The 66463-nt window shown below is 34.6% G+C and overlaps 3 protein-coding genes across 12 annotated transcripts; 1 reads left to right on the top strand and 2 right to left on the bottom strand.

Annotated features, from left to right (window-relative positions):
* Positions 1-10375: 10375 nt before the first annotated feature.
* LOC102810143 (uncharacterized) lies at positions 10376-22369 on the bottom strand. 7 transcript variants are annotated; one of them, XM_085501333.1, is made up of 10 exons: positions 19385-22369; positions 19040-19160; positions 18689-18712; positions 18167-18193; positions 16788-16886; positions 16527-16570; positions 15563-15623; positions 14127-14165; positions 13758-13894; positions 10376-11627 (listed from the first exon to the last, which is right to left on the bottom strand). In XM_085501333.1, exons 1-10 carry the CDS (start codon positions 19751-19753, stop codon positions 11391-11393), a joined length of 1158 nt encoding a protein of 385 aa, XP_085357459.1. In that variant the 5' UTR covers positions 19754-22369; the 3' UTR covers positions 10376-11390. The 7 variants fall into 7 exon arrangements, with proteins under 7 accessions (XP_085357459.1, XP_085357463.1, XP_085357449.1 ...); XM_085501337.1 differs by lacking the exon at positions 15563-15623 and adding an exon at positions 15701-15752 and having other exon boundaries at positions 10376-11209; positions 19385-22368; XM_085501323.1 differs by having other exon boundaries at positions 10376-11209; positions 19385-22367.
* A 6226-nt stretch (positions 22370-28595) lies between these two features.
* LOC100378286 (pleckstrin homology domain-containing family B member 2-like) lies at positions 28596-51154 on the bottom strand. 3 transcript variants are annotated; one of them, XM_085501316.1, is made up of 7 exons: positions 51048-51154; positions 48999-49087; positions 38482-38615; positions 35864-36022; positions 34007-34235; positions 31520-31558; positions 30683-30818 (listed from the first exon to the last, which is right to left on the bottom strand). In XM_085501316.1, exons 2-6 carry the CDS (start codon positions 49054-49056, stop codon positions 31524-31526), a joined length of 615 nt encoding a protein of 204 aa, XP_085357442.1. In that variant the 5' UTR covers positions 49057-49087; positions 51048-51154; the 3' UTR covers positions 30683-30818; positions 31520-31523. The 3 variants fall into 3 exon arrangements, with proteins under 3 accessions (XP_006821715.1, XP_002738943.1, XP_085357442.1); XM_006821652.3 differs by lacking the exon at positions 31520-31558 and having other exon boundaries at positions 28596-30818; XM_002738897.4 differs by lacking the exon at positions 31520-31558 and having other exon boundaries at positions 28596-30818; positions 34007-34232.
* A 13-nt stretch (positions 51155-51167) lies between these two features.
* Positions 51168-65293, top strand: LOC100376788 (uncharacterized). Of its 2 annotated transcripts, none has more exons than XM_078012801.2 (7): positions 51168-51221; positions 51317-51370; positions 61317-61371; positions 63332-63445; positions 64001-64134; positions 64345-64500; positions 65141-65293. In XM_078012801.2, the coding sequence occupies exons 3-7, from the start codon at positions 61326-61328 to the stop codon at positions 65276-65278; spliced, it is 588 nt and encodes a 195-aa protein (XP_077868927.1). In that variant the 5' UTR covers positions 51168-51221; positions 51317-51370; positions 61317-61325; the 3' UTR covers positions 65279-65293. The 2 variants fall into 2 exon arrangements, with proteins under 2 accessions (XP_077868927.1, XP_077868926.1); XM_078012800.2 differs by having other exon boundaries at positions 63332-63454.
* Positions 65294-66463: the final 1170 nt, after the last annotated feature.

The following is a 66463-nucleotide window of genomic DNA, read 5'->3' as shown; positions in this document are numbered from 1 at the left end:
TTATGCTTCGAAGAATGTTGATTTTTTTCCCTGTACATAATGTTTCCTTGCATTCACATCTGCCAATTATGGTAATCGGAATACATTCACTAATGGCGTTGTTGCAACTTTTGCAAACATGCCTCCACGTCGACATTTGACAATTGAACAGAGAGCCAAGTTCATAGGCTGGTTGAATGGAGGTGTTTCCTTGGGAGAAGATGCAAGAAGGCTGAATGTGAGCCCATCTGTTATTCAGAAACTATCCCGGCACTTCAGAGAAACCCATACTGTACATGGCAGACCAAGGTCAGGTCGTCCACTTGTCACAACTTCTGCGGAGGAGCGTACCTCCTTATCTCAGCCCTTTGTAACTAAACCGTAACTGCCAATTCCATATGTAGCACCCTCAGAGCAGCAGCTCATATCAACGTAACTGACCAGAACCATCCGAAGGCCAGAAATGTCAGGCCTAGGCTCGACAGCATATTCGTTGGACACGTCGACAGTGGTCTTCTGTCGTCTTCAAGATTCACTTTGCACAACAATAATGGTCGTATTCTTGTCTATAGACGCCCTGGTGAACGCTTCACTGATGCCACCATCAAACAGTACAACCAGTTTGGCGGTGGCAGCATCATGGTATGGGGTGGTTTCAGCTACCACCAAATGACCCCTCTTCATGTTATTGATGCCAACTTAACTGGATTATGTTACAGAGACGAGATCCTGCGATTGTGTCATCTTGTCTACAGTAGTTAGGAGCTGCGGCACTCGTACAGAATGATCATGCCAGACCACACCATGCACGTGTTGTCACATATTTGCTACGCCAACACAACATCAACAGAATGCATTGGCCTGCTTATTCACTCGACATGGCACTATTTGAACATTTGTGAAATCAACTTAATCTTCATGTTACAGGCAATCATCCCCCACCAGTGGATCTTTGTCAGCTAGCTCAATGGCTGATCCAGGAGGGGCAAGCGATATCATAACGCTCATTGCAGAAATTAGTGACATCCATGAGGCGGCGTTGTGTTGCACGTGTTACTGCAATAGGTGGTCACGCCCATTATTGAAATGTTCCATGAACTGAGATTTTCATTTTTAACCCTTCTCTTTTTCAGAACTCATGTAACGAATTGTGTAATGATTACATGCAGTCCTTATCATCTGTTTCATTGTGCAGATGTTTTACGTCAATTATGTGACCAAATGGGTTTATCTGAAATAAAGGATCTTGCTGTAACTGAGAATATTCAAGTGCTCCCTAAATTGTTTTAATTGTTTTGAGTAGTATATTTAGAAAAGACTGTGATTTGGAGACCCAAGTTACATGTTTCAAATATATGTGTGTTCGTGTACACGTACAATTATTAAAGATGTATCAAACTAGTTATCTTAATTATTTAAATCAATTATCATATAAGTATGTTACTGTTCTTACTCATTATCATTCATAATGTTACTTATTTCGTAAACTTCTTGGTACGAAAACGAATTTTGAATTACTTCATAGTAACAGATTGGATGCCACAACAGCGCCAGCATTCAAGTTACCAGATACTATTAAAAATGGTAAGAATTTCAATAACTCATAAAACATTAGTCTTATTTCCATCCAATTTTCTTTCATGTTACTCTCAGAAAATTTAACAACATTGTAATTACAATCAATGCAATAATTATTGTACTTATTGCCTTACCAGTTTCCATCACATACATTGATCGTATGGTGTATGTCTAATATCTATTCCAATATGCAGCGTTTTGCTGTTTGAAAATGTGGTAATGGTATTCACAAAATAATCGACTTTTAGTACTAATATGTTATTGTTCATATGCAGTTTACATAATAAAAACTGTAAGAAAACACAAGCAACACAGAGCTCGGTTGTATTATAATTATTGATAAATTATTAACTTTTGTACTTATAATGAACATAATAATATTAATTGTTAGGTTCGCTTTTTGAAATAATACTCTGTAAATAAATTGGTATTCTAATGTGTTTTACTCTTTTGCAAGTCAACAAGAGCATTCATTTTATCTTATAAATATTCATAAAGTTGGGTCAAGTCAGGCAATGATCACAGTACGCAACGGCGTCATTTGAAAACGTTCTAATATTATAATTCAATCGGCCAATAGCTCGTTTCAGTAAACATTTTGAAATAAAATATATTATGAAGGGAATGCAGTTGTTGCACTGGAAGTACTATTTATTCTTGACGTGTAATCGTCAAACAATTCAGGACTTCAAAAATGTTTCTGGTCAGCACGCACACATATCATAAAGCGTGAAAATGTTACCTACTATTTGGATGGAGCCAGTACACCACTGAATATCAAGGCTTGTATCAAATGGTTTGAACAATCATCACAAGAAGAAGAGACAATACTGGGGTATGTAGTGAGAACAAACAGTTAAAGTATTCTCAAGCACTGCTACTATACAATTAACATTCAACAAACATTGGGCAATTGGTCGACCACTAAACGCACTGTTTTCTTTTCCCATGCTCACATTGTATCTTATCGGCGCATTTGTAGTCTAGACGAACTGTTCATAGCTAAGCTGAAATTTAAAATTAAGAATTTGGCAGAAAAGTGTTTATTGTTGTGTTGGAAATCAAATAAACGAATGACCACCAGATGCACCTCAGAGGGCAATATAAACAATACAACAGCAAAATATTTGTGTATTAGAGAACCTGTGCACCATGTTTAATATTTGAAATTTGACTCTTTGTCCTAATCTCATGTTCGTTAATGCATTATACATTACAATAAACGAATGTCTACAATATGCCACAGATTGTTACAATCTTGACAATGGAAATTTTGACAATTCCGCCAGTCAGTCTTGAAGTTGAAATCTGAACAATGTTCATTTTTGATCGGTGGAAGTGAATACGTTTCAAAACAGACAATGCCAAAACTAAAGTTATCATCTATATAATGATATTTGTCTAATATTAAAGCAGTACATCATAAAAGTTGCAAGCTTTACAGCATTTACGGACAACATATCAGAGAAACCCTCGAAATCTACGATACGAATACCCGTAAAAAACTATATTCATATAATAACCTTGATAGTCAGCTTCTTCTTCTTATTATTATTACATGCACGACGTGCGTAGCTCCACAGTGTGATGTAATACAGGACGGTACATACCACGGTTTTGGAAATTATTGTATACACATCTTGACTGTGATTATTTTAATCAGCTATGAGGATCGCCTTTGATGAAGTAAGCATCAACTGTACTGTACTTTGTTGATTCATCCCTCTGTCTGTAGAATTATCTAAACAGAATCGTTAAAAACAATCAATTGCCAGTGCAAATCTTGATAACACAGTCAGCAACAGCTTAACCGAACTGTCTTCTTTGTAACATATGTATGTGAAATTGTCTCAGTGGAAACCATGTTAGATTTCATTTTAATATAATGAAGGCTACACTGTTTTTGCTGCGACATTGGCATGTGAAATGTATTAATCTAATTAGCGCTGTTCTTTTGCCCTAGGACAGGCTAGAAACAAATTGGCAACGTTTGGTCTAGCTAACCTTTCAACATATCCTGCCTGCCTGTCTTTGTGATGGTATTTTAGACATCTTCAAATATTATGATTGTTATCAACACAAAAGAGTTATGGTCCCCCCATAGACTTGAGTGACGTGTGCACACCAATCAAACATAGCACAACAAATTTTGAATAACTTGAACTGTATAACAATAATCAAGCCACCTTTAGCAACAATTGTATTAACTGTGAGGTTTGCATATCAACCAACCAACTATATTGACAGAGAGATTTCTGATGCAATCATAGAATGTTACTGTGACGATCATGCTGTTTAATTGTGTTTTAACAACTATTTCACTTCTAACAAAGCGTTTTTATAATCGTTCATTATAGAACCCATTGTGTGAGAGTGTTGATGTTTAATTGTAAAAACAAACTTTATGCTATTGATGGAGAATCTCATTGGATGCAATTTCTCAGCAGCTGCCTTCTGCCCAAATATCACTAACAGTGAACCTGGACAGTCATCAGTTGGTGAGTGATTACTCAACACAATACAGATTAATTTAACATGAGTTAAGTTCATTTTCGTTAATACAATGTCAGACAGTTTAAGAATCCCTGATTGATACAAGTGATCAGTTGACGTAATTGACTATTTACAGCATATAAGGTATGTGATCAAGGACTTTAGACTGACAGAGATACATATTTTACTATTTTAAAGATCATCTATGCTGCTAATCGACTATATCCTCTTGTTATTATTTACCCTTAATACAATATCCATATTTCTTATTCTAGAATCATCATTTAACAGAGTAAATATTGAAAAAGTTGTTTTGTGTAAAGGCAATGTAGAAACATGGCATGTATTAGAAGAGGAAGCTGAATATGCTACAGGCCGACCTTTTTCAACGTTTGTTGATTTATTGCCTGGTGATTCCAAAAGAGAGGACATTCCTTCCCTGCATTATGAAGCAGTAGATGGAAGTAATATTACTTCACATAAACCTGGAACAGTTGATATCACAATGCTATTCAGGATCAAATGTATGAATTTTGAATGCATAAACCATGCTCTACGGTGGTTATCGTGGCAATAACTCTCATATGTCGTATCCGTATCTATCACCACCAGATAGTATCATGGAGGCAAACCAGATACAGGTTCTGGTCACTGGAAGTCTAAGTTCAGTTGCTTGTGCTATCAGTATTCTTGATCCAGATGTAATGAGAAAAGAAATTAAGCATTAGGTGACATCCGTAGGTTTTAGTACCTGTCAGCATCCTTTATTCCATGTTTTTGTCATATTACTCCAATGCCTGTAAATAGAAGTGTGCATGGAATCATGGAAAGAAACAGTGTACATTGCCGTGTAATAACTGTCATAGAGGTGATTAACAGGTCATATTAATTTTCAACTCTGGAAGGACAGTTGGAATCTACCAGGTGTGCTTGTGATTTACATAACAAAGTACCCTGTGTGTTATTGAGACAAGGGATACAGACTTCAATCATCATTCTGTGAGACCTGTATGAGCTGCTTTGTGATCTCCTGCTTTCAGTGGTGCCCTCCAAAATACCAGCGTTTCTCTGCAAGCAAGACTCCTATATTTCTTTGTTGTTGATTGTCATTCATCTCTACATCCTGAAACTGTGAGTTATCACCAATGCACACTTCCCTAAGCAATCCCCTATTTTAGTGAATTTATTCATTGTATTTTTCTGTGCTTTGTTTCTCGTAATAATTTGAGAGGTATTAAAGCCAGGAATTTTAACTTGATATTTTGGTGTATGAGAAATGGGATCAGATGGAACTTTATGGAGAAATTAGACGACCTAGACTTCGCCGACGATATTGCTCTGCTATCCAACACAAAAAGCCAGATGCAAAAAATACTTGATCATTTAAATATGCATGCAAAATCAACTGGACTGAAAATTAACATAGACAAAACTAAAGTGATGAGACTGAATTCAAAGAGCAGGAATCCAATTACTATAGAGCAGAAGGGAATAGAGGAGGTTGAAAATTTCACTTACCTTGGAGCAACAGTCAGCAGAACTGGTGGTGCAGGAGTTGATTTGAGACAAAGCATTGGAAAAGCCTGGGGTGCCGTAAACAAGCTATCAAACATATGGAAGAGTGAACAATTAACACATAAAATCAAAAGCAAAAGTGTCAAGTCAAATGTGATGAGTGTTATTGTATGGATATGAAACATGGAAGATGACCAAAGGCGATGAAGAGAACACATTCTTACACAAGGTATTGAAAAGAATATTGAAAAACACTGACCAATGCGGATCACAAATGAGGAAATCAGACAACGTGCAAACATTCAAACAATAAGTGGAATTGTAAAAAACAGGCAGTGGAAGTGGATTGGACATGTGTTACGCATGGAAAGAATTGACATACCAAGAATTGTTTTAACATGGGCACCAAAGGGCAAAAGGAATGTGGGAAGACCAAAAGAGAATTGGAGAAGAACTGTGTAAAAGGAAAGAAATCGATTGGGATACAAGACTTGGGCAGAGGCAGAAGTAGCGGCTCAAGACATCGTGGAGGAGAGACGCTGACCCAAATGTTCCCCAGGAAACAAAGAAATGATGATTATGATTCAAACATATATAAAATCAAAAATACTGTGCAAGTGGTAAGAGCTTATTATTATTAATCGTTTGGGGGAATTTAAAGCTAAGTGACATCAATATCAACTCAGCTGATATCTCAGGTGGTGTGTTTGGTAGTATAGTAGGATTATGCACTGTTTAACTTTACTCTTCCCAACGGACTCTTTCATTTGAATTTTTTGAATTTTTGTAGAAGATTGCTAATTTAAGAATAAAATAAACGTATGTAACGATATAACCTATGTTATGTGTGATAACAATAAGCTATTTGCTTGATATATTTATAGTGAATTCAATATTACTAAATCCGTGGTTCAGGACATTCTTTACACAACTGAAGGTTGCGAGCACATATTTAATACATATTTGAGTTTATTAATAGTTATGGCTATTACAATGATACTTTGTGAATATATTTGAGGTTAATATTATTATTTTGTATTATATTATATTTATTGAACAATTTCAATACTTGTGTTGAATTTATATGATTTATGTAACAATTTGATACGATCTGTGATTAAAATGTAGTGTAGTTGATTGTTCGATTCATCTGTGTTTCCATTATGCTATGTAGTCCCCTAAGATTGACAAGACATATCTTATGCAAAGGCTATCTATGTAAAATGTCTATGACATCGGTTGAAATTACCAGTTGTGTAAATTTCATTGCTGTACATATTGATAACGACAATATGATAGACGTAGGGTTCTCAATCTAAGAAATTTCAATTTGACCTGGAGAGCAGCCCGGTTGGTCTCAATTTAATGGTAGCTAGTTCCAGGTCCACTTTAATATTTGTTGAATGTTGTATACATGAACTATGCAGTTCTAGCAACCATGAAATACGAGCTTTACTGTTATGTACATTGAAGCCAAGAAATGATTATTCAAACTGAATAGACCACGCCATAAATCGTCGATGGGAGCAACCATTTTGGGGTACACACTTCCACCCAACTATGTATAATCACTTGAAAACAACAAATATCCGAACTATACACCACATCTTACAAGCCAATGGTAATCATTTCAATTATTTCCAGGGACATGGACTCCATATTTTTGTAACAGGTTTCAAAAACAAACGAACACGGCAATTTAGCCAGGGTCATTGAGGGCATAGTTCATAGTTCTGAGCTTCTAAAACTAATTCCCCCTTCCATAATATTAGAAGGAAAACAGAAGAGTAGAGACAGGTTTTGTCAACAATACCGAGGACTCAATACACACCAGAACATAAATATGGGGCTGCATAACTTAAATATATAACTACATAAAATAAAGGCAGTTTCCAGTTACACTGTTTAAAATACATGTTTTCGTTTGAAATATGCTCCACACATTTTAAGCATCATTTTCGCTGGCATAATTTATTTGTCACAACTATGTGAACAAAATTCACTGTATTATAACATATTTTAATACATTCATTTGAAAATACGGCAACACTAAAGCATTTGGAAATTAAACAGCAATGCACAATCCCCCTATAGGCCAGTGTCGAGAATGCTGTTGTTTGTGGTGTGGCTATATTTCTTATGCTATGATTCGTTTGGATACTGCATGATGGTCGTTTATACAATAAAAAGCGCCCGCTTTATGTTTTGTTTTTAAAAGCAAAAACCTTAAATCGGTGTTTTGGATACCTTGAAGACGGTTTAATTTGGTAGGCTAGGTCAAGAACAATTCTGATAGTTTTTATTACAAAATCACTATTACCGCACTATTGCTACTTCACAGTCCAGATCCGACGTGTTAAATGTTGAGATTAGACTATAAATTGTTGGAGGTGCGAAATAACATGGTAATTAAAAACGCCATTGATTATGGTTCCTGTACACTCTAATAAACTCTATACACATTGTCTATGTGTTAACTATAAAACAATGTAAAGTACACTTTAACTATTACCAGCTTGGGAACTGAAATAATCAGCTTAGACCTGCCTTACAATTGGGTACAAATACAACATATGTAATAATATTCCCCACGCAATTGGTTTAAAAACGTAAACGCTGATATTAAGATTATCGTTAGACAGTTGACAGGGCTACATATCGGGTGGAAACACAAAATACAAAAAAAATGTGTGGTTACAGGGAAATTATAGAAAACATTCACGGACGCTATCAATGCAGTATGAATGGTTATTGGGATACTTACGGTTAAAGTAAAATAAATTAGTCACACAGAATGTTTATAGTTCCCGTACGTTGTCACAGTAAGTCTGATGGTGTGGCAATGAACTTGACCCACGATAGTGTTCAATATTTAAGGTTGATATGTCACGTAAGCTCACAGTATGTCTGAATGGTGTATAATGAACTTGACCCAAAATAGTGAACATTAACTAACAGCTTACTAGGAACGATATCTATGTTGATCGTGATCCAATATAATTACCAATGTGACTAAATAATAACCGTGTCATAGATTCCAGTTCTAACAGAATTAGAAAAAGTTTACAATGTAGAAAACGTATAATGACATTTTGCACACAGACAGATGTTTTAATTTTATTTTTAAACACACGTGATTTATTCGGTTTAATAGTAATTGAAAATATTTGGCACAGGAGAACATTTTTGAATCCCCTTTCAAACACAGTACGCCCCACGTGATTCAAATACTAATATATGGTAGTCAGATTCCATATAAAATGTCGAAGCCCAGGAAGAGTCCGAGTAAAAGCGTTGACTTGAAACCCATAGACATATATTTGTAAACTTCGCATATTTTTGAAAGAATAATAATTTGTAATCGGAAAGTGTGTTCATGTATTTCTATATATGATTGCGGTGTAATTGTGTTTTGGGGATTAGATAAACAGTAATTTAATTGCATTTCTATTTAGGATTGAATTTTATTTAAATTTATTCAAATTTTTAGTGTATTCCTATGGGGGAATTGCAATTAATTGAGTTTAATTATGTAAAACTATTTGTCAGACTACAGGACATTAAGTATACGTGTAATTTTTACAACGGTCATATCGTCACATTACTCTATAATTTTCTCGAGTCGAGTTAGAGTGCAATCTCCTTGTCAGTGTTTATTAACAAGACCCAGGACTCAGTCACAGTCTCCTCCGGTCATCAAATCACTCTAGAGACTGGGCTTAGTAAGGGAGTTGTGAGGGTTTGTTTTTTCCAGCTTATCAGTCATTGTTTGTCTGCTCAAAGAAGTTGCATACCACAGTTATGCAGCAATCTTCACGTCAGACAATATGTAACTTTGAACAACAGTGGATACTGAAATGGGTTAGTTTAAATTAAATACACGATTAAACATTAATTATTTACTTACTTCAAATCTGCCGTCAAAACACAATAGATTTTTTGGAAGCCATCCAACTACCAACGACTTAGCCGAAACCGCGACTTACTGAGGCTCGACTTAGCGAGGGTCACTGTTTTTAAACCAAAAATGTATTACAACGTTCTGTGCTGTATCACGTTAGTTAGGTTATTAAAAACCGAGAAAATAATATAAGTGATATTGTAATAGTCCTTTTTCAATTTTTAAATCAGTTTACTATGCACGTGTCATGTCAATGACAACAATTTTAGTTAAGTGGTTTGTCGGCCATTTTGAATTTACGACAAAATTGCATAAACAAATGTTAACTTGACTTTTTTTTACGATTCGCATCAAAATGTTTGGTGAATGGTCAAGTTGAGCTCTCTTGTAGAAATTGGTCATGAGATTTGGCAGCCATATTGAATTAATAGATATTAGCATATGATTTTTTTCTGGAATTGCTTGATCAATCAATCTGAAATTACGTGTATATATTCTATATACCTTATTACTCTGAACATATTACCCGATCTCGTGCTTTGACTGCCATATCGGGTGTATGTCTACACACTAGAAATCTTGTAGTATAAGAGCACCTCTTCATGTGTTGTAACTTATAATGCAATAGGCCTGATGGCCATGGCGAACAATATTGCTACTACCACCACTTCTATCCCACCACCCCGACACATACACGTGGAATGTCACTGTATTATTATGGCTTATATTCCGTTTTTAGAAGATGAAAAGTAAGCAATAATAGTTTACATATATTATATGTAGGATTCTGAGTAGATGGGCAATTATCTGCTAAAATTTAAATATACATACATGTGTAAAGAATTATGCCCGTGTCCTGTACTGTAACATCGATTATAAAGAATAATTAATAACACTAATACATACGAATACATTTTACACGATATAGCTTTATTTTTTCTATGTATATATTTACAACAGCGTAACATATAATAAACCTGAGAAAACGAACTGATCTGATTATCGATATTAACATTTAATCACAAATAATCGTAAAAAATACAAAACTACCTTGAAAGGTTTAATATACACGAAAAGAAGACAACTGGGGTATAATACACAAATGATTAACATCAATGTAATACGAGTACAAATTTTTTTTAGAAACTACAATGCAAATAGTACCTCATCAGAGTGAAAAGAGGTGTGTACGTCACCAAGACAGTGTGTCAGTGCGAGATTTCTCACACGTAGTTGAACATAAGTAAACATTAGTAGCCAAATACACTCTCAAGTCTAAGTAAGCGTGAGAATATACAGAAATGGTACATGCTGAAATTATGTCAAATGCTGAATAAAACATTACTTGAGTGTTGTAAACACAACCTTGATTGCAGTAAATGTAAAAGTGGTTATATGAAATACAGACGTTTGGAAGTGAACAATCCCGTATGGGTTCAATAAGTCTACCTTGGTTTGAATATGCAGTAGTAGTAGTGTTGGAGGTGGTGATTCTAACGGTTAGAACAATCGGATAAGTCCAAAGTAGCTAGAGTCCGTATCCATATCTATCTTCGTGACTTCTTGGGCCGTTTTGATAACAACTTTTTGATTAGCTTGGATATGTGTGACGCCAGCAATGAAACAGGTAGATATCGGTGTCATGTCCTTTGGGACATCCATCATGGTTTTACATGATAGGAACTTCGAACCATCTACAAGTACATGGTGTCCGAGGAAAGTGTTACCGTCCAGAATGACCACCTGCAATCAATCCACCAGAAAGAACTCTAAATAAATTGGTTTTATTTAAGAATCTTATATTCGTCCAAAACCTTGCCGCTTTGGTTGCTTTCGATAATTTGCCCATTCGAATTTATACAGAAAATGCGTGCAACCATGATATGGGAGGGTGTTAGACGGACACGGTGCCACTACTGCATGATCAGGCCAACCTCAAAAACCCTATATATGTAGTGTCTGTATGTGAAAATATGACAAGGTTAGGGTAGTTCATCCGAAGCCCGACCTTGGATAGTGCATTTAACCGAATTATACCAGCTGTGTAGCAAGTGTTGTACTTTGCATTGTCCTGGACCGTGGTCTGCGTGCAGGAGACGAACTTGTCACCATCCACCTGCACATAGTGGTTCATGAACTTGCTTTTGTCGTAGTATAGAACCTGTAACATGCACATAAAAGTAGCAATGTTGATGACTGTTTAACCTATCTTCAAACTTTTATTTTCAGAATTAAGAATTAGCATTTATCAGTTAAGGAAACATTTTATGTGACATTAATGACACACATACACAAATCTATTATCAAATATTTTACTAAATATTCAACAGAAAACCCTATGTACTGCATCGATTGAACTAAACGAATGCCTATAAACAGAAACTGAAACACAAAATTTGAAAGTATTGAGAATAACTCTAGCACTCTAGGTGCTCACTAGTTTATATTATTCCCTGTGGCCACTGCAGCCAATAGCGTGCTCGACAATGGTTGCTGATCTATAAAATACTGTCTGTTAAAGAGCAGAAAAAGGTGCTGGATAGTTCTGTAATGTCTAGAAAGAGTGTATCCAATCGTAAGGATCGTACGGATAGATATTACATTCATCTGCTTTATAGAATTATTCACATTATATTGAAAACACATTCACATATAATGTTGGTGAACTATGTCACATGAATAATAAATACTAATGACAAAACAAGGCTCCATAATATTATGCTGTGAAAAATGAACACACAAAGTTTACATATGATAAACATATATGACAAGATATATATTTCACTAAAAGTATATTATTTAGTTTTATAGTGTCACAAATGAAACAAGCTCAATAAAAATATATATTATGGTAGCAACAACTCCACAAAAGAGTGCAAAGGACTTTTGGTTAACTGGGTGAACATTCGCAATAACCATCAATAAAACAACCCTGCATATCTACTTGGTCTAGATAATTCACCAAGATAAAAGCTGAAAGGTATTTATTTAATCAGGGGTAATTGGTTGCGATAAAACTGGCTGTACAAGTATACACTGAAGTGGCGTACAAGCATCTTCTTCATTAACTTGTTAGAAGAACGAGTTCCTATGCGAGTTTTATGAAGCCTACATAAGTTGTTTTGGGGCTAAGTTGAATTAAACGCTCCTTGTAAGCCATCCTAACAGCTACTATAGAATCTGCTTCCAAGTAAGCAATACCGCCAATGAAACATGTATTAAACTTTCTATCGTCACTAACAGTTGATTCAGAACACTTCAGAAAAGCTTCTCCTTGAACAAATATGGAATGCCCCATGAAGGGGAAAGTATCGTAATACAGCACCTGTGGACAAAATGTTATAGAACAAGTCATTGTCAATGACACGTCCCCGTTCCGTTCATATTTGAGTGACATATACATTCAAAGCAGATCATGACCGAAATGCACCTGCATATGTACAACACATTGTGCTAAATCTGAACAAAATCCATCCATGCATGACTGAGATCCGGTTCTGGAATTGTGAAAATACGTGATTTTGATGCATTTTCGGCCTTAAAATGGCCATCATTCCGCTATCGTTAATCGGATCATGAAAAAAATGCATGTGCATATGTCCCATATAATGTGTGATGTATGAGTGAAGTTTGAACTTAATCGGTCCATGCATGTTCGAGATACAGGTGATCACGGACGCACGGACGCACGGACGCACACAGGGCAAAACATAAGTCCCCGTTTTCGGACTGCGTCCGAACGGGGACTAATAAACCAAACTAATATCAACCGAACAACTACGTTATAACCTGTACATGTCGGTTTATATAAATTCAAAGCACGTATTTGATTTCCGAGAATTCTTTTTCATGGTTCAAGGAAATTGCAACTTTCGATATCAGTACAAAACTTACAAACAACACATTATACATGTCACAATCATGACCCCCCCTCCAGATGCTTAGAGACAGAGTAATGAACTACGCAGGCACACTATCAATAACAGAATTACTACTATTAAATTGCAAATTTAAAGCAGATATTTTGTGACACAAGATTTATTCTGTGTGTGTCTATATATTAATTTTGTTCAGGTATATATTTATGAAATGCACTCATGAAAACAAATGATTATGATAATTTATTACAATATATATGATTTTTATGATACTCTTCTCATATTTAAAAGAATACATCGTACCGTTCTTGTTGTGCAGTGTGGCTGTTAAGTTTCATTAATACAGTTTGATATCTGACAATGTATCTGACAATGTTAGTTTAAGTGGAATAACGATCACTCAGCAGACTTACCTGGCTATATATGTAGTAAAGCCCTGCCTCCTTGACGGTTATGTCCCCATCGCTCCCGAGGATAAATTTATTTTTCATATGCCTATAGTGATCGTGGTCCATCCAGGATGCATATGTCCAATATTTAATTTCGCCGCCTATAACACAAAATTTAGTTTTCTTGGTATAGTACATATATCGTATCTGGTCTACACTAGACAATTATCAGACATATTATTACATTTTATATATATGGCTTGACAATACTCCCCCAAGGAAATTAGACAATTAGGTAATTCACAAAAAAACATCAATATCAAAACAACAAAGTTTAAACATGTTTGTATATTTTATGTTCATGCCGAATGTAAGAGAAGCGGAAAGGCTTACCTTTCCCTACGGTAACCTCGCCGTATTGTTGCCCATTGCCTGTCCGGTTATCAAGCAAACAAACAAACATATGAATAACAATTTAATTGTGCAATATAAGTGAAAATAAATGAATTCCTTGCATGTCTAACTAAACCATGGGGGTGCCAAGAACATGGTTACAAACTTATTTTTATGAAAAAAAAATTAAATCAAAAAATCATATTAAGCATTGACGTTAGTTTTTAAATTTACACAATTGATATATAAAATCATAATTATTGTATGAGGCAGGTTCTTGCAAACTTTAGCCATACAATTATGTTTTACTTGTTCTATATTTAGACAATACTAGTGTTGACTGAACACTGTTAAAGCGGGATAGTCGTCACCTGCGCCTGCGTCAGATGGCCATAGCGTGTATTTTTTTTTATTTTTACAAACAATCGTCTACCCACGAGCCTTTGCGTTTTATCGTGTGTTGTTATCGTCGCCCGGGACTCAATTCCCGCGCATGTGCAGGTGACGACTCTCCCGTTTTAACAATTCGGAGTTCTGCCACAATTGACAAAGCAGTGTGAAGCTAAGACTGTTCTACAATAAATAAATCATTACAGTATTAAAATAATGTTATTTGTACAGTAGCTTGACAGTCGACATTGAAGCCATTCCAGTAATGCCAGCCCACATGTCATAACAATTGAACCGCCAGTAAGGAGAGAACCAACAATAACACGTTAACACAGGGACAATCAAAATTGTATTAAATTTGATTGTTATTCACGGTAAGTTAGTGATCAGAAAATTACAAATTATACACACAGCAAATAGTTTCAAAGGATTAGTACAGCAGTCGATATTGTAAACTCCCTTATGGAGCTCAGCGCAGTTTAGTCCAAGCCCTACAGTTATGCATATTTGAATAACAATAACAGTGACCTGTTCACCATGCACTGCCTGTTCAAGACAAACATCCTTGTGCGACGTGACCTTTGATGGGAGTGCATAATCTCAACTCGGCTGTCATGGGGCAGGGACAAACTATCGGGTCTATATTTTCGTGAATTTCACAAATCATCACATTTTAACGATTTTCTGTATTTGCGAAATGTGGTTTTCGCTACTGAATACATTAATGTTGTATGTACGAGTTAATGGGGAGGGTTGTCACCTGTGCACGCGCGGGAATTGAGTCCCAATCGACGATAACAACACACGCTAAAACGCAAAGGCTCATGGGTAGACGCTTGCTTGTAAACAATGACACGCTATGGCCATCTGACGCATGCGCAGGTTGTGACTCCCCCTGCTTTAATCCTTTCACCAGCGCCATCGTAGACACATGGAATATTTATACAGCGTATAAGGCACTAAAATGTACAATAAGTACATCGAAATGAGTCTTAGCGACTGACAAACAATAGTTCGGTATATATCTGTGTGCAATTTATTCTTACCTGATCCAGAACGGTATGCTTTCTGAAAGTCTCCCACAATGTGCGCTGCAGTTACAGCAAACTACAGAAGACGGATACACACACACAATGTAATCAGTAACTTATCATCAAATATGGAAACAGTAAAATATCACTTACTTGCACCCGAATGAACAGCAACGTCTGCATCACCATGGAAATGTGCGAAACACTGGTAATGGGAAGGCAAAGGTAGCAAGATGGGAATTACAAAGAACAAGCATATAGTATAAGCATTAACCCATTGAGCGCCAAAATTGTAGTGGTTTTGCTTATTTTTATGTAATTTTCAAATCATGATTTTGAAATAAATGGCCATTATTTTTTATTGTCCACAATTTTTGATCACAATGTTGGGTTAACTAACATGCAATATGAGGTCGTTTCGCATATGAATGTCGACATTATCGAGAAACCTCATCATGTGTATTATGGATTAGGTTATTTATTATTTAATGTACGCAGTCACTAATACGGCTTACATAACAAAATAGCATGGTTTTAATACTTGACAGAGTTGTCAAACTTTAGTATTGTATTTAAACGAGATGACTTGATGCTACCTACAACACAAAACACCCCTGGTATTAATCACAAGGGACATACAGACATAACACTGACAGCGTGACACGTTATGAAGTTAGATATAGCGTAGAGTGCATTAAATTACTGGCACACATAAATTTACGCGGTGTTGAAACTATGTATGTGTAATAAAACGGTAATTACACCGGCACAACTCTTGATAATGAACAGATGAGTAGATGGTACTTTTATATTTAGGTCATGGTGTGATAGGATAAGCAAAACTGGCAAGACATTTAATTTCCTACTTTAATTGTAACTGTTTTGCCAGTTCGTATATTGAACTAATGAGAAGTATGGGATTACGACAAACTAGATAAGTCTACGACAAAACCACTTTTATATGAATAAACAAATATACCTTTGGACCTGGTAATCCTTGGCTACCCTTTGGACCTACTGGACCTGAAAATAACATCAAACAACAACGCTTATTTAATTTTCAGAAGATATGTAATAGATATGAAATTTTCAAATATATATAATAGTTTATAACAAAGTTAACACACGAACCATTATCGACAGTAGTGCCATGAGTCCTCATTACAGCTCATGACCGACTAACTCGGGTATATGGCGTGACTTATGGTTTTCGAGTGTAATATAACATTATCAAGTATACCTGGAATTCCGTAATCTCCTCTGTCCCCCTTCACCCCTGGAGTGCCATTCACGCCAGGTAAACCCGGAGACCCAGCTTGACCTGGCTGCCCTGCAGGACCTGAAACCAACACACACATTGATATGTTGATGTTTAACTAAATGTTTGTTTATACAAGCCATTATTTAAACAAGCTACTAGTAATCAGTACGTTAAGTTTCTATGACATAGGCATACACGCGATAGTCGCAATATATGAATATTAAGTAAGCATTATGCATGAACAATCTAAGAGATATTGTGTAGAATAATAACAATTAAAATTATTGCACAAGAAAAAAATGTTTTTATTCATTTTTTCCTGTTATTTTATTGATGAATGGTGTAATAGTCCATATTCCACACAATACTCATGAGTTAGACTCGCTAGGCAATAATGTTGCATGAAAATGGGCAAATTATAAACAATATGTAGTCATATAGAGGTTACATTCGAAATATTGGCATTTTAGCCACACATATTTGTATATTAATGACAGATTTGTCTACATTGGATCCCTTAGATATGAATTTATGGATGAGTGAACAAGTCAGGTGACCAGTAGATTTACACAATACATTCATGGTATATGTAATCACTGGTACTTTTCTTTTAAATATCGTTTCAGGATTAAATAACTACATACGAGATAACACCACTGTATTCCAACTTCAAGTCAGTTATGTTATAACCTCTATACGGCAATTGTAAGATTACTTATAATTTATATTACGGCATACTGTAAAACATGTTGAAAAAGCGACATGCAATTTTAGCGAATTGTGGTAAAATGACGTAATAGTGAAATGTTAATTTAGCGAATTACTCTTGTCATTGTTGATTTCCTGTTTTCACAATACTTGTCTGCCGCGTGCCAAAACAAATGCGCAGTTATCACCTCCATAAAAACAAAGAAAAACTATATTTCAGTATCACTTCATTTATGTTATTTATTCATTTATTTATTGTCATTGAAATAATGACCACAATGGATAAGTTTATTTTTTTGTGTTCAATAAAGTGTATCTATCATGTCAGTACGTTTACTTCGTGCTGTTTACAAAGTGTGTGTGGAGAAAAAAGACGTTTTTTGGTAGCCATTTTGAATTTATGAATAAAGTCATTTGCGACATCTTGAATTAGCGAATCAGTTCACTCGCTAAATTCGCTAAAAAGACATGCTCGCGAAAAAGACATGTTTTACAGTATATGATTATATAGTGACATACTCTAGAGCGGGCATTCGAACTAAATGATACACGATACACACAACACCATTGTCTATTATTACAGCCCACTGCATATCAAAGCATGTATATGTTTTTGCAGCAATGCAAAGACAAATCATGAAGGAACACACCTTGTGGGCATTGCTTCTTGCATTCGCCTGAAAACGTGTGAAAATTGAATATCAATATACAGAGATATAAGGAACAGGGGTTCTTTATTCGACAACGGACTGTAACATGTGATCATAGTTAAATGTATTTTTGTCAGGAATCAGGGCAAAAGTATTCATAATCCCCCACCCCCTCATATCCCATTGTAAAATTATTTTTCCCGAAAGCATTGTAATTATCCTATTATTTCAAAATAAAGCTCCAAGCGCTGATTTATTTTAATATCGTTATCGTAGAATTAAATATGTATTCGGCTATCATCCACGTTCAACGTGTGTAATAGACATGACTGTGCGTGCACCATAAAACGGTCATACATCAGGAATAAAAATAATGCTCTGACCTAATATGTTCATAAAGTCTCACGGGACACCCCCACGAATACTAGAGTGTACGCCCGCCTTTCAACCAAGGAAATCCATATCCCGCTAACTAAACAAAGTTAATTAAAATCAATGACACACTACAGTAGCACTACTCACCTTTATTGCGTCGTCTTTTGCCCCCTGAAATAAGATGATACAATGTTATATTCATATCAGAATATTCAAAACTAAACGTACAATCCGAATAATTGATTACTATAACGATTCATTTGGTAACCGGGTGGTACATTGTATCCAAACGACGACTCAAACAATCTAACGAATAGTGTATCTCCAAAGCGGTATACACGGAGTTGATGCCGATGAACAATTGTGTCAAAATCACACATTTTTCTTGGGTGGGGTATTAAAAATTAAGACTACTTGATTTCATCCTGTAATTTATTTATTGTTATATAACTTAAACGAATAATGTGGTTCGTATAATCAACTAAACAGTAGGGGTACCTTTTGATTTTCGACCCTTGTCTCTTTGCATTGGCTCAGCCGTGACTGCTGTGGACGAATCACTACGTTTCAGTCTGATTTCTTCCACTTTCACATCAGTATCTTGGTTAACTTCAAAAAACTAATACCGAAACACAATGTCAATTCCTGGAAATCGTCGTTCCCATGACAATATGTCTCATCTGTTCCTGAGAATAATAGAATTCATCCATATTCCTAGAAAACACTCGGGGTTTCATTGCCAGGTAAGAATAATTCCGTTACACCTAGGCATTTTATGCTCATTAAATACAATATAACTATTAACCTATGCCACAAACTTGACCCAGAAGTCGGTGTGCTTACCTGCTTCCAAATATCTCCGTACCCGATTTCTTCTCCGGTTTCTTCCTTCTTCACGTATTCAATAATCGTCGATAGAGTCATTTCCACGGCGTCCAAACGTGTCCGCAGATCGCTATTCTCGTTTTGCAGCCTCCTATAATCGATTTTACGTATTTCCACATTTGAAAAACTCCGAGCAACCAGGGCCGTGATGACACAGTTCCAAAGCACAAGGACGGCAATAGATACGTGAACAGCCACTGTCCACTGACCTGTGGACCGCGAGTTGTTGTGGTGTAGTTTACTGTGTGTTTGAGGGTGAGTCGCAAAGCCATTCGACGAAGCGCTAGCTTCCTTGACGTCCACCCAATGTCGTACGGTCTCACTCATGTTTGACAACAAACCAGCGTGCGTAGAGAGGCTACGCGTGGGCGTAACAGACCTACCTCACTTTCCTTCGCACCAGGTGGCCTAACCGTCTGTCGTTGCTTCAAAGTAATGGCGACGCTGAACAACCAAATCACAACATGCACGGTATTTCTAGGAACTCTGACGCAAATTAGGCATATAGTTAGTAGTTTAGCAGGGTCCGCCGATCGCCCTGTTTAATCGTGGTCACGTGATCATGCTAGCCTCTTTGATTGGCACATTCATTCGTAAGTAAAGGCGGGAAAATCGTGTATTTAATTGAGCGGTGGGCGGGATCAAACATTTCAATAACAAGCCTTGATTGAATGCCGAAACGCAACATGCGCACTGAGCATCAGTTTCATGAGCCCAGGGGCTGATCCTGATATCCATGTAGCCTGACACTTGTTACACTGTAGCATGATTATCATGATTGGTAACCATACATTTCAGGCAGTCGTATTGTGTATTTTGGAATTATATGAACGAATATACACAATGAAATATTTTCTTGTGAGAAAAAAAAAATAACTACCGTAGTAGCCGGATCGCTGGACCAACTTTAATAATAAATCCTACCGCTAATTAACTGTTATTACTATACTATCCTCGGCCTCGCTCTCTTCGGTCTGATCGGTCACGGTGTATTTATCATTCATTGTCCCGGTGTGTGTTGACTTAACCCCATGATTCGTCAAACTTCTGATACTAGTACTCAGATTGCAAGATTAGTGTAATATCGTATAATGTCAAAGTATGATGGCCGGAATAAAATGAAAAAATAAATATGTCGCCACCGGCCACCTTTTTCAAATCATTAAAATACAAGAGATGGTTCACTTGGCTCACGTGACTGAGAATCCCCGTGATGACGAACCAACAGTATCCATTGAACAAAATTTAATTTGTTTTCGAGTTTGTCACCTTCTCTCCTCTTCGTTTGTGGACAAATTAATCGCTGGAAAGATATGCAGACATCTTGTGAATGATGAAGAACGTCACACAAATTGTGGGCAAATTTATGCGTTGTTTAACGTTTCCAAAATGTCCAATATTGACTTTGCTTTGCCTCTCGATAAATAAAATAATGCAAGAAAATCGTTCACATTTTGTATTTTCTATCACAGTACCAATAATGAGAATAATTATTTCGAACTATCTGACTCTTATTGTTTGTTCGTCGATTGTAAATTTCGATAAAGTTTTTCCAGAGCTGTATTTTTCCATTTGGTTTAATTATATATGTTATAAAAAATTTTATAAATATACATTTATATAAATCAAAATGGATGCTAGAATTCAAATTGACCACTTCAAGAATTGTGACGATATCGTTATTGTCCAACAATAGCCTATCAGCAACAGCCTCGTTCTGAATATGCCACGGTTGCAATGTCACGTGAATGTATGCGCGAGCATTACGGGCGTAGATAATCTTGAGCCCCTGAACCAATCTCTATTAAATATTTGATCTGCTGATAAATATAAGCTGCTGATCTGTATTTACATTTTTTTTATAAGCTGGGGTACGGCTTTGTGATCTTCACTGTATACAATCATGATACAATTTATAGAAAAATTAAAACTAAGAAAAGAGTTTCTTCGCTTCAAAAATCCGCTCATCAAGGGGAGGGGACTGGCCTAACCATTTTTTGTTTGTTTCGCGGGTTGTTCCTATTTATTGTTTTCGAACAACGTCATAGATAGGAATAACACACATTTTGGTCGCTATACGATGCTCGGTATTGTTTTTATTTACTATTGTATTTGTAAGTCGACTAGTTATATATTTTTTTCAAACGCACTGGCGATCTTAATCCCATAAACGAAATCTTTTACACTACACCGGGGTTTTAAATGCTTAAATGAGGGGCTTTCCCAAAGGGTTTCCCCCAAAGTGTTCGGGGAAAAATTCTCTTGTCACGCGCACATTTTCCGTGCTACACATTTCTGGACCAGTTGTTTGAATGTACATGCAATCTGTAACCTGGCCTGTCACATTTGTTACAATTCGTATTTCCATGTGACTAATTCCCGGGCCGCGGGCGTGGAGCAATCGAAATCGTGTCAGTCCCAGTACCAATACTGTTAAAGCATTGAAAAATATAATAATAATAATTTTATTAATTGTATAATGGCCTCCGGCCCATTACAATCATGCAAATTAATTATTGACAAGAAATAAATTTACATTACAAAATATGTATGAAAATATAGATGAAGAGTGTGTCAATACATAATATAAGCCCTATATAATAATGTGATGGGGATATTAATATATATATACATACAAGCTTATTAGGTTATTCTCATTTGATCTTTGATTAAAAAACACTTATAAATAAATAGAGCCAAAGAGTTAATGATTTGGCTTTTAGAGGAACTTAATAGTTGTACTAGAGTATTCAAATTTGGGGGTTGTGTCTCATTTGGAAGATACTTTTTCCTGATTGTGTCCCATGCAGTGCATTTTAGTAAAAAATGATATTCATCATCAATTTCTTGCAGGCACAAATTACAAATACGGCTCTCCCTAGGGATATTATTATGTCTGCCTCTTTCTATTTCTAAGGGATGGCACGCACATCTTAATCTTGCTATTGCTCTGCGCAATTTTAATTGTGGCAATGACACATAGTTTTCAATCCCAAAATTTGTTTTGTATTGCCTATAATACTGCGTTTTTTCGACAGAACAAACGTCTATATACCAATCTGTAATTCCAGTATCTTTGACCCTTTCACAAACTTTATACAAGAACATATCAGAGTCCCCCACCCCTTGATTAAACCAGACATAACCAAATCCATATTTAAATAGCAGTTCTTTAATTTCTGTGGCCCATGACCTTTGTCCTTTTTCGTCCAGTGAAAGTAGCATCCTGTAAGCTTTCTGGGGTAATCTGTTTTCATCCATGCTAGTAATTTTTAACCAATATTTCACACATCGTTTAACATGGTAACAAAATAAGGGTAGCCTCCCACAATCCCCTAATACTGTACAAGTTGGAGCATTTTTACCTACACCGAGGTATTGCCTACAATAAGATGTATGTACACTTTCTAAATGTTGATATTGACCATATCCCCAAATTTCAGACCCATATGTAAGTACTGGTTGAATTAATGTGTCAAAAATCTTAAAATACAAGTCTGCTTTAAAACATTGCATATTTCCTAAGTATCTTTTGATTGCAATCAATTTCTTTTTGCCTTTTATAGCTAAATTTTCTGTGGTAATATTAAAAGAGCATTTACATGACATTACCAATCCCAAGTATTCATATGAACTAACAGTACTAAGTTGCTTGTTCCCGAAGTACCACTTTTCATATTTACTGAGATATCCCCCATTTCTGTATACTACAATTTTAGTTTTATTTAAGTTGATATTTAGATCCCACTTGTTTGTAAACTCATACAATATACTAATTAGTCTTTTCAAGCCCAAAACAGAATTTGAAAATAAAGCAATGTCGTCAGCATACAATAATGAAAACAACTCTAACATGTCGTTCGGGATCAATTGTATTCCTCTATACCCAGAGTCATCCAACATGCTTTGTAGCTCATTAATGTAAAATGAGAATAAAATAGGGCTGATCATGCACCCTTGTCGAACCCCATTCTTCAATTCAAAGAATCTCGAAGTGACTCCTCCTTCACGAACACATGATTTGACGTCTTTATAAATACTTTGTAAAATTACATACATTGAAAAATATCATACATGAGAAAGATTTTCATTTTTTCAAATGTCCCTCGGCAAATTACGCCTAATTAGTATACCCTAGTGAGACCTCTCACATTATTTTATCTAAATCAATTCACCAATGACATCAGATGATGATATAGATTTCTTATAATTATTAGATCATTTGCGAATAAAAAAAAATCATCGTATACCACGTGACTTAACGCATGATATTTTAAACTGAATATATGGGATATATACAGAGTGAAAAAGTCATTGTTGCCCAATAGGGTCTCTAATATGGATTGTGGCCCATGACCTCATGAACTTATTACACACTACCATGTTCTGCCATAGAGTATATGTTTACCTTTAATTGACCCCTTTCACTGGCATGAACACGACGATTGTGATTTGACGTCTTAGTATTACGACAGTCTTTAATTTTCCATTACCAAACGCTGCATTATCTCCAGCATCATCTTCACTTGTTGGTGATGTAATGATATCATCAGCCATAATATATCGAAGATGCACTGCATTCATTGTTTCACACATGATGAGTGTCGAAAAGCACCAGTGACCGATCATGTTCATATGACGATCCCAATACAGTGTGAGTAAACGTTATTGAGTAGAGGACAGTGCGATTCGAAACCATTTCATTATAATAAATCGGGATCACGAAATTCATTGTGTACACGAAAATTGTGTATATTATTATGTATTCCACTGAAGTTAGAATATGATATACGTTATCATTTACCTGTGAGTGAAGTCATCTGCAGAAAATTCATAAAATGTACACCTTCCATCCCAGATGCTTTTATATATATACATGGAGAATTACCTCCGTGTTTCGCTGACTGTCCTGATATGGCAGATTGCAATGCACCCTGGGAGGAAATTCCCAAACGTGGTCACGTGGCCGATTTGACCTCTGGTCAAATTTATGACACCATTACCTAGCGCAGATAAATCTGTAAATTGCCATTCGGGAAATAAATATATTACTTTTGAAAGTTTCATTTTAGTTTCTGATTACAGTAAGCTCTTACCGCCATATTTAGTCGGGTGTACAATATTGTCGGCAACTTGACTCCGGCCTGCCAATATTTGAAAATTACTCTCACTCGTACATTATCCTAAACATATAGACCAATACAAATGAAGATTGAGTGGCTTGAATTATGAGTTCTTTATTCAGGTGATGACATCGTATGACATTGCAAACAGTTCCTGGCCTCTAGTTCATCAGACATTCTTATAAAGCAATAGAGAGTCATATAAAATAATTTGAACCAGCTCTGTGGTTCTAAAAATTACGAAAAGGGGAAAATGAAACGTGTTATTCCAGCACTGCCTTGGATACAGGGCTATCGAGAAAGTGATCAAGGATTCATGTAATCAGAAGGCCTATATAGTCACGTGGCAGTTTGTTCAAAACTTTGTTCGGTGTTCGCCAAAATTACACTTAAGAAAACTGGGTTGTTTTACCAGATAATGAAATTTTTTTATGTGTGAACTTTCTGTCGATAATTGTGAATTCTTATTGGCTGTCATAATCACGGAAGTGTTACGAGAGCGAGGCTATGAATATAGATTTATATTCATATTTGCATAGAAACCAACAGGCTGGACGACAAAGTAAACCTATGCGAGCTGTAGTTCTTTTGAAAAGTTCTTATATAAAACGACAGTTTGCGATTCCGATGTTAATATCATCAGTAAAATTGTTGGATATGCATTCAATGGAAGGCATAGTGACTGCGGTGTGTAGTCGACCAGCATAAGATTGTCGTCTCCGTATTGCGATAAAGTCAAATAAATGTAATAAAAAAATTAAAAGGATTGTGGAATATTGTGACAAAAATATTTACGTCAATCTCAATAGTAAAGGGTGTTATGTACTGCAGGGACGGCACGTGTGATTCATCAACGTAGGATTGGTTATCTAGATTTGTGTCTTATCTGTGACAAGAAATATCACTGGAAGTCCATCTGTATTTATTTTCAATATGAAATGAAGTGCTACTTGTGACAGCAGATAAAATACTAGTAGTATTATTAAATCCCTGTCAAAATCCGGTCGCATTGTCGGATTCACGGCGTCCCGGCCGGGCACGAGTAGTAGGTCACTCATGTTGGTGCAATGACCAGTCACATAAGGTTATCACTGGGGACACATGGCCGTTTTCACTCAACACTGTCGGTCGCCATCTTTCAGTTCATTGCACTGTCATGAATTTGTTTTTGCGTATCTGTTGACCGACTTAATTAGTTGATTATTAGCTGAATTGCTGTGTTATGTCTGTCATCGTTTAGGCCTATTTGAAGTTTTGGACGGAACTTGGCTCAGTGATTTGGAACTAATTACGAGATATCCGTCGCGATTCTGACAGTTGGTATCCATAGTTATTAATGTAGTGAACGATTAATCAAAAGATATGACGTATTCAGTACTTAGTGTGATTGGCTTTATGATTGAAGGTTACGCCCTAGAGTCTTTTTACTGCTTTGTAATTGGTTAGAGTTGTGAAAATGAATAAAGAGAGTTTGAGTTGGTCTTGGGGAGCACAGCACGATAGACGCAGTAGAGAGAGTGCAGTCCTGGAGAGTCGGTCGAGTCCTGGAGAGCCTTGGGGCGAGTGTTGACGCAGTCTAAGAGAGTCTTGGGTCAGCCTTGTGATAGTCTTGGGGACTTTTCCCCAGGGCGCTGTGTCTTATAGAGTGCTCGATTGACCGACTAAGACGAGAGCTGAAACGTATTTCGTTGTGTGTGCCTTATTTGACTGTAAAGTATAAGTGACTTTCCCGATCCCGTACCTCAAGGGGACGCGATAGAGAGACGAGACGAGTTTCCCCCCTGACACGTGTAGAGAACCCGAGAGTAGAAAGAATTTCCCCCTGATAGCACTCTGTCACAGTAAAATCTAAAATGGCACCGAACAGAGTTATGTGTGGTCCGGAGAAATAAAGAACGCCAAATTAATCGTTTTTGTCACGGTTTTCGCACTGGCGAGTGTTTAATAAACATACTAGTACTGGTGATAGTTCCGATTGCGTGATGTGAAAAAATTGTGTACTTTTATCTACTTTTATTTGCGATGGCATTTGGCGTTGCAGTTTGTGTTGCGCAAGTCTTCGAGGGGGACAATATAACAACTTTAAGGCGAGGCCGTAGTAAGCAAAAATTAGTTGGTCGGGCCATCCATCGAAGGCCGTATGCCCGAGGCATATTTTGACGTAGGCCGAAGTGGTCCGGCCATAGCCGGTACGGCCGGTACGGTTCCTACGGCATTGTTAAGGGACATTAAATTTTATCAGGAATGACTAAAATGCTACTAGTACTACAAAGACAAAAGACCGAGCTATGGACCCACAGCTAAGCCTTTACTAGAAACTGTCGGCGATTTCATAACTCTACACGTATTTTATTTATACAAGTTGCGAAGGTATTGCGCATTCTTGGCAAGTTTCCAAACGGTTTCTCAGATAAAAAAAAAAACTATTTGTGTTCGAGGCCCGTAAACACTTGAGACTATTTGAAAGACATGAACTGTGATCACACGTAACTATATTACTCAGACTGTCAATAGACTAAAGTTCATTCAACGGTTAGTCGACCTATCGCGTTGCTCGTAACATATAAATATTGATAAAACACGTTATTATTTTTAATAAATAAAATAGGACTTTAAATAATATAATCTTTACTGAAAGTATGAAAAGAAAGTGAATATTGTTAATATAATCAATTATCTTGGCCTAATTATTAGTGCAAACGGCAGATTTAAAGAAATTATAAATAACTTAAAAAGGGAAAAAATTAAACGCAACAATAACATGGACATTACACTTCTTATGTCACTTTTTGATAAGCTTATAAGACCAGATATAACATATGCTGTGATGTTTGTGGTGATGAAAGTATTATAAAATCGGCAATTGCGGATGTTCACCTTTCATTCTGCAGATTTGTGCTTGGCATCTTTAAATACACATCAAAAAATATCAATCTATGGTAAACTGAGAAGATACTCGGCTGACATATCATTAAAAGACAATTAATTAAATCATTTAATAGATTCGGTAATTCATCGAATACATTATTGAAGCATGCCTACGTTGTTAATAAAAACAAGAGCAAATGGTTTCAAACAATTGAGAAACTGTCGAGCAGTAATGATTATGACCAAATTATCTTCAATTGAGATTCTTTCAACATAGTTCACAAGTTCACAAGAAAGTGGGAAAATGATATTCAAATTGACAGACATAAATAGAGATAGTTAATTCTAGAAGTGTGATAATGTACAAAAACAAAGCATAAGTTAATATTAAAAATTTTGGACCCAGCAGTGAGAGTGAGAGTGATAAATTATTTCCCTTATGGTCAACAAACATTGTCACTCTTAATTAGCTTAATTCATTAAAGCCAGTCATAATACCAGACAATAACTGTCTTGAATGAGTTTGCAGCTTAGTATTTTTTTCTTTGTTTTGTTGTGTATGACCATTTCCATCTTTTCCGGGAGATATTATGAGTTAATAACCCCATATTATTAATTTAAAAGTGCATTTTACAATCAAATACATCATGTTTAGAACACACGTCAGATAACCATTAAATGACATATCCGTCAAAGATAAAACAATGCTTTATATTCGTTTTATCTTATTATTTTTTTCTAGAAATAACTCAAAATAAACTAGTATTTGTCATGGCCATAGACATTGAACTGACCATTCAATTTGCACTGTGTTGATAAATGACGTGGTTAAGTACATAATTATAGGTATTCGTTGTTAATAGGGCTTGAGAAATAAATAATCTCATCAGGATGATAATCAAATAAGCTCCCATAGAGAATCTTTAATCTCGACGGGAAATGACAGTGCAGAAAATTGACAACACTTTCCCCCTCGATAGCAAATAACATATTTGACCACAAGAGGGCGCACTATCCACATACTGCTATACACGTACGGTATTTATCATTTCATCAAAATGAGGGAAATGGGTGAAAGTAATTAACATTTGCTTTTTTTAGCTTTTTTGGTGGATGAAAGATTCAGGGCTGCGATTGTATGTGATGAACATGATACAGATGGAGAAATACAATAAAAATGTGATTTCATAAATTTTATTTTAATAAATCTGAATATAACTTGTTATATTTTCAAAGATGCATTATAAATGTACAAAGTAAACAAGATTGAAATTTGATTGAAAACTGCATTTAATAGACAATGCAACACTTACAAAAGCCCTTATTCTCGATAAATCGTATATATTTAAAAAAAATGTATCTATTCAATTCCAATGATTAAAAGAAATATTGCAGAAAGTTGAATTGCGTTTTTTGGCAAAAATTTTGTAAATAGATAATCATTTGCATGATCTGAGATTAATTTAAGGCAGCTTTGTTTAAAATTGATACTTGCTTGTAAACTTTTCAATATATTCACATTATTAGAAATTACAGCGTTGTGTTCAATATGGGTTCCATGTGACATGTACAAAATATATTGTTTACACAAAACTAGAATGTAGACTGTGGTGTTATAAGCTTTGTTCACACATGCTTTGTAAATATACCTTATCAATGGACTAAACCTGCATTCTATTTATACTCTGCAGAACCTACCTTTGGGTCACCTTTAGAGGGCGCTGTTTTAAGCCAGGCGACCTTGTTCATGCATATCTCATCTTATCTCAAGGTTGAACACAGAACTCAGGGTAAAGACCAACCTTCTGACTCTGAGCTAAAATTAACTCAGAGTCAAACCCCTGCATTTTGCTAGATGTGTGAACACCAAATTAAAGAACACAATTGTCTAACCAAATAATAGGAAGTATCTTGCAGTTATGGCAGAAAATTCAAAATCAAAAATTCATTAAAGAACATATTTTGGCATTAATTGATGAGCAAGTGTTCAAATGTTGTGTAAACAAACAATGCATTTAACATTTTTGTAAAGTCACATTCAATCCATTTCAAAAACAACCTGATGCAATAATTTTGATGCTCCAAGTCAAGGTACCAGCTTATTTTTACAGATGCAGAACAATCAAAACTGTCTGATTGCAAGCAGAATTTCCTACTAACCATATATAAGTAACATAGCCCAAGTCCTCTCATACAATTCCCACAAAAGGCACAGGTAGATGTACAATGTAATTGTCCTAGTTTAAACGATTACTGTATAAGCTCTACACTCCAATTCAACACATACAATGCAAGTTGATTTTTCTCCCCATCCCCAAATATTGCTGGATCAGGATTATACTAGGACATGTGTAACACAATAATGTGGTGACAATGAATGACAATTACTGTAAAATCTGTATTAGAAACCTCTGCTTCTATTAAAATGGTACAATGCAACAAAGGGGATGCGGCTTCTCTTAGAGCATCTACACATATGAGAAATGATGATTTTTTGGTTCTCAATTATTCAAAAAGAATGGCGGCGACTTCTATTAGGGATGCGGCTTCTAATACAGATTTTACGATATAATGTACATAAATTGTTTACATGGTTCATTATTTGAAACCAGCAATAGGGACATTGCAGACATACATGTTACTGGGTTTGCTGAATAAATTTTTAATAAAAAAAATGCTATGAAATGGATTCTACCCAGATAACAAAAATGAACGCTCCACGAGTTAAATATATATAGCCGGTTATGAAATAAATTCATGAAAGAAATTAATTTTTTTTCTGAAAAAAATAATAATAAAATGTGTAAATTGGACTCATCTTTGATAATTCATAATTTTTCAGCAAGCGCTTGAAACAAAATTGTGTAATTCATTTAATCTCTGTGATTTGATGATTTAATGGTGTTCACAAACTACCTCGATGTGCGTCTTTGAGACACCAGTGAAATTTTCACTGCTACAAAATTTCAAGGTTTTCACCGACTCATGAATATTTGTCTATTTTGTGAAACAGATTACACTATTAATCAAAGCATTGTGTTATCTTGATTACAGCATATTATATTCTTGAGAGAAAGCAGCAATCTGGTATTGCAACTGTACGCCTTCGCATGCCCTCCAACACACGACAATTGTAAATCAATCTGCACGGATCTGTGACAAGAAACATGCCCTTCTTTTGCAATCATACTGAGATGAAAGCACAACAGCAATGGCAAAACATAAAAAAACATATCAATGTAAGTAAAAGCCATTAGAGTTCTTTCACCACAGCATTGGTCCCCACAACAAAGGTCCCATTAACATGGCCCCAGCGGCTGCTCCTACCACAGCACCAGTTGCAAAATCAGATGTACCATTATTACGAGTTCTATCTATAATAACATGACCAGGTTCACCATCTGAAAGAACAAATGTACATTGATCTTCATAGGCAGTGTGGGTTGAAAACAATTTTTACAGATATATGTTGTGTGATTATATAATTTATTATTATTTAACACATTTAAGGCAGTCACAGGTGTAAACTGTATGTCCTAGGTATATGTGTATAACGTTACATGTACATGTGCTATATATGACAAGATAGTTGTTTACATTATATTTTATTACTGTTATTCAATATAATATAGAACCAGATTTTTAAACATATAGCCAGTGAAATTAACATTACAGAAAGAATCATTCAAGCCAGAAGGCCTCTAGCAAGATTTAAAATTCACGTAGACCATTGGTGCCATTCATAAAAGATTATTAGTCCATGTACAAACTAAAAGTTCAGACAAACATATAATATGTACGGTATGTGCAGAAAAAAGTAGTTGTGTTGTTCCACCAATATGTGCATGTAGTGCATCATGCCCAATTGGCAAACAGACAGCATGCTGGCATTATAGCGCCCTCTATTGCTGCAAGTTGTAATATACTGTTTGCTGTGGATTACAAGTTCCAGAGAACAGTTTCATAACCTTCCTTCCTCATTACTCATTTGAAAATAAATTTTATAAAATCATTTGATTAAATCAAGATCTTTAAATTAAAATTTGCATCTGTTTGCTAAGACTCAAAAAGTCTTGAAAAAAGTTAGTGTAAATTGTTATACCTTGTTAGTAATAGTGATAGTAGGTACGAGAACAAGGATCTACAGCAAAGGAAAGAGAGAAAGGAAAACATTCAGAGTGCAAAACATTCAGCATAAACAACAAAATACACTGTACCTATTCATAGTACTAATATACTGAAAGTGACTTTTGTGATGCAAACAAAATCATTACACATACATGTACTACAGAATTAGAAGGCGACTTGGATGATTCAATAAAATAATTGTTTTACTGTGAACTCTTGGTTTATAAAAAGAATAATATTCATTAGATTGAATTGTCAATTGATTATGATTCAGTTAAAACTACAAATATGTGTTGGATGGAGTAGAAAATGGTGTTCTGAAACACTATGACAAAGTGAATGCTAAAAACTCAACACATTTGATGATACATGTACTGGGATACATACAAGTTTATGACATGAATGGACTACATTAGGTCAAACCTCTAACACAACTCGAGATGTACAATTTTATGTGTACTATTGTTGGATTGCACAGAATGCTATGCGGTATATGTGCCATGTGGTGAGATGCCATGTGGTGAGATGCAGAATGTGGTCGTGGGATGCCATGTGGTGAATTGCAGAATGTGGTGGGATATGCCATGTGGTGAGATGCATTATATGTGGTGAGATGCACTATATGTGGTGAGATGCACTATATGTGGTGAGATGCAATGTGGTGAGATACACTATATGTGGGATATGCCATGTGGTGAGATGCAATATGTGGTGGGATGCCATGAGACACACTGTGGTGGGATATGCCATGTGGTGAAATGCACTATATGTGGTGGGATGACATGAGACACACTGTGGTGGGATATGCCATGTGGTGAGATGCACTATATGTGGTGGGATGACATGAGACACACTGTGGTGGGATATGCCATGTGGTGAGATGCATTATATGTGGTGAGATGCACTATATGTGGTGAGATGCACTATATGTGGTGAGATGCAATGTGGTGAGATGCACTATATGTGGGATATGCCATGTGGTGAGATGCAATATGTGGTGGGATGCCATGAGACACACTGTGGTGGGATATGCCATGTGGTGAAATGCACTATATGTGGTGGGATGACATGAGACACTGTGGTGGGATGACATGTGGTGGGATGACATGTGGTGGGATGCCATGAGACACACTGTGATGAGATGCTATGTGGTGAGGTATACTATGTGGTGAGAAACTATGTGGTGAAATACCATGTGGTGAGACTGATTTAAAGTGCTCTCTATTTGTATAAAAGTAACCCAAAAACAAAAGCTATTACATTAAGGGGGAGAGTTGAAGTTTCACAGTTGCTATACAGCAAGTAAAGGATTTTGATGTAATTTCCCACAATGCATTGTATCGTTATCAAACATAATGTACCTGATGATTTTCTGACACTACTCTGCTTGCCATCATTTTGTTTTTAAAAGAGAACCGCAATGCAGTATGGGTAAAATATCTAAACATGTGCAGTGTAAAAATTGAGGAGCTTTAAAATTCATGTACCGGTAGGTGGTGAACTTTGATTTTTGTGGTTTAATGTTCAATATCAATCCAACAAAATATTTTTTTAGGAATTAAAGTTTGATGCCTGAAGTTTGAACATGATCAGGCAAAAAAAAATGTTATTAACTTGATGTACCGGTAATACAAAATGTGATACTGTAAAATAATTTATTTTAGCTGGAATTAATTTTTGCTGAAAATACTTTTTTGTGTTTGTGTACAGAATTTATTTTCACTTATTTTTGATGAGTTAAATGTAAAATACAGGAAAACAGATATATCATCTTTTCAGCAAAAATAGTGAAAATAAATTCCAAATGAAAATAAAGTATTCTACAGCAAATATAAAAGTAAATGACAGTTTTGTTTGTTTGATTAAATGCCAATTTCAATATGATCTCCACAGTAGTTCATTTATCAACACACTGATGATTTATAGCGGTCATATTTGGGTGGTCGTCAATGTGTTACTAATTACATTTGAACCAGTGATACCCACTTCAGATACAAATTCAGAATTATCCTAATCTTATGTTGGTAGATGTCTGGGGCGACATGAAATAAGCTTTTCGTTTTACTTGGCGAACATTGACAAATCATAACTTTGAGTATTTTTTTTGAGCATTTTAAAATAATTTTGCATCTTGAGTAAAACAATAGTATATGATTTAATGTTATGATTTTTAATTTTTTAAATCAATATTTCATATACTCTTCCTCCCAAGATGCAATATCAAACACTATAAAATTATGATAAAAAAATTCTCAAAGTTATTCAAATTGCCTCTGTAATGAGCATGCTAAATTAATTATACCAATCAAAAAATGACGAATTCCAAATGTTCCCGCACAGTTAGTCAATGTCTTTTATATTGTGTTGTTATGCAATACAAATACGAGTTCCAGATTCTGATATATGATAATCTGCCACAAACACAAGAAGGCATTATGAAAATACAGAAGAGAACACTCACATTGATTTGGATCAATATATACAGCTTGTCCAGGAGCTGTTTGAATTACTTGAGTGTGTTGAGTTGTAGGGTAAACCATAGTCTGGGTAGGGCCTGGTGTAACCACAGTATGGCCATCAGGAAATGTAGTGGTTGTGACCGTTGAAGCCCGGTAAGTTTGCGGAGGATTTTGACGTCGATGGATGACTGTCACATTTCCTGGTGCTGAGTACACTCGAGGTGGAGGCTGCTGGCGGATAGTAAGAAAATTAACATAAACTGTGACACTAACTTTACATGTATAAAGCAGAATTACATGTATACAACTGTACACGCAACAATTGATGGGTTATGGCAGTCATGGATATCAGAGATGAAAAATAATTGAATTAATAGGTCTTAAAATAATCGTATTAAATTTGTATGAAATTTTAAATCAAATTTCAGTTATTGGTAAGATACTGTAAACGTAATTTCATTATTTTTTATTGTTTCTCTGCCAAGTTCATGAAACCCAGTGAGATTGCTCAATGCATCAAAATAGCGAAATTAAATGACAGCGACAATAAATGGTCTTACAGTATACAGAGTCATATACCGATGTATACTGCCCTCTATAGACAATGTTGGTTTTTGTAAAAGTGCTGTTTGGAAACTTTAATCTTGGTGATACGCTAAGGCAATATTAAATACGAGTGGAATAAGTTGATGCATACCAAACAAATACCTAACTATGTAATTCAGAGACTAACCAATGTGCATTAGTAAGCTATTACATTTTTTCAGTGAGTCTGTGAAACTAGTTGTTAAATTGTTGAATTTAGGCTTAAAACGGGTGTCAGCTGACCATCTTTGATCAGACTATGAAATCAATAAAAGTTCATCTCCAGGCAGAGATCTACTAAGTTTGAATAAAATTATTTCGTGTGTATCTGAGAACCGATTATGGTCAGACAGATGAGACAAATTTATAAGCCCTAGTTTCAGACAAAGTCTCTTGTGAGTTAAAAATCTATCAATTTCATTGTTTTTCTAGCTTGGTACAAGTATATATTACTTCCTTGTTGCATAGTATGAAATTAATACAGTTATTAGAGAGACACTCTGAGAGCAATTCACAAAATTTTATCAGTATGTGAAAACTTTGATGGTCTGAATTTGAATGAATTTTGATCAATATACAATAAACTGTCAAATATCCAAATTGTTGGTGATGATTTAGACTGACCACTTTTTTTTGGGGGGGGGGGGGGGTTGAAGTTCTCTTAATAATTGCTCTTTATACCAGTGTTCACACATGAATCTACAATGACTCAATTTTGTTCTGATGTACTGCCGTTTTTTCCTGGTAATGCATACAAATTCAGACTATCAAATATGCCACATGTAGTCTGAGACCGGAATATAGCTTTAGGAATGCTCTCATTGCCAGCAACTACATTCACAAATGAACACAGACTGTAGTAATTCAAATCAATGTTGAAATATTTGTACTTCCAAGGTATTTTATTGCTATTTTTATACACACAGTTGCAATATCACACGACACAGGTTACTGTGAAAGACTTTATTTTAGCTGGAATTAATTTTCGCTGAGAATGCTTTTTGGGTGTTTTGCATGGAATTTATTTTCACTGATTTTTGATGAGTTGAATGTGAGACATAGGAGAAAAAGTATATTCGCTGGACTTTATTTTCACTGAAGCATCCCTTCAGTGAAAATAGCGAAAATAAATTTCAAGCGGAAATAAAGTATTCTACAGTAGTTCAAAGTATTCTACAGTAGTTCAAAACAAAACCATATTTGCTGTTAGAAGTGCGTGTCCAATATGACAGAAGTTCAGTTTAAATATAGAATAAGTGTAATGTTTAGTGTACCTGTATGGATCTCATCTGCTCCAATGCTATGGTCCAGGCTTTGCAGTCATCAGGGGACTCTGCACACAGATTAATAGATGTGAGATGTGTTCTGATTTCAATCAGGCTATCATGACCGCGGCGATCTGGTGGTGTTACTGACCTCACAGCTAGCCCACTCTGAATGAAAGAAAATAACTCAAGATTAAATAGCCAGACGTTGTGGAGTGCAGTGCATGCCAGTCACTTTGGAGTTGCCATATGGGACCCACATTGAGGTATATATTCTGGTGCAATAACTGCAGAGTTTGATACTGCTGGTAAGTCATGTGACTGTAAATTACAAGCTATAAAATACAGTAATGTAAAAAACAGCTGGCAGCCAATCAGATTTTTTGTTTTGTTTTTTCGATAAATTTTAAATTAAGTTTTAGTTGAATAAAATAATTTATTTTTTAATTTTTATTCTATGTTTTAGGTTTTTTAGGAATAAAATCTGAAAATAGCCACCGATAAACAGCAGCTACATTTTTGTACATGTACATAAATATGTTTTTGTAGTAAAAGTAAGTACCACTTAGCAGCCACTGAGCCAGGATAACAAAGTTTATGGACCATTTCCAAGCAAACACATTACGAGAAATTTGATAGATGATGATTTAGAATGCTCTAGTTGCTTAGTTACCGAGTATAATAGCATTAATTCTGCCATTCTGTATGAAGTATATCTTCACTTGCAAAGATTTACAATATATTTCATTCTATCAAGACAAATCATTTTGTATTGTTTTTTATGGCAGTGTTTCACACTCTTTCACAATGAGATGAAATATTTACCTATAATTTGGCAATATCAAATAGCTTCCATTTACAACCCAAAATATCAAAAAAATTAATTTGACACACGGTTCAATTGGGAGAGCCAGTCAAAGAAATTTAAACAGAAGCAGTAGGCACTGAGTGATCAATCTTAAGAATTTCATCTCAAAAAGAATCTTGAAATCAAGAGTATTTAAATACAAAATTAACGACTGTAATTATAATATACATGTAATTATAGACCCTCCAGTAGACTACGGGAGGGTTTTTGATGTAATAACCCATTTTTGGATTCCCTTGTTGCTTGGCTACCATCTCATAAGCAGGGGAGGTACAAAAATTCCAGCCATCAGATATCAGGTAGATAATTTTACTGATATACCAACTTCAGTTTTGTATTGTAACTTCATTTTATATTATAGACATGCAGAATGGCTTTGAAACTTTATGATATGTTAGTATGAGGAATGTATTGTTATTCATATACATACACACATGTCAGGACAAAATATAATCTTTGAATCAAGGGAGGGTTTCAGCTGGCGATGTATTAAAGCGGGGGAGTCGTCACCTGCACAAACCTCAGATTGCCATAGCTTGTCATTGTTTACAAACAAGCCATGAGCCTTTGTGTTTTTAACAAGTAGTATTATCGTCGCTTGAAAATTAATTATTATGCAAATTAGGTAATTAATATACGGGTACATGTACTAATCAGTCTCCGTAACAAACGTTTTTTTATTTATCAAATTTACAAAATGTATTATCTAAGTTGAGAAGTTGAATTTACCTATGTGCCCTGAAGCAAACTAACATTGAAGTTGTCATTAAAGAACCTGAATCAACTAATGTATATACATCTTCTTATGTGTTTGCAGTGTTTTAGAAGGACAATTTTTGGAGCAATATCTGAATTTTCTCCATATTATATCAATTCGCAGACATGTACAATTCCCAAAGAACCATTGGAAACAAATTTAAACATCAATATTAAGGCATTATTAAAAACTTAAAAACATTGGAATAAGAATATTAAAATTAGATGTATTTTTTGTCAGTCCATGAATTTCTATGTACATAGGTTTTTTATGGCTCAAAAACCCACAAGTAATGCTGTCTGTCCTGATTTATGCGAGGCTGTTGTTGACTCCCTAAGTAAGCCATGATTGAGAAGATGTATCCCATAATAGATTGCTTGAAAACACTTTACATCTCATCAGAAGACTTGTGATATATGGCAGACAAGAAATTATAAAGTGTGCAATACATCAGCCACATAACCTACAATATTGGCAAGATTGAGCTTTCTTGTAAACCAGTTATATGTGCTTTGCCAAGTGCAATCAATTATATGACTTTTCCAAGGTCTGCCTGTAACAATATTAGAAGAATTTCTTGTGCTATGATATAACACATCAGCCCAAATGAAGGCCTAGTCTAACACTCAAATGTACATATCTTTTGACCATCAATCTATAAGCAGACGCAAACTTCAAGGATGTACTTTAAAACCCCCTAAAAACCATAAAGATTAATGTCGCCCATAATGAGACATATGTGCCAACTCGAGATTTTTCCTAAAACAGTAAATGATGTCTGCAGGCTCATAGGCTTACAGTACAGTCTTACAATCCACACATAACCCAACACTTAGCTTTAAGCTAGCTTTGCCAGCTTGGGAGTTAAGTTACGCTTAGACTATACTGAAGGTTGGTTATATATTGTTTTGTGGTACAAGACAAGTTAGAATAGGATGACATCAAGTGGGCACAGACACATGTTCTATCAAGTATACAGATAAGGGAAAACAAGGATCATACATTGATGAAGATAGCATCAATTGGCATTCTGATAACCATCTCTCTCTCTCTTCTTGTCTCATCAGTGTAACATGCAAGCCCACCATCTCCGTATAGTACACACCATTGCTTCTTCCATCTCTTCAATATATCACCTTATAAGGAACAAAACAAATTCATACATTTACAAAGCTGGTTTTATTAGAGATTTATAAAGTAAGGGTATGAAACTTTCATGATCATGTATGGTGATCCATGTATGCGATGAAGAAATCATGCTTTGCAAGCATTTAAATAAGATCCCGTTATGTGTGCATTGAAAAACATATTTTTAACCACGGAATACAGTGAATGCTTCAACGGAAAGGTTTAAATGCATTAACAGAAATCAGTGAAACATACTACATGCTTTGTGAATGAGGCCAAATAAAAAAAAAATCAATGTGTTTCCGGTCCTAGTTTTTTTTTTCAGCCTGACTTTTAATTTTTTGATGGCCAAACTGGAAAATGGGCAGTTGTAGCTGTTCCTTTCAGCTCCACTTGAAATTATTCATTTTTTAAACCAAAATGCCAACCTGTACATGTAAGATGCGATGTATTGTTAAACAAGCAGCCTCTCGGCTGAGATAGCCCTGCTGTTAGCAATGCACATTTCAATTAAAGAACAGAAAGTATCATTAAAAAATGAACAATATGTATAGTATCAAAACAATCAGACTTGCGGTTTTCAACAAGATGTGGAAAATATCACTTTTTACCATAAATTACAAAAATATTTACCAAAATTAGAGAATTGAAGATATCATCATGAAATGAACAAATCTGAGAGAGGTCCACATGTAGTACCTATATATGTACCGTAATATCAAAGCAATTGGACATGCGGTTTTCAACAAGAAGTCGAAAATATCACTTTTTACCAATAATGACAAAAATATTCACCAAAATTAGAGAATTGAAGATATCATCATGAAATGAACAAATCTGAGAGAGGTCTACCCAAGGTACATATACACCAAGTATCAAAGCATTCAGGCTTGTAGTTTTCAAGAAGAAGTCGAAAAAGTAAAACATTGACATGGACGACGACGACGGACAATCACTCATATGATAAGCTCCGCTCGACAAAGTCGACAGCGGAGCTAAAAACACTGCGACCATCACTGCAGAATAATAAATTGAAATTAATTATTTAATTTTCATAAAATAAAAAGTTATTCCTCGCTACCTACCCTACTTTTGTTTTCAATATTACCAGAATAACACTTGTTAATTTTTTTAGGACTATTAAAGTAAGGACACTATTAAACAATGTTTCACAGACTCATGCACTAATTTGTATTAGTATTTCAAGAAATATAGGATTATATTATCTCACAATTCATGTGAAATCTTCATTGCATATCACACCACTTGTATACATGTATATCCTCTCATCATAAAAATCCTCAGTAGTAACAATTTCTAGACAAATTTACTGGCACTAGATAACAAGCTGAATCTTAAATCCATATACATGTATGCATTGTTATAGTAATACACAAATAAGGAATGCAAATGATGCTGCAGTGATTGGCAGAAAGCTTAATTTATAAACATATTTATATTCCAATTTGTATATACCAATCAATTCATTTAAATTCAAATATTTCAATAGTGATTGTCTCAAGAGCTCAACATTGTCTACACCCATGATGTGTGCACATGCCTTCCTGTGACGTAGCGACTGAGACCACCCACTTATTCATAATGAAACGTTTGCTGATTTGATAATGTTGAACTAACTCATTAATATTAATTAGGACTAACAATGTCACAATTTCTGGATCAGTCAGTTTTAATTCTAGCAACAATTTTGATTTATAAAAAAATATATGTTTATAACAATTTAAGCCCTCTCCTTTTTACTGTAGTTTCATTTGAATATAATATTAATAATTTAGAGAGAAATGTGTAATATACTGTTTTTATAACTATTGATGGTAAATTTACAAACTGCTTTTTGATTGGTGAATATGTAATTTTTAAGCTTTTTTCAAAATTTAAGTACACTAAAGCAAAGCCTTGCCTTGTTAATCTCTAAACATACAGGGGTATTAAAATTTGTAATTCTGATATTTTTAAGAATATAAGATTTTCAACTTTAATAATTGTGTAATTCATGTGTAAGATAAATCACTATTGTGAAGTTGCCATGACAATTTATCTTTTTGACAAGATATGCGACTGTACACCATCTCCCAAAACAATAATATAATCAAACAGCATTGCCATGATAGGAAACTGGGCAGAAAAAATCGACTTGAGTACACAATGTACTTTGAGCAAATTCATTATAATACTGAATATTTTTATATAGTGCAACTATGAATTTCTTTAACTTTTCAGAACGTATGTAATTATTTGCAAGCTGCTGCAGTCTGGTATACAATCTTCTATTTTTAGAACTTGTGGCATTTGTAACAAAATGACAATATTTAGTGATATAATCACACATAAAAAAACAGCAAATTGAAGCATAATCATTACCTCAATAAATACATAACTATAAATTATTTACAGATCAATTTCAGGAAAAAATATGTAATTTGCATAATGATATTGTAAAGCAGTTCAATTGTTATTAGCATATTTTACTTGTCTATTATTAATTCATTGAATATCATTGACTTTCCATCACCTTCCACAAAATAAACCTACATAAAGAAAGTTACAAGGAAATTACAGTAAAATACATAAAAAAATGTGCAAAACGGTCCGGTGCACCAAAATTGTGGCTGGAAAATTATGAGATTACATTGAAAAATGTACTTGACAGATACTGTCAGCTTAATAATATCTTGCAACATAGACTGATGGTAGTATTTTTGTTTAAACTGTAGACCTTGGGTCCATAGTTGAATTCTTTCAATTCAGCGACAAGTTGAATTGCCATGGATCAAAACAATAAAAGGATGATTTAAAAAAAAATGTTTAAAGTGAGAAGCTTTTGGCCCGCCATTTCCCCCAAAAATTGAAAGGTGGAGATTGTTTGCAAATGCTTATAATGGAACATCACTTATAAAAAATTCCAAACTTCATAACATCTTCTCAGTAAAAGTGAACACAATAAACGCAACAAAATTATATTTGCTGCAGAAACGTATTTGATAGGTCACTGACTCATGATGGTCTCATTTGCATACTTGTTTCTCTTCACAGAATGTGACAGAATCAACGGGTTGCGCTGACGTCAAACAAAAAATTACTCGTGAACAGCTTTATATATAGGCCTTGAGTGACTAAATCCATAAATCAGAAAACACATTCAATATGAATCTCTTATAAGATTAATGTTTTCAACAGCTTTATTAAGTATTCAATGAAAAAATGATTCTCGTATTCCTACATGTACGTGATCACATACTTTGCACAACAAAGAGATTACAATCTTACAAAATTATTCATATTTTCTCTACTGCATTTGTTCTAATTAGAAGCGCATGACCATCAATACAAGAGTGAATAAAACCAATAACTGCATTTATTGTAGGATGGGTTGTCATTAAAATATTTATTTTCTAAGTGTAAACATAAAAATATTAAAAGCGCATCTCTAATGGAGTGCATATAGACCAATATCAATGTTTTTTTCCCCACATGTGCAAATAATTCATTGGCCAATATTGGTCAAACTTGACAGGCAGGTCACATCAGCATTAGAAAGGTGGACAAATTTGAAAAAAAATATATAGTTCTGTCCTGTTGCCATGACAATGATCGAAAACTTGATTTTTGGTCATAGATTTGTGCAAAATGCATCCTCGTACAAATCTTTGGGACAAAATCTTGGACATATCTCATTCCAATTTGTTCAAGTGTATGCCTAAAGTTACCATTTTCTTTTGCCACCAGGGCTTTTGCTGGATTGACAAATGCAAGACGCGCATTCAGTGCTAGCCTAAATCGTTATTTACACTCAACTTCATTAGTTAAAACAGTGGTGTTAATAAACCTCTATTGAAGTTTCTAGCCTGTATATCTGTTCAAATTAGATAGGCTGGTTACACCTGCACTTAGTTAAGAAACCCTCACAGTAGTGAGTGATGAATTGATTTTGATCAAGGACTGTGCATGTACACTAAGAATGTTGGATGAAAACATTGATATACAGTGTACCGTATATATAAATTCTCTCTTCAACAGCCTGTACATGCACTGTTCCCTTTAATTTTTTTTGAATCTTGAAAATACTGTGAAAATTTGCCCATTCTCCCCTTGAAATGTTTTTTCTGCATACAAAATGCATGGAAAGTTTCTCAAAAGACAAAATTTCACTGAGAAACTACAATTGAATCTGAGAAAATTGAGCAAAAATAAGACTTAGAGGGAACACTATGTACATGTACATATCTATTGCCAGGTTTCGACTGGATTTTGGGACAGATGGATTATTACTACAGAACATCACACTTTGTGGCAGTGTCAATGATCAGTTACTTGAGCCTAACACTGAGAGCAAACAAAAATTACAGTGCGCAGCAGAAACCTGAATTTTAGTTTATGACTGCATTCATAAATATACCCAGTACATACTGTATCTGTCATCAGCTTTCATTCAAATTCAAATATGTAATAATTTCCACACTGGTGATTGGCCCAACAATGTTTACACCCACACTGCACATGCATCATTCATGACTTTAATCATTTTTGAATGTAATGTGGTGTCTACAACAGCCTATATTCAAATTTAAGCATTTGCTGATTGGCTAAATTAACTTTTTATATGATGTCACAACACTATTGCTGGATGGTCGTTGGGAATTCTAACAGTCATTTTAAAATGTTAGATACTAAAAATGAGTAGGTAACAACATTTGTAAAAATCCTTTCATGTTACCCATGTTCTGATTAACTGTTCTAAAATCACTGAAGACATCACAAAACAAGGCCAGTAATGTAATAACGTTTGTCACAATGCTGGAAGCAAAGTGAAAACGAAAATACATGTAGGCAAGGTCAACAGTTCACAGATTTGCTGGAGCAAATGATGGTTCAAATGACAAAATAATTGCTACCATTAATTGTTCTAAAAGTGACCAAACCCGAGCAATGTCATCACAAGTGATAATCAGCTATAAAAACTGCCATGATATGCTAGTGCGATAGACCTGACATTTCTTAAAGCTCAATAGTCGTCACATGTTTAGACAAATTTATGTACACACTCATATCAAAAGCAGGATATACAGTGGACGTTTCATGTAACATCGACCATTGAAAAGTGTTTTCCATTTATACATGTATGAATATATATGTTGTCAGAATTACACAAATGAAGTAAAAAATACATTGTCGTCTGCAGTGGCCTGCTTATGAACCTGAAAGTTGTGTTGACCCTGGAAACACAATTAGGCGTACAACACTAATCAGCATTTGTATTTCTTAGAATATATGTCAATTGAGAGGATTTTACATATATCAACGTTGTCACTAACAAGAAACTATTTGAATAAACCTTACAATGCCAAAATACAAGTGCGAATTTGTTCTTCTGCTCGATGTACAAATGTACACTCTATGCTAGTTCCAGAGCCCAACTTTACCTCAGCAGCTATAAAACCATTTATTTTCACTGAAATTCAATTTCACTACTAGTATTTTCCAAAATTTCTGAATCACTAGATTTTAAGTTCATGAACTTGGCAGAGAAGCAATTAGTTTTATTGTTATTCTACAAGTTACGTGGATTTATTTTAGCAAATTTCAGTTACCAAAGAAAATAGTGAAATTAAAAACAAGTGAATTTACATCAACACTGGGCGCTGTATCACACTTTTACATGATTTTTGATGATTTAAAGTTTCCTCAATGTCTATATATATATTTAATATATTTAAAATGAAGTTGGTATAATATAATTAGCAATAAATCACCACAGAAGACGGGTTTACCACTGAACTCCAAAGTTACGCTCACTGATACCTGTGTGTGTATGTCGTGGAATGTGCAAAATCTTGTGGTATACCCGTCGGTGGTTTATTGCAACATTAACTACATCTTTCAGGATTAACTGATAAAACTGATGTAGAGAAATAATTTAGTTAAATGCTTTAGATAAAAATGTTACCAGTCAAAGGTAGCTAAAAATAATTCTTGTCTACATCATGTCAACCCACAGAAAATCACCAGATAATGTCTTTCAGGATTAAAAAAACAAATTACACATTACACTGTGTGATGAGTTCGTTTTAATAACTTAGTTTCGCTTCCATGTAAAGACATGGCAGAGAACAGCGTTGGTGTTGAATGGTGCAACTCCATCTATAGTTCTATAGTTGAAGAGGATGTTTAAGGCCACAATTCCCACATAACTAAGTTAAGTCCCACTGAAAAAAATGTACATGGTCATCCTTCAACTAATTTCTCAGTTTGTATATCTGTTTTTTTCTAAAACTGATACACACTGCATCTGTATATTATGCATTATCTCTGTAATAACATTATACATCACATCTTTCTAATCTGACGAGTCTGGATATGAAGCCTGCCTGTGCTGATTAAAATTTGTTCTGAATTTGCTTATTTCTGTTAATAATAGGGCCACTCCCATCTTAGGAATATATATCATGTCACTGCTTCTTATTTGCAATTTGCATACCCTACAAGAGCAATACACCCACCAACCACCACCCACCACCCCGCCCCATATGTTGTAACATATAATGGTATATTTATAACTGGTAAACGATAACTACTGTGAAATTTTAGCTGGAATTAATTTTTGCGGATTAGTCTTTATAGGTGTTTTGTATGGAATTTAGTTTCACTGATTAGTGATGAGTTGGCTGTAAAATATAGTAAACAAGCCATGCATGGCACACGTCACAGTCCACGTTAGTTATAGAATTTAAGATGTATAGTTTTGTTTATAGTAATATAGCTGGAATATAAACATGTCAGGAATATGATGATTGTTTAACATTTAAATGATTGACATTTGTATCTGATTGACAATCGAGTATTGAAAGATATTGCTCTGGAACAGCATTAATTAAAACAAAATCAGCCATTTTGAATACATTTGAACATAATCAGTCAAAGCATGTCAGAGATATGGCTCTAGAAGCCCATTCATTAAAACAAAATGGCCACTAGTCAGCCATTCTGAATCTGATCTAAAAAATAAAATAACATGCAACAGGAACCCGTAATGTCTGATGTATGTACCAAGTTTGAACAAAATCCATCCATAAATGCTTGATATTTGATGATTTTTTAGCACAAAAATAACCACCATTCGGCCAATTTTAATAGGATCGTCAAACCAATATATCTGTATATCTATGACATGATGTATAATGAATATTTAAATTTGAACATAATCAGTCACAGCAAGTCAGAGATGTGGCACGAGAACCACATTCATTAAAACAAAATGGCCGCCAGTCGGCCATTTTTAATCTTATCTAAAAAACAAAATGATGTGCATCAAGGTACTATAATGTCCAACATATATACCAAGTTTGAACAAAATCCATCTGTAACAGCCGAGAAATGCTTGATTTTGATGATTTTTTAGCACAAAAATGGCCACCATTCGGCCATTTTTAATAGGATCGTCAAACCAACATATCTGTATATCTATGACAAGATGTATAATGAATATTTAAAATTTGAACATAATCAGTCACAGCAAGTCAGAGATATGGCACTAGAACCACATTCATTAAAACTAAATGGCCGCCAGTCGGCCATTTTGAATCAGATTGTGAAACAAATTGATGTGCATATGTATATTATCATGTATGATGTATGTGTGAAGTTTTATTGTGATTGGTCCAGGCATTTCTAAGATACAGGTCTGGACACACGCACACACGCACGGAGGTCAAAACAAAAACGTATATTCGCTGGATTTTATTTTCACTGAATCATTCCGTCAGCGAAAATAGTGACAATTAATTCCAAGCGAAAATAAAGTATTTTACAGTATTCAAAAACTATAAATCACCAGCTACATATATTGAAATGAAATTTCTGTTTTGTTTATTAAAAGGAAATAGTAAAATAGATGGATGAATAGCATATAACCTGACACAATGTTTTTTTTCTATTTGATGTGTATGGTAATTTGTGCACACTGGTGAAATCACACCAATGTCATGTCAGCAGAATTATATCATCAAAAAAATATAACAAATCTAGATTACATTAGGTAGGGGAGTCGTCACCTGCGCATGCGTCAGATGGCCATAGCGTGTCATTGTTTACAAACAAGCGTCTACCCATGAGCCTTTTTTCATTATAATTTCTAAGTAAGTAAATAAAATAAACAAGTAGCCTCTCGACTGAGATGGCTCCGCTGTTAGCAAAGCACATTTCAATTAAAGAATTGAAGATATCATCACGAAATGAATAAATCTGATACCTGTAGTACCTATATGTATAGGTATCAAAGCAATAGGACTAGCAATAGCAATAGTCGAAAATATCACTTTTTACCAAAAATGACTAAAATATTCATCAAAATTAGAGAATTGAAGATATCATATTGAAATGAACAAATCTAAGAGAGGTCTGCCCAAGGTAAATATACACAAAGTATCAAAGCAATAAGAATTGTAGTTTTCAAGAAGAACTTAAATAAGTAAAAGTTGACACGGACGATGATGGACAATCACTCATATGATAAGCTCCGCTCAACAAAGTCGACAGCGGAGCTAAAAAATGCAACATATAATTTCCCACATCTAATTTACATAAAAATTAATAATTAATGGTCATTTTAATAAAATCAATTTTTCATTTTTTTTCTTCAAAATAATGGGTAGTTACTGGAAACACAGATTTTATTTTGTATGGCCTTACTGCATCAATCCAGATTTTGCAGGATCGTGTATAAGCAATCAAGGACAATGTATAAAATAGTACAATCATTCATACATGTACAGCCATTTTTCAAAGCATTTACAATATCAATATTGTGGTTTTAAAAAAGTAGTCAAAAATATCACTCTTTACCAAAAAATGACAAAAATATTCATCAAAATTACAATATATAACAAGTATCAAAGCAATCGGACTAACAATAATACAATATATCACCAAAATTAGAAGATAACTTATAAAATGAGAATAGCTCTGAGAAAGCAAGTAGATGTGGAAAAGATTACCAATATCAGATAAAAAATAAATGTTCATTAAAAAATGACAATCAAAGATATGATCATGAAATATGAAAGAAGTACAGAAAGGAACACAAGAGAGCAATCTGGGTTATGGATAACAAGAATAACCATATATGTTAAAGTTGGATGCCTGAATGGTGACAGAAATCCTTATTATGGATATATTCAGCAATTTAACACACTAAATTTGAGAGCTGCACATGCACAAATAAAAAAAAAAAATTCTTTCGAGCTGATATGGTACATGTTAGTTCTTCAGTTTTTAATTTGATACTGGAAAGGTCTCATGTGAATTAAACAGAGATCTGCTGGTCGATGTCACCATACTGTACACATCTGATCCACATGTGCATATGTTGATAAGCAAAATAAACAGTAACATGGCTAATAATTATTTTGGAAAGAATAAATAATTTCTGTAGAAACTGACTTAAAATTAGGTCTCTAGATAATCTGATTATAATCCGATATAAATAGAAGCTCAGTTCAATTTTAATTTGGTGTGCCGATCACATCTATTAACATCTGGGGGAAAAATTAAAACCAACCATGCAATTTTGTTGATTGTGACTAATTATGATGTTAACTAAATTATTTTTGTAACAATTTTGGAAACTGCTAAATTGTCCTGAAACAAAATAACTCTGTCCACTCATTGATATATGCAGATATACCTGTGAGATTAAAGGAATGTTTGGGTGAAAGTGGATACAAAGTTATGACATTTTGTTCCAAACATGATGTGGTAGTTTGTTTTCACTGTTTTTTAACTTCCATAAACTGCCAAGATTTCTGTTCATGATTATTTGTTCTCAGTCATCCTGGAAACGCAAGCCAATTGATAAATGCACAAAATATAGTGAAGCACACCATGAGTTTTAAACGGCCCGAGTAATTCTAAATAAATAGTTCAGGTTGCACAGTATTAAAATATTTAATGATTCATCAAATACAGATTTTACTGTAGAATCTGTAGAATTGCACGTTCTATGTAAGATAATTGTTATTTCCATCTGATACAGTACAGGCTCCACATGGTGGTGTGATTGAAATGATGGCACTTTCAGAAATAACATGTTATCTTCATTTTTATTATCTCTATCTATCGTTCAAACACATGACAAAAGTTTATACTAGAATGCTTTTGACAAGACACATACTGTTTGAAGGAAATTGTGTTATGTAACCTTCATCTTAAATATTGTTGTTCAAAATAAATGTGAAATTGTCAATGCAAATAGCATTAGTCTCATTTCTACATGATCGTGTGACTAAAATTTTCTCTTTAAGTGATATCTTGACAGTCTCCATGCAGTATTATAATGATAATTTACAAAAAATTACTTTTGTGCGAATCATACTTACTTTGTCTGTGAACCCATCCTGCCTTTGTGATAAATTCATGCGGCATTCTTGTTGCCATGGTGTATTATTTGAGAGGTTATGGTTACTTTCTAAAAAGTTAAATAGAGAACATGTGTTACTCTAAAATGTATGTCTATGTAGCAATGTTAGAATTATTCTCAAATACAGTAGCAAAACCAAATTGGAAGCATCAGTATATTAATTTAATAACTTTAATGTATCCTCGAAAATATGTACCTTTCTATCAGTATGGAAAAATAATGTATTTAGCATAAGATTACATTAATTAGTGTTTCATTTCTTACTAAAATGGCATTGTGTATAAATTCTCTGACAGAATTGGTAGTATTTTCAACTGTGCTTTGCAATAAGTGAATGAACTTTTGGACATTGGATTGTATTGTAATAGGAAACATTAACTAAGTGATAGATACTTTGGGCAATCCATGAAAATGGTAGTTCATCTTTTATTTCTTATTTAGGCAATGTCCAGCATAACAAATACCATGAACAAACAAACTAACAAATCATTCACTACTTAACCATCAATCAGTGCACAACATGCTCGACAACAGGCTTTCCATTAAAGAACGCAATTTCATACATGTACGAGCAAGATGATATATTTATGGATATTTGGTAGACGAAAATACTAGTGTCACAAAAAACAGCGATTTACTCCAAAAACAGAACAAAATGTGAGATTCATTGAGCTGCAGCCTGTTCTCAGGTCATAGCTTTAAACAAACAAAGTTCTCATAGTAATACTATTAAATAGAGACAGAGAAGTAAAACTCTTCAAATACACTCAGACTATAACATTTTGCATCGAAATACTTAATCAGAATTGTGAATGAATGTATGTATTTTGTCTTATTTGTGTTATAAGATGTTTATGTTGAAGGGTCGATGGTAGGTGATTTTGAAGTGTCTTGAAGACTAATTTTATTTTCTAAAGGTGTTTTTTAAAGATTTATATGTCTTCGCTTTTCAATAGCTAGATTATAGTTGATTAAATTCTTATTTTTGGATACAGTACAGTTTAGTATTCCTCCAAACTGTAGCATATGTTTCACTATTTATTGATTGCATAAATTAATATATTTTGTTTAATAGTGTTGATTATTTTTTTAATGTCTTGTTGCATTATTTTATTTTGTGAATTTGTTGATATATCTGAGTTAATCCTATATTTGATTTTATGTGGTGCATTTAGGCTAAATTTTGAAACAATTTGATGCAAACTCTAAAAGTGAAATATGTTTTCATACCAAATATTAGTCTAGAAAGCATTGATTGTTCTTTCATATGGAGTGGGCAGTAAAACTGAATTAAGATGTGACATCCAGCTCAAACATTAGTAAATATGTTTATGTGATTGGTTAATGAACTGATTACGATTGATGAGCATTTTAGACAAGTGAAAGAATAATTGCTGACGCCATTGGGGATCAATCATGTTGATTTCTGTCTTTTAGTAAGAGGTAGTAGACGTACATTATTAATATTAAAGTGGATTTTTTGTACTTACATCCCAAAATTTCTTCTATTTACATGTTGTATTGTGAAAAGTTTGTTTGTTTGTTTTAGTAAATTGACAAGTAACATGTCAAGCCACAGTCGCTCGGAACAAACTTATTCAGTCGCCGACCACTCGTATTAATTATATGAGTGGTCGGCGAATGTGCCTGTGGTCATGTCAGGGGAACAAGACACTGCAAGGGGTTGGATTTTCACACGAAGTTGTGAGTGACTCCAATTCCATTAACACCGTTATTGATGATAATAATTATTAAGAGGGTGTGTGAAAGATATACTGTAAAGTACTTTATTTTTACTATTTTACAGTAATGTAGTTAAATATGTCGTCAATACCAAGCGTACACATAAACAAATATACATTTTCGTTTTTCACCATCGACGTCATTATTTCCGCATTTCGACTTTGGATGCAACCCTTTTTTTCGAAGAAATTTATGTCCATTCATCGACTATACCAACATAAAAAGTAATTTAGCTCATGGAATGTGAGATCAAGAGTTAACTTACCGTGATCGGGATTAAATTCGTAAAGCTAAAGCTTGGGATAAGTTCAGAAATTGTGTTTAAGTAATGAACACTCGTCACCTGACTGAGAGCAAAATACGTTCTACTGCGCATGTTTATAACGCATGACGTCATTGTACACATATGAGGTCACCCAACAGCATTCACTGATTTCAGGTACGTGTTTTTGTGTTAGGATCGTTGCAATTCATGCCTAAAAACGGAGTATCTGTTCCTCTCATGATTTTCTAATTTTACATATTGTTTTATAGAATCCACGGAAGCTTTGCATTGACTGTGGAGTGAATTGGTCCTGTCGATTGCCTGTAAGTTGAGATATTTCCGTGCTCATTCATGCAAGTTCTGGCTTGTGAAACTGTATTCATGTCAATAGACAGAGCGGGTTGAGAAAATCGATCCGCGTAGATAAATGTTCATTTCTCTTCAATCTTTCTGAAATTGGTCCGCCATTAATAAATATTTAGTGCTAGAATACACTTGTACGTTATTAAAACAAGCTTTCATCGTCACTGATGTTTTACAATTGGCGTTTTTTTGCATTTTTCCTGGCATTTATTTATTTTGAGATGTGAAAAAGGAAGGTGATCACGATTCAAGCTGCCGTTGTGAGAGGTATGGCTGGTAGCCTCATTCGCCGATGTTGCAGTCCGTTGATTCATCTCGAAAAAACGTCAATATTTTGACTTGCCATATTTTCAATAACTGCAGCGTGAATTCTAAATACTGGGCTTAAAAATCTTGCCAGGGATGAGATCTTTTAATATTTCGATCGGCATTAGAAAAAAATGGGCACCCTTTTTCTCCAGGGGAAACCAAAACAGTCAATCATTTTTGTTTGTTCTTTTTCGAAAGTGACTAATTTTCCGGCGATATTGCTATTGTATTTTAAATGTTGCGGAAAGATGGCGTGTCGATCGTAAATTATGCACGTCTTAAACGTCTATTTCTGTGTGTATATACTTGCTTGCCCAGTGCTGTGTATACTGCCTTGTGTGGGTAGCTAATAATGTTGTAGTTTGTTTTTGTCTGGAGTTTCAGGGTCATTCAAATATTCACTATAGAATTACTAACGTTCGTCAGCTGTTAATTTTGGAGAATATTGAATGTGTTACGGGGAATTTACTCAGTGTATTGTTCATAGTTTTCCATAGCCAGACAAAGAGACCATAAAATATATATGTACATGTTGTAGGTTTAACAGCTGTGCTGTTTCTTGTGTTCAAGCTCTACTATAATACGCCTCCATTTCAGTCACATGACAGAATCATTACAATTATTTGTTAAAAATTTGTCATTCTGCAGTCAATTTTCTTATAACATTTATGCAAATATTCTTGTTAATAATAAACAAAATTATTTATTAGCTGTGTAATTTAGTAGCCTGTAAATACATATTCCTACATACTTACCACCTCAGTTCTCTCCAGGGGGTCTTTAACTATGTACAATTTTCAGATAGGAAATTAGCATTTACATTACAATAGAAACCTATAAAGTAAACAATTAATTACATGTGTGTAGCAGTTATTTTAACAAGGTTGTTTGTCCTTAAACAATTTTTTATCGTTAATTTTTCTGTTAAGCTAGAGATTCAATCAATGTAGGAAATGGTTAATCCACTTTCTGTGCTTCTCCATTGAGAACTGTACACATTTGCCTAATTTTCTGTTTTGTTCAAATTCTAAGCTTATCCGGTCAGTTGTCATTTGAACTTATCAGGTTTAATAGATTATAGTGTTTAAATAGCTGTCAATGAACAAAGGATTTGGGATGACTGTTGTCATCTCAATTCTTTGTTAGTAGTACATTTGCAAACATATGGGATCCAATTGAAGAAATCAGGTTGATATTGATGTACTAGTGTTTGTTGTACCATACAAAATTGCTTTTTTTTTTTGTTTGCTGGTGGAAGATTAGTCCATAAACAGAAAATATGGCACTTTGGAAATATCTTTTATTTAACTGTCATATTATGAGTTGCAATATTGGTAGTATTGTTCACTTGAATACGTATCCATGGCATGAACACTGTCTGTACCCGCTTTTTCTTTTCCATATTTAGTCTGCTTTTAATGGAATTATTCTGAATTCCATTGCAATGACTTTCTGCATTAATCCTAGCACTCTTTAGAAAGCCAGAACTCACCAGAAATAGAATGCCTTAATAACTTTTCAGTTTATTTTGATTTTGTGAATTGTATTAATATAAAGAACTGCTGTGACCGTCACTCACTTCTGATAATGGATTTTCACTGTATGTGTTTATATTACTGGGACAACTGATGCTTTTATGTGTATTTGCTATTTGCTAGAATTAATCTAACTTTTAGGTATACACTGTAACGTAGGCTATTTAAATTTTTGCTGAAAACAGACACTTAGTGTTCATTTTTCAAGTATTGATTGAATGCACTGAATCTGCCACAGGTGAATGTGAATGTTCTTGTATTCTTAACATGCTTGTATAGTAAATGCTTGAACATCTATAGTAGTACTCCAAAACTACTCTAGAAACAGGTCATTATGATCTTACCGGTACTTAAACAAAATTTTGCTTTGTTTTTCTGTGCTCTGTTTTGATAGAATTGCGTTGCTAATCGCATTCATATATTTTTCATGCTGAACATTCCACGGAAAGTGATGATATGGCTAATTCACACCATTGACAAGGTTACCTCGGCTATTCATCACATTTGCTGAATTTTGGCTTGATGATTGAGATATAGAATGTTACCTGTGCCAGTCAAGACTTGGTCGTGTCTCAACAATTTTAGTTTTTGTGAAATTGTTATGTTATGCAGAATTTTAGGGTGAAACTGGATTTATTGCCATTGATTTTACTCCTCCAGGCAAAATAGCAACTGTAAAAAATTTTAATTAATATCATTTATGAGTTTTGAATAACATCAGGCAGTTTTTTAGACTGATTTTTATGTTGAGAATATGTCTTGGGATGAAAATGTCATATATTATTGATGCAAAATACAATCACTTTCATGTTACAGAGCCCTAAAAAATCAGATTGTAAAGACAACTGAGGTCGTGCCACAGACTTTTATTTATTGTGTGCATTGGTAAATACTTTGAACATACATTTCATTTGTTATTCTCGTGAAAGCTTTTAAAACTCTTTCAATACTTTGTGTATACTTTTAAAAAGTGCTAATTGCCTCCTTGAAAAAGACAAAGCCAACAGCATTGTGGTCCAACTTTTTTTAATGTTTTTCACGATCACCAATTGAACCTTGGAAAAATAGCTATTTTTTGTATGTACGTTTAAAGGTTTTGATGATTCCTTTGTAAGATGTTTTGATTTGTCCACTGTCCTTAACACTGTGTACCGTCCTTCAGCAGTGTTTGCTGTCATTAATTATAAACTAAAGTTGAACCATAGACACAAGAAGAAAAAAAACTGAGGCAGATACAATTTTAGAGAACAAAAATCCACACAATTTTGTGATCGATGGAAATTTTATAATCCAATAAATCATGAAAATTTTAGATTAGTCCAATTCTTTGGGCGATTTTTTTGATGGAGCAAAATTTTATAGTTCTTACAGTAGTTTATGTTGATATTAAAAATTCACAATTTAATGACATTTGTTAAAACAAAATTACATAAAAGTAAATGTTTTTTGCACCCTGTGAAGTTTAAACTGCTACGAAATTTTGCGATATTCACTGACTGACTTCCAGATTAAAGCAGTTTACATTATTCAATCCAAACATTGAGATTACCTGTACTCTTATCTCAGGTTACCCAAATATTCAAATAACATTTTGAATTCAAAATAGCAGTTAAAAACAGTTCGACCAATCACAGCAACTGTGATTTTGATGTCATTGGTGTGGATGAATAGAATTTCAAAATGACCTTAGCTTCCAGTCAGCAATTGACCTTGCATATGAAGGGCAATAAACAAAACTGTGTCATAATAGTGAATCCCAACCATTCATTTTAATTTTAATCTGCATTTATAAATACTTACAAAAATTTGCACTTAACCATCCATGGGCAATAAAAAATGATGAGCCATTTTATTCCCAAATTCAATGTTTACTAGATGATATGTCTGTCGTAAAATTGTTAGTATTGATTCAGTATAACAGTTTGAACAGTTTGTCTCTAACAACAGGACGTTGTCAATTTATCCTAGCCAGAAATTTTTCAATATTTTTATAGAAGAGAAAAATAAATCCAATTTTCATGGTTGTATGAAATTTACATATTGTGTGCACATTCATATATTCATATTGACTCTGCCTAGCCAGCAGTGGCCTTGTCTATCTTCCTTTATGCACAAAATGTGATGGCAATCAGTAAAAGTAATATTGATATTCTGTCGTTTATTCAAAAAGGTCATTAACAGTTTCTTCTTCCTTGTACTCTAAACAAGTCACATGATCTATTTTCTGTGCATATATTTTTTTGTTCATTTATTGCCTCGTATGTTTAAAGGCCCAATTCACTTGCCCCGGGCAAGTGTGAATTGGAGGTGTGACTATGCTAATGAGTGTTGTTAATCACTTGCATAGCCTAGGACGTGTTTCAGCGGTCCAACATCACGTGACTTTGATTGACAGTAGTTAATTATTCCAGATTAGTAGCGTGTCCCTTTCCCCGGTTCGAGTTTTTGACTTTTATCCGCCAAACTCTCAGCTCGTACACTATTTATTGTCATAAATACTACATACAGTCACTGCTGTGATATTCATAGTCACATGCATCCACTTTGGCATGACATAATCGACCTGTAAGTTCGAGAAAACGCGCTATTACCGGGGCTTGGCTGGAGCTGTTTACTACAGCGTGACAAGCAAGGAAATAATCCCTATTGCTTAGGACCGTATTTATAGTATACCTGGGCCTTTAAACACAAGCTAAAGTGAATTGTAAATATCCAGTCTATTAATTCCTAATTCTATGTGACAGAAGTTCAATACTTTTACTTCTCACCTTTTCCTGGCAATATATTATTAGAATTTTCTATCAATATTTAAATGTATCTGTGACATTGTTTCATCTCTCAGAGTTGACTGTATATCACATGACATAGAATTGCTTAAAGTTACATGGCCTTGAATTATTTGGTGCAGATAGATACAGCTGTGTAATTACTTCTTTTGTGTGAATATCTTTTTGGCAGGTGATACATTCTGAACATTTTGAGACGCATATATCTTGCTGACCCCTTTCTCACCAATGATTTGTGTCAGTGTATGTGCCATGTTTGCAGTGATGTGCGTGCTATGTATATGCAGTGTGCACATGTGAATTGTGCTCACTATGTAATGCAGTGTGCTTGTCATGTATGCAGTGTGTGTGTGCGTGCATGTAATGTAGTGTGCGCAGTAAGCTCACCGCGTAATGTACTGTGTTTGCTATGCATGCACTGTGCTTGCCATGAGAGAAATGGTGTGAATAAGTGCTATGTATGCAGTGCATAATATTGTATGCAGACTATTGATCAGTCATGTGTTAGTATAGTATTCATGCTGCAGCCAAATAAATTTCACAGTTTTCTCAAATTCCTTGCTGTTGTCTTGAAAGTTTATTGAGAGGAGTAATATCGATCTAGACAGTAATACAGGGATTTTCTGCCTCAAAATGTCAGCTCCAGATGCCATCTAATAACGCCTCGTTAAACAGATTAAATTGATCATGTCTGCTGAATAGAACCATTCAGCAGTAAATACATTGCAATTTTATTCCTATCAGTTAGGACCACCACAAGGCAATTAAGGCCAAAACATTGGTTAATTAATGTGTCCTTCAACTACTAATGTCATTGAATATGGACATGAAGATGATGATCTAGATAAAGTTATAAAGTGTATTTTTACTGTTGTATCACCATGTGCTTGATTTTCATACCTTTTAAGGATTTTTGATCTAGACTTCTATCGAGCAAACAAACAAACATATAAGTGCTGAAATGTTTGTTGTAAATATCTTCATGATATTAAACATTTCCTAAAATTTAACTGGATATGGTCAAGACTCCATTATAGTCAAGAAAATGCGACATGTTATATACCAATTCTCTCCTTATTCACAAATTCATTCTGGGAGGTCAGAATCTGTTTCCAAACTTTGCTCATGTGGGTACATGTAGCTTAAGGTAGTTCACTACAATTAAAACATTGACAGAAAATGATTACAGTAAATCATTCAAAAATTGTTGTGTGATGATTCACGTACATGCAAGTCATATTTAACGTTTTTACGGAGAAAGAAGAATATGTTTCCAAGAAAACATATGCATGATAATCTAAAAAGCGGCCATTTTGGAACATTTTCCATAGGATTCCATGTAAACACATTATTTCATGGATAACCTACATGCAGTATGCTGATATTTATTTGTTTTCCCCGATTTGGCATGAATTAAATGTTAAGCAAATGAAAAAAAAAAATATTTTTAAAGAATTCCATTTTGCTCACTATTGTATATAAATATAAATTGTAAGTAGTAAAATGATTACATAAAAATATACAGGTTTGGGAGAAATTTAGATGTAAATCTTTTCAGTAAATGTTTTTTTGATTAAAAGATTTGATTTTAATTATCACTAAGTTTGCTTGCATTTTCCATCATTTTTTTTAAAAAAAGCAAGAAGTTTTTTAATAAATTGAGAGGAATCTTCTAATCATATTTTTGAAAGTGAGATACAGGCAAAAGTCTAACATGAATTTTTAGGTAGTGTTACTGGAGCACTTCCTTATTATATATTTCTTATAATGTCTTCATGACTAATGAGCAATGATTGGTCTTGCTGATGTCACATGTTCAATTTGAAATGCATAATTTCAGTGTTGCACATTTTCAGTGTTAAGATAGTGTTAGGCTACATTCGATTGCTTTAAATTTATGTTTTTACGTAAACTGTCACCACCCTTCTTACAATCAATTTTTTTGATATTTATGATCTGAGCACATTTCACCTGACGCATGGACTAGCTACGTTTCCTCATTCGTTATGTCGATCTTTGATTCTTTAATCCGACTGCGCAATGCGTCTTGATCTTAACTTGACATGGCAGACTCTCTGGGCAATTTGTTCTTTTTATTGAACCTAAAACTGCAGGAAACTACCTTTGACCTCAGGGGGTCAGTTTGATGTACATTATAATAAGCAATTGATGAGTATTAACCTACTGACCTTTTTTATTTGTGTCCCCCCTAGAAGAAAGTAATGAAATCCCATGGTTCCTTGCTGTGAGGCTCCTTAGTCTAGTTTCAAAATTAAAGATAATACACCTTGAACAGTTTAGTTTGTTATAATCTGAATTTATTCTGTTGAAATGCAGGAAACCTGAGAATAAATGAAATTAGGGTATGAAATGCTTGGAATGGTAAATGTATGCTCACTGAAGTTACAGCTGCATGCAGGGGGCAAAGCTCAAATTAAAGCTCTGTGAATCTCAATCAAAGTATAAGAAAAAACAGCCAGTCCTAGAAAAAAATATATTCTTGTTCATTGCATGAATGTTAAACATGGCATTCATCAAAGATTTTTTTTTTTAAGTTTGTGTCTGATTTGAAGAACAAAACACAAAAAAAAATCCAATCTTCATAAAAAATCAAAATAAAACCTTATGTTTATGACAATTTTAAATTCAAAAACCATCTATGTGCATTAGTTCAACAGTGGTTTTGTTTCTATGTTATGTTTCCATGGAGTGTTATATGCATTCATGAAATTATATTTGTTTAATATTCATTGTTTTTAGTCCCCGTTCGGACGTAGTCCGAAAACGGGGACTTATGGTTTGCCCTGTGTGCGTCCGTCCGTGCGTCCGTGATCACCTGTATCTCGAACATGCATGGATCGATTAAGTTCAAACTTCACTCATACATCACACATTATATGGGACATATGCACATGCATTTTTTTCATGATCCGATTAACGATAGCCGAATAGCGGCCATTTTAAGGCCGAAAATGCATCAAAATCGCACATTTTCACCATTCCGGACCCGGATCTCAGTTATGCATGGACGGATTTTGTTCAAATTTGGTACATACATTAAACATAATAGGACCTTGATGCACGTCATTTTTTTTTTTGGATCGGGTTCGAAATGGCCGACTGGCGGCCATTTTGTTTTAAAGAATTCAGTTCTGGATCCGTATCTGAGACATGCTTGGATTGATCGAGTTCAAACTTCACACACACAAGGTACATCATGTCACAAATATGTATGTGCATTTGTTTCATGATCTCATTAACGATAGCCAAATGGCGGCCGCTTTAAGGCCGAAAATGCATTGAAATCGCACATTTTCACCATTCCGGACCCGGATCTCAGTTATGCATGGACGGATTTCATTCAAATTTGGTATATACATTAAACATAATAGGACCTTGATGCACGTCATTTTTTTTTCGGATCAAGTTCGAAATGGCCGACTGGCGGCCATTTTGTTTTAAAGAATTCAGTTCTGGATCCGTATCCGAGACATGTCTGGATTGATCAAGTTCAAACTTCACACACACAAGGTACATCATGTCACAAATATGTATGTGCATTTGTTTCATGATCTCATTAACGATAGCCAAATGGCGGCCGCTTTAAGGCCGAATATGCATTGAAATCGCACATTTTCACCATTCCGGACACGGATCTCAGTTATGCATGGACGGATTTCATTCAAATTTGGTACATACATTAAACATAATAGGACCTTGATGCACGTCATTTTTTTTTCGGATCAAGTTCGAAATAGCCGACTGGCGGCCATTTTGTTTTAAAGAATTCAGTTCTGGATCCGTATCCGAGACATGCTTGGATTGATCGAGTTCAAACTTCACACACACAAGGTACATCATGTCACAAATATGTATGTGCATTTGTTTCATGATCTCATTAACGATAGCCAAATGGGGGCCGCTTTAAGGCCGAAAATGCATTGAAATCGCACATTTTCACCATTCCGGACCCGTATCTCAGTTATGCATGGATGGATTTTGTTCAAATTTGGTACATACATTAAACATAATAGGACCTTAATGCACGTCTTTTTTTTTTTCGGATCAAGTTCGAAATGGCCGACTGGCGGCCATTTTGTTAAAGAATTCAGTTCTGGATCCGTATCCAAGACATGTCTGGATTGATCAAGTTCAAACTTCACACACACATGGTACATCATGTCACAAATAGATATGTGCCTTTGTTTCATGATCTGCTTAACAATAGCGAAATGATGGCCATTTTAAGGCCGAAAATGCATCAAAATCACGTATTTTCACAATTCCAGAACCGGATCTCAGTCATGCATGGTTTTGTTCAGATTTAGCACAATGTGTTGTACATATGCAGGTGCATTTCGGTCATGATCTGCTTTGAATGTATATGTCACTCAAATATGAACGGAACGGGAACGTGTCATTGACAATGACTTGTTACATATTAATTCCCATGTAACTTATCCGGGGTTCACTTTTTATTTGTGTGATGAAGTACACAATATAGATCAGGGAAGGCAGTCTAAAATGTAGATGTTTTATCATTTGGTATTATCATGAGAATACCGCAAAATATGCACCAAGACAGAACAGTGATCATATCAACTGGCCAAGCCGTGGCAATTTTATAATTCTTTTCAAATCGAAATTGCCATAACTGATCTGTGCTGTGTGAACACTTGTGTTCAGTGATGGGACTCTATATTCACAGTACGCTATAATGCTTCTGCATCCAGTGTAAAAAAAGAAAAGCATTTGAATGTGACATCAATAACCTTGAACGTGTCAAGGATCTTGATGTAGGTAGTTAAAAAGGAAAGTGCTGATACAGTGGTTAATTCTTTTGTTTTCAGTACTAGATGTATAATGTGCGTTACAAGCCTGTGATACATGTATGCAGTGATTAAAACATGCCATGATAACTATAGTCTAATATTTTCATGCTGATTACCCTTTCATGACATAATCAAAAATAAAACTGTAGGAATATTGTAAACTATGGTGAAAGTGTGACTGCAGTTGAGAGAGGGGAGTTACTTTCACTAAATTAAATGTGGCAAAAGTTTAACCATTTACAGTAATTTCCAGTTCTTCATTTTGTGTATGTACTTCGTAAAATTACATAGTGATTGTTGCATCTGGTCTTTAACTTTGGGGGAACCATAGTTAAGGTCCCCAGGTGCTTGTATTTGACTAGGGCTTGTTGACCTCAAGATACATGTAGCACATGAAAAAGTCATAATGTCATAATGTTTTGTTTTTTTTTGTTTTTCACACAGGCAATTTCTATGAATCCTGTGTATCCTGCCACACCTGGGGCTTACCCAGCAACAAGTAAGTATCGTCCATGTATCATATAAGGGTAAATATGTGATGTAGAAATTTGATTACTGTTAGATAACTGTTGGTCATGTCATTCTTTGTTGAAATCAACTTTTTCTCTCATCCTAATCGTATTTGTCTGTGTACAAAGTGCATTGAATGAAAACTACATGTTTGTTTAAAGCGAGGGAGTCGTCACCTGTGCATGCATCAGTCGGCCATAGCATATCATTGTTTACAAACAAGCGTCTACCCATGAGCCTTTGCATTTTTAGTGTGTTGTTATCCTCGTTTGGGACTCAAATTCCCGCACGTCCGCAGGTGACAATCCTCCCACTTTAATATAATTGCATCAAGTACATGTTATCTATGTGTTGTTCAAACATTGTGGTAAGTGCTCGAGATCTTCACTGCGATCTTTTCGTAGTATGACCAGAAGATTAGCCATCATTATGCAATACCTTTTCTTGAATAAATTTCATAAGATCCGAATATAAAGAAAATGTTTCAGTATAAACAATCACACTTGTTTACATTTCTATGTGTGCAGTGACTGGTTGGCAAGAACAGATCTTTGTGATTGTTATTCACTGCTGTTTTTTAAGTAAACATGTATGTGTCTCTATTAAGGTAGAAGCCAACTCATAAATACAGAATAAATACACGGAATTGATTTATTTTGTAATAAATTGTATCTCCAGGCAATATTGGGATATTGGCTTAAAAAATGTTGGGGGTCCCCATACCAACTTTTCTGTGAAGGTTGTATTATTGTTGGTGGTGACCATTTTGTCAATATAACGCTTTTACCATAGGTTCATATGGCAGAGATGTTATGCTATATCTTAAATTGTAGACATTTGTTATTTCCAAAATCTGTATATTAAAAAATGGTAAAAAATGCAAATTGTTTACAATTTTTGAAAAGTTTCTCAGAGTATGTCGCAGTAACACACAAAATAATGCCATTGTGTCATACGCCAGTATCTCCATCATATCAAATAATGAACCAATGGACTTTGCCATGCGAATTATAACCCCTTTTGAGTAGGCTTCTACCTTAATAAAACAACTTGAGTGCAATGTTGCCACAGCAGATAGCAAGTTAGCACTGATGTGTCATTTCCTATCAGATATACTGTTTAGCAAAAACAATACTCCGCCTGTAACCATTTACAGTACAGCTGTTTAGCACATGTGGAAATATATTGTCCATTACTGGTCTATATATAGTCCATTATGACCCAATCATACGCATAGATATGTAATGGAGACTGCTATTACAGTACATTTATGTCTTTATCCATTCCTTAAATAATCCAAACAACTGTGGTGGTATACTCATTTACATAAGTGGATGCTCTAATAGTTGTAAAAACAAATACAGTATAGTTTCATGAAATGCATTAATTAATCACTGGGTTTTAATTTGAATGCCAGTGAATAAAAATGGTTTCACAGTAGGCTGTATGCCTGCTTGCATAATTAATGAGGTATTTATACATTTGTATAATAATCCCACCATATTGTCATTGTTTGATGTCAGCTTATTGTTCATGTTTTTCTGATAACGATTCATGTCTTATGCTGTTAATCACAGATAATTTATTCCATATACATGTATGACATGTATTAGTGAATATATTAGGAAATAAATATTGCTCACCCACCTGCTGATTAGTGACATACTTCATTACAATATATAAATTCTATGGAACCAAAGCTTTTAAAACATTTGCACTACTGTGGAATACTTTATTTTCGCTGGAATTATTTTCGCTGAAAAGGCTTTTTGGGCATTTTGTGTGGAATTTATTTTCACTGATTTTTGATGAGTTTAATGTGGAATATAGGAAAAAAAGTATATTCGCTGGATTTTATTTTCACGGAAACATCCCTTCAGCAAAAATAGCGAAAATAAATTCCAAGCGAAAATAAAGTATTCTACAGTATTTCTTTCTTGCTGTTGCAGGCCCTCCTTTTCCTCCCTCTGGGGGTTCAGCAACACATACCCCTCCGGGTCTAGGATTCAATCACAATGTAATTCCCCAGGGATCAAGTTACCCCTATACTGCAGCGTCTGCAGGTAAGTATTGTAAGTCACTTTATATGCCTAAGTTAACAACAAGGGTTAAAACAAGTTAAAAATTGATCTGTGATTCAGACATTCTCTAAATGTCACTAAGCATGCTTCTATTACCTATACTTCATCTGAAAGCTTAGATATAGATGAATTCAGTAGCCTGTATGCTGTACCAGTGTTCTTTTTAAAAGACCATTTGCACTACTATATTTACCTATATCTAAACTTTCAGATGATATATAGGTTGGTATAATAGCATGCTTAGTAACTTGTAAAGAATCAATCAATCAATTGATCTGTGATCAATTTTTTACATGTTTTGCCCCTGTTGCTACCTCCTTGGGAAAACTAAGCAAAGAACCAATACATTGTAATTTTTTTTCAGATACTCCATTTGATGTACACCTTGAATTACGATTTATCTTCAAACCTGTTGGTGTTTGCTCTGAACAAGTTAATGTTCATTTAATTAATAAGAGAAATGTGTGTACGGGTTACTTTGGTTTGTACAATAAGCCACCACGCGCAACTTACTCAAATTTTGTTACACTACTTTAGGTACTTACATACCAGGAGTACAGTCTTCTCTTCATCAACCGCTTTATAAACATAGTGCTCCAACATACAGTCAAGTGTCCAGTCCCGGAGGTGCCCCGCCTCCCTACACACCTACAGCTACGTATTCTTACCAGGTAGGTAATTCATTATTTCATGAATTAATAGCTGGCCATATGTCAATGCAGATAAGAAGAAATCTTAGTGCAATTCCTTGAAATTGGTGTGTGTTTTTTTATATGGATTACACAGGCATTACTGAAGTAATAATAACATTCAAAACTCACTGTATGAATAATTCATTGTCCATTCTGGTGACATATAATATCAAAGTTTTTTTTCCTCAGCCACCAACACTAGTTGGTCCACACTACGCAGCTCCACAGCCTACGTATCCATCGTCAGTATCACAGTATACGCCTCAGTATAACCCGTCCCCTGTTATTCACCATACAACAGTAGTACAACAACCTGTAAGGACAGTGTATGGACAAGAGAGCCCAGTAAGGATTAAATTTTTTTTTTACAGTGAGCAAAGAATGTTCTAATTAACATGTGAGCAATGGATGTCATGTTTCACTGATGATCAGAACTATGAATATTTGTTTGGTGTAGTCTGCAAACCTACTTTCTGGCAATCTAGATGCTATGTCTTGTGTTTCTACCCTTGGGTGAAACTGTTGTGCTGGTATGTTGGAGTGTTTCTGCCCTTCAGGTGAAATTTCACCTGAATGCGTGAATGTATAAGGTGAAGTCATTTCATTGGCATGCAGGGATGTGCAAAGTATTACTTCCTGTTAGGTGAAACCATTTTACCAATGTAAAGGTGTGGAGTGTTTTAAAGTGTTATGAGCTGTCAAATCAAAGCTATTTAAGATGTAAGAGAATGTGTGGGGTGAAGCCATATCATCATTGTGGGGATGTACAGGAAGATTCTACCTGTCAGGTGAAATAATTTCACTGTTATGTAAGTGGGTGTGCAAAGGTGTCTACCTATGTGTGAAACCGTTTAACTGGCATAGAAGATGGATTTTCCCCAGAGTAGGGGTAACCCCCCCCCCCCTATACATTTATTTATGCAAGTAGTCCATTTTAAATCAAGTTGGATGGAATGTTGTAACTTTCATATTCACTTGTTTTCAGTATGAAGGTAGTCACATGGCTGGTGGCATGTCTGCAAGTTCAGCACTCAGTATGGTTGCCATGCAAAGACCAGGCGGATACTCATCACCATACCACCCTAACCCCTATCAGCCAAGACTCGGATACCACTGGTGGTAAGAACATGCCAAATAACTGCCGGTCCTGACAAGAAAAAAAAATGAAGAAACTTACCCGTGCCTTCTAGAGAAATGAACATATATCATACCTACTATCATCCCTATAGATTATTACAATTCTGAGACGGGTTTTTTTTTTTTTTTTTTTTTTCTGTAACTGACACTACAACAGACGTTTTGTATAACAAAATATTATTACTCTGATCACAACAAACAAAATTGGGGCCTAATGTAGTTTGGATTAAAATTAAAAAAATAATCATGAATAAGATCACGTATGGGTATATATTATCCTATGCTAGAAATTTCTTATAAAAAACGGATATAAAGTATAGAATTTTAATATCTATTCTCTTGTTAGACAGTGTGTCATTAAGAACACAATGGATATCAGAATGCTGTGAATCTAAGCTCATTGTCCTACAAGATTGAACTGTCTGACCATCTAATGCAAGCCGCTGCTTCCGTGTTATTTTTTTTTACCATTCTTAACATGACAAGTTGGAAGTAAATCATTTAGAGGTTTTTCTATGCATTATAGTCTTCCATGCTGCAGTGTAATTTTTTTTACTTGTTTTTTATTCTGATTTTTAAATTCTAGGGCCTCTGTTTATAATACATTAGCAACATTTATAGTTATGATTTTTTTTTATGATCAAAAATTAATTTGATAATGACGGTAATTTTTTTTCTCTGCACTACGTAGCATATATAGATGATCCTATGAAGTTTAGAAATTCAAAATAAAGTTGGTTATTTGTATCACAGATTTTGAGTTATTGCAACTAGGGAATAAGATAACTCATACTAGGATTTAAAATTCTTCCAATTTTGGTGACAGCCATATGTAGTCCGCATAACAATACAAACAAACAATATTTGAAAATATGGTGGGTTATTTCTGCCATAGGAATTGTAGACTAATTCAAAAAATGCATTTTTGATCAACTTTTGCGGTTGTTTTCTGAAAAACTTAGTTCAGTGACCATATATTTTTGTTGCAGAATTTTGAGGATTTCTGTGTATTTTTTTTTTTTTATGCTGGCAAATTTATGATGGATCAAATTTGGCTGAACTCTCATCTGTTTATTTGCTTTACCAGTAATGAACTTGTACATTTTCAAACTGTAAAGATTTGTCAAGTGACAGAGCTTTGGATTGTCAGGCAGTTGGCTTTGTAGGACTG

The sequence above is a fragment of the Saccoglossus kowalevskii genome, chromosome 1, assembly GCF_978046115.1.
Source record: "Saccoglossus kowalevskii chromosome 1, keSacKowa6.1, whole genome shotgun sequence".
In the NCBI taxonomy this organism is placed as follows: Eukaryota; Metazoa; Hemichordata; class Enteropneusta; family Harrimaniidae; genus Saccoglossus; species Saccoglossus kowalevskii.
The sequence above is the reverse complement of the archived record's forward strand: the minus strand, read 5'-3'. Positions and strand labels throughout refer to the sequence as shown.

Bases quoted from the DNA above. Each gene is read 5' to 3' on its own strand.
- LOC102810143 (XM_085501323.1), bottom strand. From the start codon at position 19,753: ATGAGTGAGACCGTACGACATTGGGTGGACGTCAAGGAAGCTAGCGCT. The intron at 18,713-19,039 runs GTACCCCTACTG...ATCTTATTTCAG, and splicing joins CAAGGGTCGAAAATCAAAAG to GGGGCAAAAGACGACGCAAT. The intron at 18,194-18,688 runs GTGAGTAGTGCT...ACACGTTTTCAG, and splicing joins CAAAAGACGACGCAATAAAG to GCGAATGCAAGAAGCAATGC.
- LOC100376788 (XM_078012800.2), top strand. From the start codon at position 61,326: ATGAATCCTGTGTATCCTGCCACACCTGGGGCTTACCCAGCAACAA. The intron at 61,372-63,331 runs GTAAGTATCGTC...TTGCTGTTGCAG, and splicing joins TGGGGCTTACCCAGCAACAA to GCCCTCCTTTTCCTCCCTCT. The intron at 63,455-64,000 runs GTAAGTCACTTT...ACACTACTTTAG, and splicing joins AGCGTCTGCAGGTAAGTATT to GTACTTACATACCAGGAGTA.
- LOC100378286 (XM_006821652.3), bottom strand. From the start codon at position 49,056: ATGGCAACAAGAATGCCGCATGAATTTATCACAAAGGCAGGATGGGTT. The intron at 36,023-38,481 runs GTATGATCCTTG...TCTTTCATTCAG, and splicing joins TTGATGCTATCTTCATCAAT to AGTGGGCTAGCTGTGAGGTC. The intron at 30,819-34,006 runs GTGAGTGTTCTC...TTGTTCTTTCAG, and splicing joins ATATATTGATCCAAATCAAT to ATGGTGAACCTGGTCATGTT.